Genomic DNA, 72,089 nt, shown 5'->3' with positions numbered 1-72,089 from the left:
GCCAGAGTTACAATGGTAGAATCTCCTTGTGTGTCAGTGTTACAATGGTAGAATCTCCTGGTGTGTCAGTGTTACAATGGTAGAATCTCTTTGTGTGCCAGAGTTACAATGGTAGAATCTCCTTGTGTGTCAGTGTTACAATGGTAGAATCTCCTTGTGTGCCAGAGTTACAATGGTAGAATCTCCTTGTGTGCCAGAGTTACAATGGTAGAATCTCCTTGTGTGCCAGAGTTACAATGGTAGAATCTCCTTGTGTGCCAGAGTTACAATGGTAGGATCTCCTTGTGTGCCAGAGTTACAATGGTAGAATCTCCTTGTGTGCCAGAGTTACAATGGTAGAATCTCCTTGTGTGCCAGAGTTACAATGGTAGGATCTCCTTGTGTGCCAGAGTTACAATTGTAGAATCTCCTTGTGTGCCAGAGTTACAATGGTAGAATCTCCTTGTGTGCCAGTGTTACAATGGTAGAATCTCCTTGTGTGCCAGAGTTACAATGGTAGAATCTCCTTGTGTGCCAGAGTTACAATGGTAGAATCTCCTTGTGTGCCAGAGTTACAATGGTAGAATCTCCTTGTGTGTCAGAGTTACAATGGTAGAATCTCCTTGAGTGTCAGTGTTACAATGGTAGAATCTCTTTGTGTGTCAGTGTTACAATGGTAGAATCTCCTTGTGTGCCAGAGTTACAATGGTAGAATCTCCTTGTGTGTCAGAGTTACAATGGTAGAATCTCCTTGTGTGCCAGAGTTACAATGGTAGAATCTCCTGGTGTGCCAGAGTTACAATGGTAGAATCTCCTTGTGTGTCAGAGTTACAATGGTAGAATCTCCTTGTGTGCCAGAGTTACAATGGTAGAACCTCCTTGTGTGTCAGTGTTACAATGGTAGAATCTCCTTGTGTGCCAGTGTTACAATGGTAGAATCTCCTTGTGTGTCAGTGTTACAATGGTAGAATCTCCTTGTGTGTCAGTGTTACAATGGTAGAATCTCCTTGTGTGCCAGTGTTACAATGGTAGGATCTCCTTGTGTGTCAGTGTTACAATGGTAGAATCTCCTTGTGTGCCAGAGTTACAATGGTAGAATCTCCTTGTGTGTCAGTGTTACAATGGTAGAATCTCCTTGTGTGCCAGTGTTACAATGGTAGAATCTCCTTGTGTGTCAGTGTTACAATGGTAGAATCTCTTTGTGTGCCAGTGTTACGATGGTAGGATCTCCTTGTGTGTCAGTGTTACGATGGTAGAATCTCCTTGTGTGTCAGTGTTACAATGGTAGAATCTCCTTGTGTGTCAGTGTTACAATGGTAGAATCTCCTTGTGTGCCAGAGTTACAATGGTAGAATCTCTTTGTGTGCCAGAGTTACAATGGTAGAATCTCCTTGTGTGCCAGAGTTACAATGGTAGGATCTCCTTGTGTGTCAGTGTTACAATGGTAGGATCTCCTGGTGTGCCAGAGTTACAATGGTAGAATCTCCTTGTGTGCCAGAGTTACAATGGTAGAATCTCCTTGTGTGTCAGTGTTACAATGGTAGAATCTCCTTGTGTGTCAGTGTTACAATGGTAGAATCTCCTTGTGTGTCAGTGTTACAATGGTAGAATCTCCTTGTGTGTCAGTGTAACAATGGTAGAATCTCCTTGTGTGCCAGTGTTACAATGGTAGAATCTCCTTGTGTGCCAGAGTTACAATGGTAGAATCTCCTTGTGTGCCAGTGTTACAATGGTAGAATCTCCTTGAGTGTCAGTGTTACAATGGTAGAATCTCCTTGTGTGCCAGTGTTACAATGGTAGAATCTCCTTGTGTGCCAGTGTTACAATGGTAGAATCTCCTTGTGTGTCAGAGTTACAATGGTAGAATCTCCTTGTGTGCCAGAGTTACAATGGTAGAATCTCCTTGTGTGTCAGTGTTACAATGGTAGGATCTCCTTGTGTGCCAGAGATACAATGGTAGGATCTCCTTGTGTGCCAGAGTTACAATGGTAGAAACTCCTTGTGTGTCAGTGTTACAATGGTAGAATCTCCTTGTGTGTCAGAGTTACAATGGTAGAATCTCTTTGTGTGTCAGTGTTACAATGGTAGAATCTCCTTGTGTGTCAGTGTTACAATGGTAGAATCTCCTTGTGTGCCAGAGTTACAATGGTAGAATCTCCTTGTGTGTCAGAGTTACAATGGTAGAAACTCCTTGTGTGTCAGTGTTACAATGGTAGAATCTCCTTGTGTGCCAGAGATACAATGGTAGAATCTCCTTGTGTGCCAGAGTTACAATGGTAGAAACTCCTTGTGTGTCAGTGTTACAATGGTAGAATCTCCTTGTGTGTCAGAGATACAATGGTAGAATCTCCTTGTGTGCCAGAGTTACAATGGTAGAATCTCCTTGTGTGCCAGTGTTACAATGGTAGAATCTCCTTGTGTGCCAGAGTTACAATGGTAGAATCTCTTTGTGTGCCAGAGTTACAATGGTAGAATCTCCTTGTGTGTCAGAGTTACAATGGTAGAATCTCCTTGTGTGTCAGTGTTACAATGGTAGAATCTCCTTGTGTGTCAGTGTTACAATGGTAGAATGTCCTTGTGTGCCAGAGTTACAATGGTAGAATCTCCTTGTGTGTCAGTGTTACAATGGTAGAATCTCCTTGTGTGTCAGTGTTACAATGGTAGAATCTCCTTGTGTGTCAGTGTTACAATGGTAGAATCTCCTTGTGTGTCAGTGTTACAATGGTAGAATCTCTTTGTGTGCCAGAGTTACAATTGTAGAATCTCCTTGTGTGCCAGAGTTACAATGGTAGAATCTCCTTGTGTGTCAGTGTTACAATGGTAGAATCTCTTTGTGTGTCAGTGTTACAATGGTAGAATCTCCTTGTGTGTCAGTGTTACAATGGTAGAATCTCTTTGTGTGTCAGTGTTACAATGGTAGGATCTCTTTGTGTGTCAGTGTTACAATGGTAGGATCTCCTGGTGTGCCAGTGTTACAATGGTAGAATCTCCTTGTGTGCCAGTGTTACAATGGTAGAATCTCCTGGTGTGCCAGTGTTACAATGGTAGAATCTCTTTGTGTGTCAGTGTTACAATGGTAGAATCTCCTGGTGTGTCAGTGTTACAATGGTAGAATCTCCTCGTCTGTCAGTGTTACAATGGTAGAATCTCCTTGTGTGTCAGTGTTACAATGGTAGAATCTCTTTGTGTGCCAGAGTTACAATGGTAGAATCTCTTTGTGTGTCAGTGTTACAATGGTAGGATCTCCTTGTGTGTCAGTGTTACAATGGTAGAATCTCCTTGTGTGTCAGTGTTACAATGGTAGAATCTCCTTGTGTGTCAGTGTTACAATGGTAGAATCTCCTTGTGTGTCAGTGTTACAATGGTAGAATCTCCTTGTGTGCCAGTGTTACAATGGTAGAATCTCCTTGTGTGTCAGAGTTACAATGGTAGAATCTCTTTGTGTGTCAGTGTTACAATGGTAGAATCTCCTTGTGTGTCAGTGTTACAATGGTAGAAACTCCTTGTGTGTCAGTGTTACAATGGTAGAATCTCCTTGTGTGTCAGTGTTACAATGGTAGAATCTCTTTGTGTGTCAGTGTTACAATGGTAGAATCTCCTGGTGTGTCAGTGTTACAATGGTAGAATCTCTTTGTGTGTCAGTGTTACAATGGTAGAATCTCCTGGTGTGTCAGTGTTACAATGGTAGAATCTCTTTGTGTGTCAGTGTTACAATGGTAGAATCTCCTTGTGTGTCAGTGTTACAATGGTAGAATCTCTTTGTGTGCCAGAGTTACAATGGTAGAATCTCCTGGTGTGTCAGTGTTACAATGGTAGAATCTCCTTGTGTGTCAGTGTTACAATGGTAGAATCTCCTTGTGTGTCAGAGTTGCGATGGTAGAATCTCCTTGTGTGTCAGAGTTGCGATGGTAGAATCTCCTTGTGTGTCAGAGTTGCGATGGTAGAATCTCCTGGTGTGTCAGTGTTACAATGGTAGAATCTCCTTGTGTGTCAGAGTTGCGATGGTAGAATCTCCTTGTGTGTCAGAGTTGCGATGGTAGAATCTCCTTGTGTGTCAGTGTTACAATGGTAGAATCTCCTTGTGTGTCAGAGTTGCGATGGTAGAATCTCCTTGTGTGTCAGAGTTGCGATGGTAGAATCTCCTGGTGTGTCAGTGTTACAATGGTAGAATCTCCTTGTGTGTCAGTGTTACAATGGTAGAATCTCCTTGTGTGTCAGTGTTACAATGGTAGAATCTCCTTGTGTGTCAGAGTTACAATGGTAGAATCTCCTGGTGTGTCAGTGTTACAATGGTAGAATCTCTTTGTGTGCCAGTGTTACAATGGTAGAATCTCCTTGTGTGTCAGAGTTGCGATGGTAGAATCTCCTTGTGTGTCAGAGTTGCGATGGTAGAATCTCCTTGTGTGCCAGAGTTACAATGGTAGAATCTCTTTGTGTGTCAGTGTTACAATGGTAGAATCTCCTGGTGTGTCAGTGTTACAATGGTAGGATCTCCTGGTGTGCCAGAGTTACAATGGTAGAATATCCTTGTGTGTCAGTGTTACAATGGTAGAATCTCTTTGTGTGTCAGTGTTACAATGGTAGAATCTCCTTGTGTGTCAGAGTTGCGATGGTAGAATCTCCTTGTGTGCCAGAGTTACAATGGTAGAATCTCTTTGTGTGTCAGTGTTACAATGGTAGAATCTCCTGGTGTGTCAGTGTTACAATGGTAGAATCTCCTGGTGTGTCAGTGTTACAATGGTAGGATCTCCTGGTGTGCCAGAGTTACAATGGTAGGATCTCCTGGTGTGTCAGTGTTACAATGGTAGAATCTCTTTGTGTGTCAGTGTTACAATGGTAGAATCTCCTTGTGTGTCAGTGTTACAATGGTAGGATCTCCTTGTGTGTCAGTGTTACAATGGTAGAATCTCTTTGTGTGTCAGTGTTACAATGGTAGGATCTCCTTGTGTGTCAGTGTTACAATGGTAGGATCTCCTTGTGTGTCAGTGTTACAATGGTAGGATCTCCTTGTGTGTCAGTGTTACAATGGTAGAATCTCCTTGTGTGTCAGTGTTACAATGGTAGGATCTCCTTGTGTGTCAGTGTTACAATGGTAGGATCTCCTTGTGTGTCAGTGTTACAATGGTAGGATCTCCTTGTGTGTCAGTGTTACAATGGTAGGATCTCCTTGTGTGTCAGTGTTACAATGATAGGATCTCCTTGTGTGTCAGTGTTACAATGGTAGGATCTCCTTGTGTGTCAGTGTTACAATGGTAGGATCTCCTTGTGTGTCAGTGTTACAATGGTAGAATCTCCTTGTGTGTCAGTGTCACAATGGTAGAATCTCTTTGTGTGTCAGTGTTACAATGGTAGAATCTCCTTGTGTGTCAGTGTTACAATGGTAGGATCTCCTTGTGTGTCAGTGTTACAATGGTAGGATCTCCTTGTGTGTCAGTGTTACAATGGTAGGATCTCCTTGTGTGTCAGTGTTACAATGGTAGGATCTCCTGGTGTGTCAGTGTTACAATGGTAGAATCTCCTTGTGTGTCAGTGTTACAATGGTAGGATCTCCTTGTGTGTCAGTGTTACAATGGTAGAATCTCCTTGTGTGTCAGTGTTACACTGGTAGGATCTCCTTGTGTGTCAGTGTTACAATGGTAGAATCTCCTTGTGTGTCAGTGTTACAATGGTAGAATCTCCTTGTGTGTCAGTGTTACAATGGTAGAATCTCCTGGTGTGTCAGTGTTACAATGGTAGAATCTCCTTGTGTGTCAGTGTTACAATGGTAGAATCTCCTTGTGTGTCAGTGTTACAATGGTAGGATCTCCTTGTGTGTCAGTGTTACAATGGTAGAATCTCCTTGTGTGTCAGTGTTACAATGGTAGAATCTCCTTGTGTGTCAGTGTTACAATGGTAGAATCTCTTTGTGTGTCAGTGTTACAATGGTAGGATTTCCTTGAGTGTCAGTGTTACAATGGTAGAATCTCTTTGTGTGTCAGTGTTACAATGGTAGGATCTCTTTGTGTGTCAGTGTTACAATGGTAGGATCTCCTTGTGTGTCAGAGTTACAATGGTAGAATCTCTTTGTGTGTCAGTGTTACAATGGTAGAATCTCCTTGTGTGCCAGAGTTACAATGGTAGAATCTCCTTGTGTGTCAGTGTTACAATGGTAGAATCTCCTTGTGTGTCAGTGTTACAATGGTAGAATCTCCTTGTGTGTCAGTGTTACAATGGTAGAATCTCTTTGTGTGCCAGAGTTACAATGGTAGGATCTCCTTGTGTGCCAGAGTTACAATGGTAGAATCTCCTTGTGTGTCAGTGTTACAATGGTAGGATCTCCTTGTGTGTCAGTGTTACAATGGTAGAATCTCCTGGTGTGTCAGTGTTACAATGGTAGAATCTCCTTGTGTGTCAGTGTTACAATGGTAGAATCTCTTTGTGTGTCAGTGTTACAATGGTAGAATCTCCTTGTGTGTCAGTGTTACAATGGTAGAATCTCCTTGTGTGCCAGAGTTACAATGGTAGAATCTCCTTGTGTGTCAGTGTTACAATGGTAGGATCTCCTTGTGTGTCAGTGTTACAATGGTAGAATCTCCTTGTGTGTCAGAGTTACAATGGTAGAATCTCCTTGTGTGCCAGAGTTACAATGGTAGAATCTCTTTCTGTGCCAGTGTTACAATGGTAGAATCTCCTTGTGTGCCAGAGTTACAATGGTAGAATCTCCTTGTGTGCCAGAGTTACAATGGTAGAATCTCTATGTGTGTCAGGGTTACAATGGTAGAATCTCCTGGTGTGTCAGTGTTACAATGGTAGAATCTCCTTGTGTGCCAGTGTTACAATGGTAGAATCTCCTGGTGTGTCAGTGTTACAATGGTAGAATCTCCTTGTGTGCCAGAGTTACAATGGTAGAATCTCCTGGTGTGTCAGTGTTACAATGGTAGAATCTCCTTGTGTGTCAGAGTTACAATGGTAGAATCTCCTGGTGTGTCAGAGTTACAATGGTAGAATCTCCTTGTGTGTCAGTGTTACAATGGTAGAATCTCCTTGTGTGCCAGAGTTACAATGGTAGAATCTCCTGGTGTGTCAGTGTTACAATGGTAGAATCTCTTTGTGTGTCAGTGTTACAATGGTAGAATCTCCTTGTGTGTCAGTGTTACAATGGTAGAATCTCCTTGTGTGTCAGTGTTACAATGGTAGAATCTCCTTGAGTGTCAGTGTTACAATGGTAGAATCTCCTTGTGTGTCAGTGTTACAATGGTAGAATCTCCTGGTGTGTCAGTGTTACAATGGTAGAATCTCTTTGTGTGCCAGTGTTACAATGGTAGAATCTCCTGGTGTGCCAGAGTTACAATGGTAGAATCTCTTTGTGTGTCAGTGTTACAATGGTAGAATCTCTTTGTGTGCCAGGGTTACAATGGTAGAATCTCCTTGTGTGTCAGTGTTACAATGGTAGAATCTCCTTGTGTGTCAGTGTTACAATGGTAGAATCTCCTTGTGTGCCAGAGTTACAATGGTAGAATCTCCTTGTGTGTCAGAGTTGCGATGGTAGAATCTCCTTGTGTGCCAGTGTTACAATGGTAGAATCTCTTTGTGTGCCAGAGTTACAATGGTAGAATCTCCTTGTGTGTCAGTGTTACAATGGTAGAATCTCCTTGTGTGTCAGTGTTACAATGGTAGAATCTCCTTGTGTGTCAGTGTTACAATGGTAGAATCTCCTTGTGTGTCAGAGTTGCGATGGTAGAATCTCCTTGTGTGCCAGTGTTACAATGGTAGAATCTCCTTGTGTGCCAGAGTTACAATGGTAGAATCTCCTGGTGTGCCAGTGTTACAATGGTAGAATCTCCTTGTGTGCCAGAGTTACAATGGTCGAATCTCCTTGTGTGTCAGAGTTGCGATGGTCGAATCTCCTTGTGTGCCAGTGTTACAATGGTAGAATCTCCTTGTGTGCCAGTGTTACAATGGTAGAATCTCCTTGTGTGCCAGAGTTACAATGGTAGAATCTCCTGGTGTGCCAGTGTTACAATGGTAGAATCTCCTTGTGTGCCAGAGTTACAATGGTAGAATGTCCTTGTGTGCCAGAGTTACAATGGTAGAATCTCCTGGTGTGTCAGTGTTACAATGGTAGAATCTCCTTGTGTGCCAGTGTTACAATGGTAGAATCTCCTGGTGTGTCAGTGTTACAATGGTAGAATCTCCTTGTGTGCCAGAGTTACAATGGTAGAATCTCCTTGTGTGCCAGAGTTACAATGGTAGAATGTCCTTGTGTGCCAGAGTTACAATGGTAGGATCTCCTTGTGTGTCAGTGTTACAATGGTAGAATCTCCTGGTGTGCCAGTGTTACAATGGTAGAATCTCCTTGTGTGTCAGTGTTACAATGGTAGAATCTCCTTGTGTGTCAGTGTTACAATGGTAGAATCTCCTTGTGTGTCAGTGTTACAATGGTAGAATCTCCTTGTGTGTCAGTGTTACAATGGTAGAATCTCCTTGTGTGTCAGTGTTACAATGGTAGAATCTCTTTGTGTGTCAGTGTTACAATGGTAGAATCTCCTTGTGTGTCAGTGTTACAATGGTAGAATCTCCTTGTGTGTCAGTGTTACAATGGTAGAATCTCCTGGTGTGCCAGAGTTACAATGGTAGAATCTCCTTGTGTGCCAGAGTTACAATGGTAGAATCTCTTTGTGTGTCAGTGTTACAATGGTAGAATCTCCTTGTGTGTCAGTGTTACAATGGTAGAATCTCCTTGTGTGTCAGAGTTGCGATGGTAGAATCTCCTTGTGTGCCAGAGTTACAATGGTAGAATCTCCTTGTGTGTCAGTGTTACAATGGTAGAATCTCCTTGTGTGTCAGTGTTACAATGGTAGAATCTCTTTGTGTGTCAGTGTTACAATGGTAGAATCTCCTTGTGTGTCAGTGTTACAATGGTAGAATCTCCTTGTGTGCCAGAGTTGCAATGGTAGAATCTCCTTGTGTGTCAGAGTTGCGATGGTAGAATCTCCTTGTGTGCCAGAGTTACAATGGTAGAATCTCTTTGTGTGTCAGTGTTACAATGGTAGAATCTCCTGGTGTGTCAGTGTTACAATGGTAGGATCTCCTGGTGTGCCAGAGTTACAATGGTAGAATCTCCTTGTGTGTCAGTGTTACAATGGTAGAATCTCTTTGTGTGTCAGTGTTACAATGGTAGAATCTCCTTGTGTGTCAGAGTTGCGATGGTAGAATCTCCTTGTGTGCCAGAGTTACAATGGTAGAATCTCTTTGTGTGTCAGTGTTACAATGGTAGAATCTCCTGGTGTGTCAGTGTTACAATGGTAGAATCTCCTGGTGTGTCAGTGTTACAATGGTAGGATCTCCTGGTGTGCCAGAGTTACAATGGTAGGATTTCCTGGTGTGTCAGTGTTACAATGGTAGAATCTCTTTGTGTGTCAGTGTTACAATGGTAGAATCTCCTTGTGTGTCAGTGTTACAATGGTAGGATCTCCTTGTGTGTCAGTGTTACAATGGTAGAATCTCTTTGTGTGTCAGTGTTACAATGGTAGGATCTCCTTGTGTGTCAGTGTTACAATGGTAGGATCTCCTTGTGTGTCAGTGTTACAATGGTAGGATCTCCTTGTGTGTCAGTGTTACAATGGTAGAATCTCCTTGTGTGTCAGTGTTACAATGGTAGGATCTCCTGGTGTGTCAGTGTTACAATGGTAGGATCTCCTTGTGTGTCAGTGTTACAATGGTAGGATCTCCTTGTGTGTCAGTGTTACAATGGTAGGATCTCCTTGTGTGTCAGTGTTACAATGATAGGATCTCCTTGTGTGTCAGTGTTACAATGGTAGGATCTCCTTGTGTGTCAGTGTTACAATGGTAGGATCTCCTTGTGTGTCAGTGTTACAATGGTAGAATCTCCTTGTGTGTCAGTGTTACAATGGTAGAATCTCTTTGTGTGTCAGTGTTACAATGGTAGAATCTCCTTGTGTGTCAGTGTTACAATGGTAGGATCTCCTTGTGTGTCAGTGTTACAATGGTAGGATCTCCTGGTGTGTCAGTGTTACAATGGTAGGATCTCCTTGTGTGTCAGTGTTACAATGGTAGGATCTCCTGGTGTGTCAGTGTTATAATGGTAGAATCTCCTTGTGTGTCAGTGTTACAATGGTAGGATCTCCTTGTGTGTCAGTGTTACAATGGTAGAATCTCCTTGTGTGTCAGTGTTACAATGGTAGGATCTCCTTGTGTGTCAGTGTTACAATGGTAGAATCTCCTTGTGTGTCAGTGTTACAATGGTAGAATCTCCTTGTGTGTCAGTGTTACAATGGTAGAATCTCCTGGTGTGTCAGTGTTACAATGGTAGAATCTCCTTGTGTGTCAGTGTTACAATGGTAGAATCTCCTTGTGTGTCAGTGTTACAATGGTAGGATCTCCTTGTGTGTCAGTGTTACAATGGTAGGATCTCCTTGTGTGTCAGTGTTACAATGGTAGAATCTCCTTGTGTGTCAGTGTTACAATGGTAGAATCTCTTTGTGTGTCAGTGTTACAATGGTAGGATTTCCTTGTGTGTCAGTGTTACAATGGTAGAATCTCTTTGTGTGTCAGTGTTACAATGGTAGGATCTCCTTGTGTGTCAGAGTTACAATGGTAGAATCTCTTTGTGTGTCAGTGTTACAATGGTAGAATCTCCTTGTGTGCCAGAGTTACAATGGTAGAATCTCCTTGTGTGTCAGTGTTACAATGGTAGAATCTCCTTGTGTGTCAGTGTTACAATGGTAGAATCTCCTTGTGTGTCAGAGTTACAATGGTAGAATCTCCTTGTGTGCCAGAGTTACAATGGTAGAATCTCCTTGTGTGTCAGTGTTACAATGGTAGAATTTCCTTGTGTGTCAGAGTTACAATGACAGAATCTCCTTGTGTGCCAGAGTAATAATGGTAGGATCTTCTTGTGTGCCAGAGTTGCGATGATAAAATCCCCTTTTGTATCCGAGTGGCGATGGTAAAATCCCCTTTTGTATTCGAGTGGCAATGGTTAAATCCCCTTTTGTATCAGAGTGGCGATAGTAGAAAACCCTTGTGTATTAGAGTTGCGATAGTAGAAAACCCTTGTGTATCAGAGTTGCGATAGCAAAAACCCTTGTGTATCAGAGTTGTGATAGTAAAAAACCCTTGTGTATCCGAGTTGCGATAGTAGAAAACCCTTGTGTATCAGAGTTGCGATAGTAGAAAACCCTTGTGTATCAGAGTTGCGGTAGTAAAAAACCATTTTTGTATCCGAGTGGCAATGGTTAAATCCCCTTTTGTATCAGAGTGGCAATGGTTAAATCCCCTTGTGTATCAGAGTTGCGTTACTAAAAAACCCTTGTGTATCAGAGTTGCGATAGTAAAAAAACCTTGTGTATCAGAGTTGCGATAGTAGAAAACCCTTGTGTATCAGAGTTGCGTTAGTAAAAAACCCTTGTGTATCCGAGTTGCGATAGTACAAAATCTTGTGCATCAGAATTGCGATAGTAAAAAACCCTTGTGTATCAGAGTTGTGATAGTAGAAAACCCTTGTGTATCAGAGTTGCGATAGTAGAAAACCCTTGTGTATCAGAGTTGCGATAGTAAACAACCTTGTGTATCAGAGTTTCGATAGTAGAAAACCCTTGCGTATCAGAGTTGCAATTGTAAAAACCCTTGTCTATCCGAGTTGCGATAGCAAAAAACCTTGTGTATCAGAGTTGTAATACTAGAAAACCCTTGGGTATCCGAGTTGCGATAGTAAAAAACCTTGTGTATCCGAGTTGCGATTGTAAAAAACCTTGTGTATCAGAGTTGCGATTGTAGAAAACCTTGTGTATTAGAGTGTCGATAGTAGAAAACCCTTGTGTATCCGAGCTGCGATAATAAAAAAACCTTGTATATCAGAGTTGTGATAGAAGAAAACCTTGTGTATCAGAGTTGCGATAGTAGAAAAACCTTGTGTATTCGAGTTGCGATAGTAGAAAACCTTGTGTATCCGAGTTGCGATAGTAAAAACCCTTGTGTATCCGAGTTGCGATAGTAGAATAACCATTGAGTATCAGAGTTGCGATAGTAGAAAACCCTTGTGTATCAGAGTTGCGATAGTAAAAAACCTTGTGTATCCGAGTTGCGATAGTAAAAAACCCTTGTGTATCAGAGTTGCGATAGTACAAAACCTTGTGCATCATAGTTGCGATAGTAAAAAACCCTTGTGTATCAGAGTTGCGATAGTACAAAATCTTGTGTATCAGAGTTGCGATAGTAAAAAACCCTTGTTAATCAGAGTTGCGATAGTACAAAACCTTGTGCATCAGAGTTGCGATAGTACAAAATCTTGTGCATCAGAGTTGCGATAGTAAAAACCCTTGTGTATCAGAGTTGCGATAGTAGAAAACCCTTGTGCATCAGAGTTGCGATAGTAGAAAAACCTTATGTATCCGAGTTGCGATAGTAAAAAACCCTTGTGTATCAGAGTTGCGATAGTACAAAACCTTGTGCATCATAGTTGCGATAGTAAACAACCCTTGTGTATCAGAGTTGCGATAGTAAAAACCCTTGTGTATCAGAGTTGCGATAGTAGAAAACCCTTGTGTATCAGAGTTGCGATAGTACAAAACCCTTGTGTATCAGAGTTGCGATAGTACAAAACCCTTGTGTATCCGAGTTGCGATAGTAGAAAACCCTTGTGTATCAGAGTTGCGATAGTAATAAACCCTTGTGTATCAGAGTTGCGATAGTACAAAACCCTTGTGTATCAGAGTTGCGATAGTACAAAACCTTGTGCATCAGAGTTGCGATAGTAAAAAACCCTTGTGTATCAGAGTTGCGATAGTAAAAACCCTTGTGTATCAGAGTTGCGATAGTAGAAAACCTTGTGTATCAGAGTTGCGATAGTAGAAAACCCTTGTGTATCCGAGTTGCGATAGTAGAAAACCCTTGTGTATCAGAGTTGCGATAGTAAAAACCTTGTGCATCAGAGTTGCGATAGTACAAAATCTTGTGCATCAGAGTTGCGATAGTAAAAACCTTGTGCATCAGAGTTGCGATAGTAGAAAACCTTGTGCATCAGAGTTGCGATAGTACAAAATCTTGTGCATCAGAGTTGCGATAGTAAAAACCTTGTGCATCAGAGTTGCGATGGTAGAAAACCTTGTGTATCAGAGTTGCGATAGTAGAAAACCTTGTGCATCAGAGTTGCGATAGTAAAAACCCTTGTGTATCAGAGTTGCGATAGTAAAAACCCTTGTGTATCAGAGTTGCGATAGTAGAAAACCTTGTGCATCAGAGTTGCGATAGTACAAAATCTTGTGCATCAGAGTTGCGATAGTACAAAATCTTGTGCATCAGAGTTGCGATAGTAAAAACCTTGTGCATCAGAGTTGCGATAGTACAAAATCTTGTGCATCAGAGTTGCGATAGTAAAAACCTTGTGCATCAGAGTTGCGATAGTACAAAATCTTGTGCATCAGAGTTGCGATAGTACAAAATCTTGTGCATCAGAGTTGCGATAGTAAAAACCTTGTGCATCAGAGTTGCGATAGTACAAAACCCTTGTGCATCAGAGTTGCGATAGTAGAAAACCTTGAGTATCAGAGTTGCGATAGTAAACAAACCTTGTGTATCAGAGTTGCGATAGTAAAAACCCTTGAGTATCAGAGTTGCGATAGTAAACAAACCTTGTGTATCAGAGTTGCGATAGTAAAAACCCTTGAGTATCAGAGTTGCGATAGTACAAAACCTTGTGCATCAGAGTTGCGATAGTACAAAATATTGTGCATCAGAGTTGCGATAGTAAACAAACCTTGAGTATCAGAGTTGCGATAGTAAAAACCCTTGTGTATCAGAGTTGCGATAGTACAAAACCTTGTGCATCAGAGTTGCGATAGTAAAAACCCTTGTGAATCAGAGTTGCGATAGTACAAAACCTTGTGTATCAGAGTTGCGATAGTACAGAATCTTGTGTATCAGAGTTGCGATAGTAGAAAACCCTTGAGTATCAGAGTTGCGATAGTAGAAAACCCTTGTGTATCAGTGTTGCGATAGTAGAAAACCCTTGTGTATCAGAGTTGCGATAGTTAAAACCCTTGTGTATCAGAGTTGCGATAGTACAAAACCTTGTGTATCAGAGTTGCGATAGTACAAAATCTTGTGTATCCGAGTTGCGATAGTAGAAAACCCTTGTGTATCAGAGTTGCGATAGTAGAAAACCCTTGTGCATCAGAGTTGCGATAGTAGAAAAACCTTGTGTATCAGACTTGCGATAGTAAAAAACCCTTGTGTATCAGACTTGCAACAGTATAAACCCTTGTGCATCAGAGTTGCGATAGTAGAAAACCCTTGTGTATCAGACTTGCAACAGTATACATATATCCGAGATACATTGGCAATATCCCTGGTAACGATAAAATTACCTTTTGTATCATAATTGCAGAACTAACTTTAAATTTTGAACAACATGCAATCTCCGAATGTCTGAATAAACTAATTTTAGACATATTATTGCTAGTTCATATTTAAATTGAGACTTAAGAAATAGGCATATGAATTTGGGTGCTTATTGAATTTTTTTGGTACACAGAAAAATTACCTGTGATAGAAGAAATTAAAAGACTCATTCAGATTGCATGTTGGGGCGGAGTCATTTCACTCATTAAATTGAACAAATATCAATAAGAATATGAAGACTCAGATTGTAAATAGAAGGGTAATCAGGAAATTTTCAAAACGATTTATGACCGCCATTTGGCACAATGAAACAGTTCCTTCGACATTGCAATATTTTTAAATAGTAATTATACGTTAATGAGCTTACGATAACAATTTTCCCAGAGGTGAGAGAATCAGTCAGAAATAGTGAAATAAGATATTATGAAGCTGTGTGAAGTTAGCTAAACATACGACATTGGACATTGGACATTCAAAATCGAATGTTGTTCTGGCACGACATTGGACATTGGACATTCAAAATCGAATGTTGTGCTGGCACGACATTGGACATTGGACATTCAAAAGTGAAAGTCGTGCTGGCACGACATTGGACATTGGACATTCAAAAATGAAAGTCCAATGTCATGCCAGCACGACTTTCACTTATGAATGTCCAATGACCAATGTCGTGCCAGCACAACATTCGATTTTGAATGTCCAATGTCCAATGTCGTGCCAGCACAACATTCGATTTTGAATGTCCAATGTCCAATGTCGTGCCAGCACAACATTCGATTTTGAATGTCCAATGTCATGCCAGCACGACTTTCACTTTTGAATATCCAATGTCCAATGTCGTGCCAGCACAACATTCGATTTTGAATGTCCAATGTCATGCCAGCACGACTTTCACTTTTGAATATCCAATGTCGTGCCAGCACAACATTCGATTTTGAATGTCCAATGTCCAATGTCGTGCTTGCACGACATTCATTTTTGAAATCCCAATGTCCAATGCCGTGCTGGCACGACATTCATTTTTGAAATCCCAATGTCCAATGCCGTGCTGGCACAACATTCGATTTTGAATGTCCAATGTCATGCCAGCACGACTTTCACTTTTGAATATCCAATGTCCAATGTCGTGCCAGCACAACATTCGATTTTGAATGTCCAATGTCATGCCAGCACGACTTTCACTTTTGAATATCCAATGTCCAATGTCGTGCCAGCACAACATTCGATTTTGAATGTCCAATGTCATGCCAGCACAACATTCGATTTTGAATGTCCAATGTCCAATGTCGTGCTTGCACGACATTCATTTTTGAAATCCCAATGTCCAATGCCGTGCTGGCACGACATTCATTTTTGAAATCCCAATGTCCAATGCCGTGCTGGCACGACATTCATTTTTGAATGTCCAATATCCAATGTCGTGCCAACACGACTCTCAATTTTGAATGTCCAATGTCCAATGTCGTGCCAGCACAACATTCGATTTTGAATGTCCAATGTCCAATGTCGTGCTAGCACGACATTCATTTTTAATGTCCAATGTCGTATGTTTATCTAACTTCACACAGCTATATTATGATATTATATTTTATGTAGATTAGGTGTATAAGTAGTATATGTGTTTTCTCCACAGCCAGTGTACATAAACAAATAGTTCAAACCTAACTAAAGGGGGGGGGGGGGAATCCATACATCAATCTACTGACAGTTAAAATTGGAAACTATTTCTATGCACATCCTTCTTTATGGCTTATCACACATTATTCTACATTAGTATGTTATTATGACAATGACCATAACGTTTTAAGTGTATGGGTTTTTGCGCACATACAGCGCATTTTGAGATCGCCGAACTATAATACCTGATTTCTGCCATTTCGTGTCGGCGGCTCTTCGGAAAGGCAAATACCGCCAACGAGAATACACTTGAGACGCGCTAGAAGGACAAACTAGTAGTTTGTTGGGGAAGCCAACCGTCGAAATGCCACCAAATCCGATGGCAAACACAAATATGAGTCAACTTTTGCGTTGGCGGCTATACATGTATCGCATTATTTTGCTCTCGATTTTGCACCTTTTCGTGTGGTCGAATTTCGCATTTTCGCAACAAATACACACCCACACGAAATGGCAGAAATCTTCCAAAATACTGAACGAATATGATCACAAGACCTGAACAATGCTTTTTACTACTTTCTTGAGAAGCGCTCGCTGGAATTAACGACGTCAAACACACATGATGCATTTGTCAACAACATAGTTATACGATTACTTAAGGGCCGGCCACAATGCAAACGTCGTTTGAAGGAACAAAATTTAAAATGTTAAAAAAATCAATTTTTATTTAGTTTTGAGGTTCAATATTAAATATTTACACCTCAACTTTCATTCCTTAAATGAACCAGGAAATAAATTTCATTCACTATTTGCCTTTTTAAAAAAAATGTCTTATGTGAAAAGATATCATCAAGAACTCTCAAGACATTATTGATTAGGTAGTCTGTGGCATTTTGACACAAAAACAAAGTAATAATGTAGACAGACTTCTCCCAAAGAATGTGAATGCTTTTTGATCCAAACTGTGATAAAATATTCGTCTGTAAAATTTATTTAACTCCTTACTTCCCCAAAACATGTCCCCAAGAATATATGTTTTACTCCTAAAGATAGTTTCTCAAAATTAAATAAAACATGAAACTTTTGAAACGTTTTAATTTTTTACCTTCCCCGCCCATTTTGCATTGTGGAAGGCCCTTAAAATGAAAGTTTAAATTTTGATATCCAATTCTGAACACATGCTAACACATGTGTCAACATTGAAATTGTTTTGCGAAATCGTCTGGAAATACGAACGTCAAAGCAAAACATTACCCAATAATTAAAAGCATAAATTTCAATTTGGTGCTGGAAATTTGAAGAAACGTCTTTACAAAAATTGTTTTTCAAGGGAATCTGTCAGAATGCACCATATTTACGGTATTTCCTGTGAGAGTTTGTATTCGGAAAGCTTGAAATAGATTTTTCCGCTGTTGTATTTTGCGAATTAATATGACTTGATTCGCTTTTGCGTTGTTTTTCCTCCAAAGCATATTAAATTATCATGTCACAAGGAAAAAAGCGAAAATTCTTCCCGGTTATGCATCTGAAAACACTTATATTATAAATTAATTATTTTTTTATTATACAATAAAGTATAACAAAAACGCAGTTGTAGTGGGGACTGAACCCACGCCGGTACAGGCAAGAATAAAATAGAAACCCGATACCTTGTCCACTCGCCCACAGGGCGCATATTAAGCTAACGGATATTGAAACCTTTATTGAAAACATTGGTAGCACCACGTGATAATGTCAATCAACCTAACACGCTTCAACTATTTGTTGAATCGCGTAAGTAACGTCTTCCAAAATTGTGGACTTCAACGACAATAGTTAAGCATACATCAACATTTATTGAAGGGTTCTAGCAGTCAGTATCTACGTTTTAACACTCCTAATGATTTGCTTCACTTTATTCCGTAAAAAAAGAAATCCGTAAAAAGTGCATTTTACAAACCAATTCCTTTAGCTTTTTACATAAATTGCTCATTATTGCGTAGTATTTAATTCAAATTGTCAGGTAAGATGTGGGTTGCTCAATTCTGGTGGTCGTGTCGATTTCTTCTTCCGATTTTCAATTACATATAAACGTCTTTTTCTGTATTCGACCAAATCCAGTCTTCTGCACTTTCTGCTTTCCTTTGTTATGTTCGGGAAATTATTGATTAAATATGATATGTAATATCCTCAATATGCGACAACGGTCTTCGCTTACCAGCTTTTTGCGGAGTTGGCCATTTCGCTAACAAGGACCTGTTCGTATTCCTTCTGCATTGCATGGTAAAACCCGAGTTTCTCGTCAATAATAAAAAACACCATGTCTCATGTGATAATTTCAAGTTATTCTCTTTCAATGATGTCGAAAGGCTGTTCAATCGATATATTTGTTCTTAAAATAGTTCAGGCATCTGAACAGGATACGCAAGTGGTGATGTTATAACATCCTCAGCTTTCTCCGATCAGGCGTTGGAACATTGCGAACACTTTTATAGATACCAAGGTTTCTTACGGTAAACGCCGTCCTTTTCTTGAGTGTTTCCTCAGCTTCGGTTTGGCGATCAGGAGCGGTTCAAGGATTTGACATAAGAGGGGGCATATCTAAGGGGCGTAACCTTTTGACTAGCGACCCTCCCTCCGAACCGAAAGTTATTTGGTTTATAGATTTGGCAGAGGGGTTGTGGTACTTACCAATGAAATTTTTAACACTTCCTAGTCCGAAATGATGCATTTTGGTCAAGTAAGCCTGGACGGGTTAAGGGGGGTTTGGGGGGTCCCCCCCCCCTTAATCGTCAAAGTAAATTTCTTGTTGATGACCCATGTGAGAACCCCTTTAGGGCACGTGATTCCTGAATGAGTTAACTCGATTATAAATTTGCATAATTGCTGATTATATTTTGATCACTTATACAAATAGTACCTTAGTTTTGTAACTTAATGTTTTTCAACCATATTTAAATGTTACATGTCTATTATTTGTTTAATGTGAATGTAATGTATCTCTCTTATCGAGTCTTATATGCATCTGATCCTATTTTTAGTATATGCCTTCAGATGACCTTATTCAGTATCTTTCATAATATCATTCTTCTTTTTAGCTGTTACACCAAACCTGTAGTTTAATAGTTACATCATGCTGAAAAATTGACGTTAAAAAGCTCTGCGATCTTGCCTTGCCGACTTTAAATTAATAAAATCTATATTAATGATTCGCACTTCTTACTAACACAAAGTAACTTAATTTCCATAGTGAACTAGTTTTTAAGTTGTCATGCTTTTGCCAGATTATTTGATCGAGGTTGTCATGCGCTTCCTTAGTTATCTGATTGCAAATTGTCATGTTTTTGCCAGGTTATCTGGTTCGCAAATTGTCATGTTTTTGCCAGGTTATCTGGTTCGCAAATGTCATGTTTTTGCCAGGTTATCTGGTTCGCAAATGTCATGTTTTGCCAGGTTATCTGGTTCGCAAATTGTCATGTTTTTGCCAGGTTATCGGTTCGCAAATGTCATGTTTGTGCCAGGTTATCTGGTTCGCAAATGTCATGTTTTGCCAGGTTATTTGATTGCAAATTGTCATGTTTTTGCCAGGTTATCTGGTTCGCAAATGTCATGTTTTGCCAGGTTATCTGGTTCGCAAATTGTCATGTTTTTGCCAGGTTATCGGTTCGCAAATGTCATGTTTGTGCCAGGTTATTTGGTTCGCAAATGTCATGTTTTGCCAGGTTATTTGATTGCAAATTGTCATGTTTTTGCCAGGTTATCTGGTTCGCAAATGTCATGTTTTGCCAGGTTATTTGATTCGCAAATGTCATGTTTTGCCAGGTTATTTGATTCGCAAATGTCATGTTTTGCCAGGTTATTTGATTCGCAAATGTCATGTTTTGCCAGGTTATTTGATTCGCAAATGTCATGTTTTTGCCAGGTTATCTGGTTCGCAAATGTCATGTTTTTGCCAGGTTATTTGGTTCGCAAATGTCATGTTTTGCCAGGTTATTTGATTGCAAATTGTCATGTTTTGCCAGGTTATTTGATTGCAAATTGTCAAGTTTTTGCCAGGTTATCGGTTCGCAAATGTCATGTTTGTGCCAGGTTATTTGGTTCGCAAATGCCATGTTTTGCCAGGTTATTTGATTGCAAATTGTCATGTTTTTGCCAGGTTATCTGGTTCGCAAATGCCATGTTTTTGCCAGGTTATTTGATTGCAAATTGTCATGTTTTTGCCAGGTTATCTGGTTCGCAAATGTCATGTTTTGCCAGGTTATTTGATTGCAAATTGTCATGTTTTTGCCAGGTTATCTGGTTTGCGAATTGTCATGTTTTTGCCAGGTTATCTGGTTCGCAAATTGTCATGTTTTTGCCAGGTTATTTGATTGCAAATTGCCATGTTTTTGCCAGGTTATTTGATTGCAGATTGCCATGTTTTTGCCAGGTTATTTGGTTCGCAAATATCATGTTTTTGCCAGGTTATTTGGTTCGCAAATGTCATGTTTTGCCAGGTTATTTGATTGGACAATGTCATGCCTTTGCCAGGTAAATTGATTGGAAAATGCCATGCTTTTGCCAGGTTGTTTGATTGGACAATGCCATGCTTTTTAACAGGTTATTTGGTTGAAAAATGTCATGCTTTTTAACAGGTTATTTGATTGGAAAATGTCATGCTTTTTAACAGGTTATTTGATTGAAAAATGTCATGCTTTTTAACAGGTTATTTGATTGAAAAATGTCATGCTTTTTAACAGGTTATTTGGTTGAAAAATGTCATGCTTTTTAACAGGTTATTTGATTGGAAAATGTCATGCTTTTTAACAGGTTATTTGATTGGAAAATGTCATGCTTTTTAACAGGTTATTTGGTTGAAAAATGTCATGCTTTTTAACAGGTTATTTGATTGGAAAATGTCATGCTTTTGCCTGGTAATTTGATTGGAAAATGTCATGCATTTGCCAGGTTGTTTGATTGATAAAATGTCATGTCTTCAGCAGGTTATTTTATTTGAAAATGTCATGCTTTTGGCAGGTTATTAGATTGGGAGGTTTCCGTATATATGAAGTTTAAAGTCAATACCTATTGATCCGGACAAAGATAAGTATGAAAATTACCTAAGGGCAATAACTCATAAAATAATTCAGCCAGAGTTATAGGTCCAGTGTATTGCACTTCTCAGTGATAACCATCTGTATATGAAATTCAATACCGTCAACACTTTTCGTGAAAGGCTCCGAACGAGGGTGTTTGTAAGCCCACACAAACACAAATGATTTCTGTTGTATTGTTTATTCATAATAAATTATATAAAATTGATGAAAATGTTACCCATAATGAGAGGTTAAAACATTATTGCACTTCCAACACAATGTACAATGCTAGTTAAAGCAGACATCTTGTAAACATGCACGCTCATTGCAACACACATGGTCGTAAACAACTAATAGTTTCTGTCAAAAGAGTTTGTAAAGTATCAATTCAATCTTCATAGACCTTGAGAGATCTTTAACAAAACAACACAAGTGAATATTTTGTCTAATGAGAATGCAGTATTTCTCAAGTTTTCCATTACATTTATTTCAGTAAATCGGCAGTCAATTGATTTTAATCAGTTGAAGCGGTAGATATAAACAGTGGCTGGCCTAGTTTGTAAGTAGTTTATAATACAAAATATTATGTAGATCACAAAACAAAAGATTGGTTAGCATGTACTTAACAAGAGCTGTCACAGAGACAGCGGGTTCAACTATTCCGCCGCTTTTCAGTGTAAGGATTAAAAAGTTTTGGCTAAACATGGATCACTGTAAAAATAGATTAGATTTCAATGCAATACATGATGTATTTGCCGAGATATTAACATAAATGTTGTTACATGCAAAATTTTAACCAGAATTTCTATGACCAATAATAAAGGGCCATTATTTGCAAAATACAGTTATCTAACTTGGTTATTCAAGTAGGTTGGGTGGTTGAGTACCATTGTATAACTTGGTTATTCAAGTAGGTTGGGTGGTTGAGTACCATTGTATAACTTGGTTATTCAAGTAGGTTGGGTGGTTGAGTACCATTGTATAACTTGTTATTCAAGTAGGTTGGGTGGTCGAGTACCATTGTATAACTTGGTTATTCAAGTAGGTTGGGTGGTCGAGTACCATTGTATAACTTGGTTATTCAAGTAGGTTGGGTGGTCGAGTACCATTGTATAACTTGGTTATTCAAGTAGGTTGGGTGGTCGAGTACCATTGTATAACTTGGTTAATTGAGTAGGTTGGTTGGTTGAGTACCATTGTATAAAGTCTCAATGCAATACATCAAGCAGTTGCTGAGATATTAACCTATGTGTGCTTACATGCAAAACCTTAACCAGAATTTCAAAGTCAAATAATAAAGGGCAATTATTTCCATTAAATGCAAATTAGAGTTATCTAACTTGGTTAATTAAGTAGGTTGGACTTTGGTGTACTTACATGCAAAACCTTAACCAAGGTGTGACGCTGAAGCAGACGCCGACGCTTGGGCAAGTAGTATAGCTCTCCTTATTCTTCGAATAGTCGAGCTAAAAATAGACAAAATAGAAAGTTATTCTTCACAAAAAAACAACGTCTTTTTAAAAAAAGTACAAACTAACAATCTTTTTACATTACCTTCAGACACAAAACAGAATCATGTGACTTGTACTGGCTGCTGTATACAAATGTAAACCACTTCATAACAAAGTTCTGATAAAGACAATGTGTGCTTGTTTTTTTTAATTTTACAAACTTTGACGTTCTCAGTGTGACAGTATCACATAAACCTTAACATTTTTAAGTAATGGTTATAGGTTAACTGTATCAAAATAAATGGGTTAATTCAAGAAGTCTCATAATTTGGTCACTGCATACTTAACCCTAAAACCAGGATAGTGTTTGAGATTATATTTTGTTAAATTGCCAAGCCTCTGGTTTAAATCTCCCGATTCCCCTGATTAAAATCAATCACAGCTGACCCCTGATATAAGAAATTGATTGTAATATAGATTTGAAAAAAAACTGCCATCCCATTGGACAAAATAAAATTGAGCTAGCCACGAAGAAGCACAAGAGAATTTAGTTAGTCACCATTCTTAAAATCAGTCTCCTCCATGCCAAAATAGAGAACTTTAGTTATAACAACAATTTAAAACATGCAATCTGTCTTCAGTTAGCACAAATGGATGCATGAAAATGAATTAAAAGCCATTAGTGCCATCATCTTAAATAAAGGCGCAAAAGACAAAACAAAAAGCATATGATATGTGTACAGCTAAAGAAGTATTAGCCTTCATAAATGGGATTTTTAATTTATAGATACGAGGCCACGAATTCCCCACCTTAAAGTGACACTCTTATTCTAAATCAATACATACACATGTAAAACAAACATCAATTTTGACTGATAAACCTTGAACTTAACTTACTAAATAATGCATTTATGGAAAATATTAATTACTGATAACAAGATTGTAACCTTGTATTTAATAGTAGAAAGCCCAAAAATATTAAATGATTGGTGAATGCTAAAAGATTTACTGTGATCTACTATAGTCTCATAAGGTAGAAATACCGTATTTTATGCTCATTTCTTTTAAATTAAACACGGTATCCTTCATAAAAATGCTCATGTCTTTCAAATTAAACATGGTATCCTTCATAAGAACAATTGTTTTCAACATGTATTCATCCTTTTTGGGAATTTCAAAACAATATTATTTAATGTGGTAAATCTTATCTGGGAGTAAGAGTGCATCTTTCAAAAGTGTCAATTTTATTGCTTATCTGTACATAAATCACATATATACTTTGATTTGATAATTCATGTCAATGGGTTACACATAATAATGCATTAAACAAAAATAAATAATTTTGCACCGATCAAGTGTAACCTATATTTTGTCCCTTTAATACTGTGTCAGTTTGGCATTCGACACTTCATGAAATACATTCAGCTGTTGTGTTTTTTTTTCTATAAGTACCATGCCCTGAACCCACCTCTAAGGCAGCGAATAACACAAGTATGTAAATCATCCTGGTTCATAATGTCAGTTTGGCTGCTCCAGACCTATGTGTTGTTGTTATTCACACAAAACAATGCCCTATGGTAAACCTGGAGCCAAACTGTAACACAATAAAACCATCCCATTTCTACCTGTGTTTTGACTGATCTTGTAACATATTCATTGGTAAATTCAACCACATTTAGGTTTTTCTAGTCATACAATGCCCTGAGCAAACGAGTAGCACAAAAACAATAATATCACCCCTTTGCATACAGTGTCAGTAAGGCCTTCAATGCATCCACAAATTCATGAAACCATATTCCTCGTGATGCAATGCCCCCAGATCAACTTTTAAGCAATAATATCATCCCTTTTCAAAATGTGTCAATTTGGCCTTTCACTGCTTTACATAAATACACTCATCATCATAGATTCACCAGTACCAACACGTTACTGGTTCCATCCCATTTCCAACAGTGATTTGACCTTCGACGGTTCCAGAATTGTCTTTCCTTAAACAAACTCCTGAGGCTTACAATTCCTTGAGCTCAACTTTAAGCGAAACAGTAACACATAAATACCATCAACCAATTTCAAACTCGGTGAATTTGGCTTTTGACTTCAACAGGAACGTGTTTAACAAGTTTACGAGGTAAGCATTGCTTTGAGTCACACCATAGCCAAAGAGTAACACATCAATGACATCAACCAGTTTCATACTTGGTGAACATGGACTTTGACTTCTCGGGGAATATGTTAAACAAGTTCACGAGGCGAACGATGCCCTGTGTCCCACCATAGGCCAACCAACAACACTGCAGCTGGTTTGGATTGAACTGGACCTGAAACAGAAGCCATTGTAATAAATGATGGTTCATTTGGACCTGGAACATAGGTCATTGTAATAAATGAGGGGTGAACGGGACCTAGAACATACATGTAGGTCATTGTAATCAATGACGGGTGAACTGGACCTGAAACAGAAGCCACTGCAATGAATGAGGGGTGAACTGGACCTGAAACAGAAGCCACGGCAATAAATGGGTAGTGAACTGGGCTTGAAACAGAAGCCACTGCAATAAATGAGTAGTGAACTGGGCTTGAAACAGAAGCCACTGCAATAAATGAGTAGTGAACTGGGCTTGAAACAGAAGCCACTGCAATAAATGAGTAGTGAACTGGGCTTGAAACAGAAGCCACTGCAATAAATGAGTAGTGAACTGGGCTTGAAACAGAAGCCACTGCAATAAATGAGTAGTGAACTGGGCTTGAAACAGAAGCCACTGCAATAAATGAGTAGTGAACTGGGCTTGAAACAGAAGCCACTGCAATAAATGAGTAGTGAACTGGGCTTGAAACAGAAGCCATTGCAATAAATGAGGGCTCAATGGGACCTGGCACAGAAGTATAATTTATAATCATGGTCACAATGTCCTTAATCTTTGACCTACTGACCCCAAAATAAATAAGAGGCAAATCCTTATCATGACTTATTCACGTACCAAGTTCAAAAGTTAGTCATCAGAAACAACAGTGTTACCATGATGTGGATTATGAGGCTAAACAAATAAATACTTAAGTGTCTGTCAAGATTTGCAGGCAAACACAAATACAGAGCCATATCTGCCCATGAAAGGTTCCATCAGTACATGGGAATCAATCGATTTAAGTTAACCATGGATGTTAACCTTTTAGGCTTATAAGAAATCTTATGTTCAAACATATAATTATAATTCCCTGTAAAGATCGGAAAAATGTTAAACTTGTGCCCATTAACTTTGTAAATAAGATTAAGTTTGATCAAATTTACAAATTGAATAAGAAATCGTCAAGAAAGAGAGTAAGACATAAGACTATTTCGTCCAATTTTGACAATTAGCAGCAGAACTCAGGGACTTGTCAAGTGATTACTGGGGTAGGCTAGTTTTAAAAATTGTTCAAAATATTAAACATTGTAACTAAGTCTGGTTGATTTAAAGAAAAAATGTCATTCAAGTCAGAGAGTGGTCAAATACAATGGACACCACCAATCCACCATGGGTCATCCAATAATACGTCCCATTTTTAAACAGCATATAAAATTAACCTAGAAACCAGAAATATAAATACTAATAACCAAAGGAACTTACAGCTTTAAAAGCATAGGTTGGTGGTTGGTCATATTTCTCCGCCTCAGCTACATCATCTCTTACTTGATCAAGACGCTGTTGAGAAAAATAACACAAAATATAAATTGTTTCCTGAAGGCCGTATGAATTTATTTTTTTGTTTTGACAAATTTTGGTAGAAAAAAATAGGAATGAACAAGCAATATTACAAAAAAAATATTTCATTCAAAAACCATGAAAGTACAACCATTTTTTTCTATATAATTAATATTTAGAATTATGATCCTGAACAAATACAGTATCATTTAAAAAAAATGCTTTTACTGAAAATTTGCTGCATGATGATTAACAGCTATTTATTATTAATACAAGAGGCCCAAAAGGGCCTATGCTCTACTGGCATGGCTCTTGTGGTCATTTTCAATCCAGAGCGTGTACATTTGAGTAATAGGCAACAAATATATAGTTCACTTTTAGTGTTTGGGTTAGCTGAAAATGCTGCATGTTCAACATCTGAAGACAGGAAGTGTTGTAAGCAGATTAGTTGCATGAACTATTTTAATATTTGCCAAGTAAAGGTATTCTGAGGGTAAGAAATATTTGCTTTTAAAACTGTACTCATCGTCAAAATTTCATTTCTGTAGCCTTTAAAATAAAAAGTCGGTCAAAGTCAAGGACATCCGAGAACAACATTAATGCTTGTTTGCAAAACCGTTCACATGGTCAAAATTTCATTACTGTAGCTTTAAAGATTAATAAGTAAGTCAAAAGGGGTGGGGCCAGCTTTTGCCCAAGGGGCATTATTTCAAATGTTTTCAATTGCATCATATGATGCTCCACAACAAATTTCAAAGGTATGGGCCTTGTGGTTTGAAACAAAAAGATTTTGAAAATATTTCTTAAATAAGTCTGTAGGAAAATTGTGACACCCAAGGCAGTGCCAGCTTTGACCCAAGGGGTATAATTTGAACAACCACTTGTGGAACAATATCCGGGGGGGGGGGGGGGGGGGGGGGGGGAGGGGGGGCATAATTTGAACAAACCTTCACAAGCAATTGCGAATTTACATGTACACCTGGCTAAAAATAGACTTCGCTCATGTAGTCTTGGCTAAAAATAGACTTAGCTTAAAATAGTATTTTTTTATACTTTCAAGACCCATAATCCAGGCATGCATGGGCAAATCTGGCTTGTTTTCAAAAGGAACCGAGTTCTAATGGATATCTAAATACTGTTCAAGTTTCATCGAGATACAATCAAAACTGAAGACTGTATCGTGTTCACAAGCCAGAGTTTACACAAATTGACAATAGCATTTTTTATACTATCAAGGGCCATAATCTAGGCATGCATGGTCGGATCTGGCTGGTTTTCAAAAGGAACCGAGCTCTAATGGATATCTAGATACTGCACAAGTTTCATCGAGAAACAATCAAAACTGGAGACTGTATCGTATTCTCAAGCTCGTGTTTACACAATAGCATTTTTATATACTATCAAGGGCCATAATCTAGGCATGCATGGGCGGATCTGGCTGGTTTTCGAAAGGAACTGAGTTCTAATGGATATCTAGATACTGTACAAGTTTCATCGAGATACAATCAAAACTGAAGACTGTATCGTGTTCACAAGCAATTGTTTACAGACGCACGGACGAACATACTACGTACACATTACCATCGCATAAAATAAAAGCATTTACACACCCGTAAACTGTTACATATACTTTCATGGGTTGAAAATCATAAGCTTTTAATCTTATCAACATGTAAATGACATGGTGTAACTGGACATATCTTTGGGCCATTTAATTGTGAATCCTATTAAGGAGCAGTTTTTGTACCGATGAGATGTTTCCAACAGAGCGAAGTTTCTCCTCAATATAAGAATTGTTCCTAGGTCACTTGATGAAATGGTCACTTATTTTTCTATATCATTGTAAAACAAATAGGTTCTCATACTTACATGATACATATCTACGTACTCCATATAATTCAGACAAGGTTTGGATTTTTTTTGTTCTGAACATGTGCATTTATCTGTTTTATCTGGTTGAATAGTTTTTTCACGATTATTTTGTAAGCTCTCTTCTGATTGGCTGTATTCCTTTGTTTGGCCATTTTCCAAAGTCTTCTGTGACTGGCTGATCTTTGGTTGACTATCTGATTGTAAGCTTTTAGTAGATTGGTTCTTTTGACATTTAGCACATATATGAGTTTGATTCGAGTCCTCCTTTGAGTCAAGAAATGTCACATTAGTTTCACATACTTTCTGAAAAGGAAAGGATTGCATTTAAGCTTTATTTCTATCAAGAAATGGTGGTAAGAAACATTCTACAGGAAACAATAAACAAAAGAAGAGTGTGTCAGAAAAAAGGACATAATTCAACAAACATTAAAGAGCTTTGGACCTTGCTTAACTTGGCAGTATTGTCTCTGACAACATGTGTACATCATTATGTATAGTTTCGTGTGAATACCTGGATATGACCAAAGTTAGTTTTTGCAATGCCAGCACTTATACTAAAGCTTTCACAATACCGCAAATTATTTTCTTAAAAAGAACACAGATAAGATTATTAAAGTGCAGTAAAAGTGTATGAGGTACGACATTGAGATTACTACGGAGGTTACAGTCATCAAAATCAGACTAGGATGAACACGCGCCAATTCTTACAATGATGCTTGGCAACAAAGTTTAGCATGGTGAGAGTGGTCTAGTAGTATAGGTGCCCGCCACTCACCCAAGAAGCTGTGGGTTTGATCTCAACCTAGGTTTATTTCTCAGACTTTCAGAAGGACACCAGTACTTATTTCTTCCCAAGGAACAGACTACAATGATATAAATCAGCTTTGAACTGTCTGTACAATCAAGCTAAAAATACATTATCAATAAAATCCAGATTTTGAACAAGCCTGGACAGCATTTTACTAGTGAAGGGCTTTCGGGCTTGTGCTAATTACTTAGTTTATTACCATTCTGAACTTGTATGTCTTTGTGTCTGGAGATGTATACTGCACATCTCTCATAGGTGTGGCAGTTATCCGCCCTTTATTATCACACTGGGCACTCATACACAGCCAGTCAGAGAAGGTGATATCCTGTAAGAAAACATAGGATTAGATCAGTCTTCTTCGAGTGGGAAAGACATAGAAAAATCAAACACATTGAAAGCTCTGATGGGATTTTTAACCAACTAGTATAGTACACTGTAGCGGAAGTTATACATTATACCCACGGAGTACATGGGTCATGTGCAAACAGTGCTGTAATAAATATTGAAAATCTATGCTGGCTGCCAGGGAGAAATACTTTATTAACCTTGCTGTACTGTAAAGCATTAAGAAACATGATCACCATACGCAGATGTCAGATGCTTCTCTCTTATTTCATCTGAGGGCATAACTCAATAATGATTAAATCAAGTGTTATGGGCATTGCAGGACAGTAATATGTGACCCAAGTTTCATGTGAATAATGAAACAGTTCTTTGAGTTATGGTCAAGATAGAAGTGTTTGCAATCCAAAGCTTTCAACAAAGACACAACAGCTATCAGAATACCATGACTTTTATGTTAAATTTAATTCATAATTAAAATTTGCTGTGTCCTTTCTCTTTTTCGTAATACATACAATGCTTTGGAGTTTTCAATTTTTGCATTTCTTTCGGCTGATGCTTTCCATTGCTCGAGTTTGCGATTAAATTTAATAAAAGTTACGGTTTTAATTTTATCATCATTGCCAATGGCACAATGAACTGACAAGCTTATTTGTATATTCCATACTTTAAGGATTTTTTTATTCATTGATTTCTACATGTAGTGTCAAACAATCACTCACCCAGATACAGCAGTACAGATTACCAAGGTAGTAGCACAAAATGTCGGGTACTCTTTTCTTCGCCTGCCCTGGGGCGCCTATATACATCAGGGTGTGGCATTCCCGGTAGCGAGCCTTGTTCGTATTCAATCTGTAACATACAATAATAACAAAGTGAAGTACACACTTGAATATAGTAGCACACAAGGTCATATTAATCTGAATCAGACTGTCTGTGAAAAGCAGTGTGTGGGATTCACGGCGGCAAGCACATTAACTCCTCAACACAATAGCCACCTTTTATACAAGAATGGGAATGTTTACACTTTTAGGCAGTACTAGTGTCATAGGATGCTTTGTTTATCAACATAAGACTTCCTCTGTAGCTTTTGGGGATATTATTCCCTCACTCAGGTGGGGGAGAATGGAGAAAATTTCCTGGGGATTTTTTTTCAAACTGGCAGAAATGGTATGTATGAACACATATGGCCACTTAATAATTCAACCAAGTAAACGTTCACATTTTACACAATAAGTTTAAGGTTACTTTGTTCACTGTACGGGACCTCCTGGGTACTAGTGATGAACTACCAGTAATTGATATGACTTTGCTTAATTAAAGAATATACTGAATCTAAGTCCATGTGCATAATCTTAGCTTGTCTATTGTTCCATAGTGTGAGCCATTAACTTTTATTATATGATTTTAGCAAAGCTGCAAATATCTGTTGTTAAAATCATGAACAAAGATGATCTATTGACATATTCTGAGGATACTGTACATGTAGAACAATTGAGTTGAATAAGTGGCCATCTGTCACTTACGAGTTAAGAGGTTGTGTCACCATGAAAACTTACGCGTAATTGTCATCTGAGGCCAGGAAAACACCCTGCACAAGTCGTGAAGAACAAGATGACATGGCACAGCAATACTCTTCTGTGTACAGCGGGACTTGGGGGTTTTCCACATCCCAGAAGTGGGAATCCAGGCCCTCTGAACCTGAGGAGTGAAATCATAGGAATGCCATTAATTGCTGAAAAAGAAATGACAGAAAAAGGAATGTTACCATTACCTGTAATAGAAGTTTCAGGATATTTAAAGGCCTAGTTTAATCCTTCTATAAGTGACACCCCCATCAAAAAAAAAAAATGTGTATAGTAAACAACCTCTGTGTATTGATCTTAATCTAATTGCCTAATTGTCTTATCAGATCTCCAATCTGAGTGTCCTGCTGTAGAGTTTTGTAGGTTTTATAATAGAAATGGACCCTAAATGGCCCTGAGCCAATAAACAAATACACAGGAAATGAGTCCCTACTGTGACATCAGTGCAATTTGCAGGAGATGCACAGCAGGGGATTGTCATGCCAAACATTTCTTAAACTAGGCCTTTAAGACGTAAATGCAAAACATCCTTCTGTTATTAGAGGCTGGCCTTCAGGCTGTAAATGGCATAGTTGTAAATGGAATATACAATGAAGACCCCATCATCGCCTTATCTTCAATTTAAATATCATGTCTTTCTTATTTTATTGAAGTTAACAACAACAGAATATTTAGTTAACCGCTCCAATCTTTTTTCAAACTGCCAAAAACCTACTGGTCACAACAATGTTTGTTAAAGACGCTATCCAGGTGACAGTTCTGACAGGAAATGCGTGAATCTGATGTGTGGCAACAGGAAGTAGCTTTTCTCCCTCCTCACTTGAGAGTTTCAGCAAGGGAGAGCACTCAATGAGATTGAAGATTCTTACACTTCCTGTAGAAGCAAAGAAATAAATTAATTATTAACATGTGACATGAGCATACAGGAAAAATGGTATTTAAATGTCACAATTGGCAGTTGTTATAGCGCTAACTTCTCATCGAGGCATAACAGGTTTGATTCCCAGGACTTTGAGTATGTCATTAGGTCTGATAATTCAGTTTCCTCTGGGTACTCCGGTTCCCCCAACAACTAAACACCTTACTCTCACATAACATCATGAGTTATGTTACCTAATTTTGTGATTTAAAGGTATTGGAGTTATAAGTGAAAATGACATAAACTTGCCATAATCCCAATAATAATGTCTGCCATGCTAAAAAGACGACAAACAAAATAAAATGACAAACTAACCATCAGTGTAGCCGGCTAGTATTCTAGGGTGACCTTGACTAGGGTCCCAATCCAAAGCTGTACAAACCAAGCCACAGTTTACTGGTGTTCTGTTGGGTACTAAGGTTAATAATGGCTTCACCTTTAATGTGAGTGGAGTTTCTTGATCAGCTTGTATATCTGGAATGCTACAAAACAAAACAGACAGTTAATTCAGTGCATATATACAATGCTCCCAACATTTCAACGAAAGGAGAAAAATAAAGTGTTTTTTTTAAATAAAGATGTGTGTAATTTTTCTGCAATTAAATGTACCAAGTTTAATTTCAATACCTTATATGCTTTTTGAGTTATGGCCTGTGTAATTTCTATGGAAACATATGTACCAAATTTCATTTGAATACCTTAACACTTTTAGGGTTATGGCCATTGTTTAAGTATTTCAATGCCAACAAGGCGGACTCCATAGAGACAGAACCAAGGCCAGTACAATACCAAGGCTTTTTCCTTAAAAAAGCAGAAATCAGAAAAAATGACATAAATTTCAATTGTCAATGTTTATAGCAACATAAAAGAATGGCAACAAAAGTCACATCAACCTAAATATTCTGACAGTTCCATCTGTCATAGAAACAGCTATAAGTCCTATCCTCCTGTAAGTTTCGTCACTGTGACATTTTGACTGCCATACCCCTGTGGGACACCACTTTAGTCCTGTGGCCAGGCCAAAGTCATGAACCAGGGTGTAAAGTTGTCTTGGGACTGTGCGACTTAGTCTGAAAAAGCAAATTATTTCAATTATGATAGTTAATCTTACTTCCAAGCTCCTGTGGGGCACCACTTTAATCCTGTGACTAGGCCAAAGTCATGAACCTGGGTGTACAGTTGTCTCGGGGCAGTACAACTAAGTCTGAGTAAATAAAAAGAGTTAATCTCATGGCCAAGCTCCTTTAATCCTGTGACTAAGCCAAAGTCACGAACGTGTAGTTGAATGACTGGTGGTGGTGAGACATGAGTCGGAAAGAGTTAATTATGTCAATTATAAAAGTAATTTTGAGCTTGAAATTCTGTCTTCCAAGCCCCTGTGGAACAACATTTTAATCCTGTGACCAGTCAGTTGTCTAACAGGGTGTACAGGCCCTCATTTTTCAAAAGGTTACTAAAGGGACTGTACACCAGATTGGCATAAAAAAAATTTATTTCTGTAAAGGATCTCAGGACAATTATTTAATAAAATGTTCTACTCATTGATATCATAACTGTAAAAAAAACAACACCAAAATGTAAAAAAAAATTGTGTTGGAGACCGGGTTCGAACCGGTGTCGCCAAAATTGCAGTACAGTGTTGTATCCACTGTGCTACGAAGGCTTACCCTAAACAGTTGGAATATTTAATCTATATACCTAACTTGGTAATATCACGTGATAACATCCACTAGCCAATCACGCCTAAGGAATTAATTCTACTAGGTATGAAAACATAGGAAAAAATTGCGAAAAATAAATTAATTGTTAACTATGTGGTACTTCAGTTAGTAAGTTTCAATGCATTGTACACATCGATACCAAGTTTATGTCATTTTTTAATAATTTTCTTCTTTTTTCCCGCTGTTTCATCATACTGAGTGCAGCCCCTTTAAGCATAAAAAGCTTAAGTAGCTTATTCCATTAAGCCAAATATCTTACTTAAATCATTTTACCACATAAAAATTAGTTCATCATGAATTTCATGAAAAAAAAATCCTTAGGTTCAAAATCTCTTACATTCTTGAGTTGTTGGTAAGGGAAGTCCATTCCAGGTGTGAGACACATCAAAAAATCCATTTTTGCAGTTCTGTTCATGCAGGAATGTGTCCAATAGGGGCTTGGAAGTCAAAATGTCAAAACAAAAATGCTTAGCTTGATTGCTTTATAAGAGCCTTAATGTCAGACCTATACCGAAAGCAATGAAGTCAATATTTTTCTCTATCAGCAGAAGAATAAAAAAACAACATATTTTTTAACCATACTAAAAGGAATCATGTACATGATGTATTCCATATATGAATCATACTTAACAGAATTAACACAACATCAAAAGTCATTTACCAAAAGTTTGACCATACTGTAGGAGTTTAACATAAAAATAGTTTTGGAATGGAAACTGAAGCGAAACGCCATTACTTTTCACAATTTTGAGGACGTTGCTTTTCCTGAAATAGCTGGCAAAACCCAAGAATTAGCGTTTCACAATGTCATAAATTCCTTTATAAACAGAACTGTAAATATATTTATGTGAAAAAGATTTTTATGTGTCTCACACCTGAAATGGAACTCCCTTATCAACAACTGAAGGATGTGGTAGATTCTTATCTATATTCACACAATTTCTAAGACTAACCTCGAATTACATGTGACCCCTGTGCACCATATCTGTATGACACCAGGGCCTGAGTACGTCTTTTCCCCACAAAATCTGGTCTTTGGGTTTGTCTTCCCCACTACAGCAAGTATCTGGAATTTGAAACATGACATGACCATCATTTTGATAACTATTACCTACTCTTATTGTCTTTATTGATTATCTAAAGAATGAAAATGGAAGCTTAGTTTCTACATTTTTGATTTAAAATAGTTTTTATTAAGACAATAGCACTGCCTAAATTTGACCAGGCTGTATCTTGATCATACCTATACATTAAAGGATTTTCAAAAAACTTGTCATGAAGGTTCACAATGATGAGGCAGCGCATCGCGCACAAGACCCAGGTCTGTATCTCAAAAACCAAGATTAATAAGTCAAAGGTTGAAATTATCCTAATCCAGACTGTAGCTTAACCATGCATTAAAGGATTTTTTTTTAAAACTTGTTGTGAAGGTTCTCAATGATGAGGCAGCATGTCGCACACAAGACCCAGGTCTGCACCTAATAAGGGCTGTATCTTGACAATGCATTAAAGGATTTAAAAAAAAACTTGCTGTGAAGGTTCACAATGATGAGGCAGCGTGTCGCACACAAGACCCAGGTCTGTACCTCAAAGACCACGGTTAATAGGTCAAAGATTGAAATGATCCTAATCAAGGCTGTATCTTGACCATGCATTAAAGGATTTTTAAAAAAAACTTGTTGTGAAGGTTCACAATGATGAGGCAGCGTGTCGCACACAAGACCCAGTTCTGTATCGAAAAGGCCAAGGTTTTTGGGGTTTTTTTTCTCAACTGACCAAGGAGGAAAACTCCAAGTTATTAGCTTTTATACTTGATGTATTACAGTATACAATGTGTATATTGTCACATGTAACTTGTCAACAAAGTTTCATATGAATATTTTCAACAATTTTGAAAAGTGGCCAAGGTTAAGGTAATTAAACATTAACAACACAAAGGCTATGACAACAGCTGAACATTTCTTTTCTAAAAATAGACCAGTAGCAAGCTACTACCAAATAGTGATCTGAAACAGACTCCCAACCTGTTCATGCTTGGAGCCGAGTGGCATTGGACACCAGGCCAGTTTCCATACTTCTAAGCCTGTGTAGAAGATCGGAAATCCTGAAAATATAATGTTCTGTCTATAAAAAACTTTTAGAAAATATATCATATGATTAAAACTGCTACCCTAGAACATGCAAGACAAATACAGAAGATAGATACTGACACTTGTAAACATTGGTTAAATTAATTACTGTTTTGTCTAGGTTACATTGAACAAATTCCCAGTTATACTATTAAGCTCTGCTGCATTAAGTACTGTTGGACATTTCACTAGGAAAATCTTGTAAACATGAATAAATAATGAGGAAGTTTCATTGGTGCAGAATAGGGACCTCTTTGGAATCTAAGCCAATGAAATAACATTGTGTGTCCTTTTGAATATTTACTAACAAAAATCCTCCATGATGTGATGGTTGATGAGTATAGAATTGTAAGACAGTATTTGATTGGAAGAAGAGTTCTCTCCCTTATTCATAAATATTCATGAAGGAGAGACTTTGTGTCAGTAAATTTCTTCCTTACAGTACGGAACTTACATAGTTCTAACAGAATGAAGTACCGAGGATATCAACAATAAACTGTATATTTCTCTATTACGTTTCACATACTCTACAACCAGGGTTTTTATGTTTCCATTCCAATGATATCAATATTGGCTGAAATGTGATTAACGGAGCATCATAAATTATGACATTTAACAGTTTTGAGATAAAAACAATTTGAAACTCTTTTCTTAACAGCACATTTTAGTTTGTAAAACCATCATTCATTTTAAATAATGAAAAAATTCAGACAATTTTTTTTCCAGACCAATAGTGCTTTAAAATTTTCAGGATATTTTAGGTATTGACAATAAGCTATTACGAAGTACAACATATCATTCTGCAAGCATACAACCAATATCCACCTTCAATAATGCTGCCAGTTCCAGTTTCCAGTTGTGTGTGTTCAGCTTGTTTCCCTACTGTAAAACTAACACTGGTCTGACGTATAGGCCGGAAGGGCACGCTTTCACTGAAAAAAAACTTGCCCAATAAATACATATTAGAGCCCTGGCCCATGCAAATACTTACTGTTAAATCATTTTTAACTCTTATTTTCATTGTATCCAGAGTAGCATTGTCGGCAACCACAGTACTTTCTTGCGTTACTCTTCATACGTACTGTGTGACAATTGACTGACAAAATCTCGTTTTAATGAATATGCATGGAGAGACAACTCTTCTTCCAATGAATTCGCATGATACACTCAAATATTGTTAATAACTTTACAGTGTCAGTAGCCTCTGTGGTATTGACAGTTCAACTACAACAATTGCCAGAATATTTTTCAACCATAAAGCATCTGGAACTTTCAGGAACCAATGAAATTGCCTCATGAATTATTCATGAATACGAAATTTTTGTAGCCAAATTGCCCACAGTACACAACGAAGCATAGTGTAGTGTGTATTGGGGGTATCCTACGATGCCTGAGTAGGGACAACCACAAAATTTAATGTCAAATCCTGCTGAAATAACTACTGTTGATACTTGATACACAAAACTGAATATTTTTATAACACAAGAAAATATATTGTTTAAGAATTTATAGTATTTTACAGCATGATTATAGTTCAGTTGATCAAAATTGACATTTCTTGCCACACATTGTTGTATATGTACCTACCCATGTAAATATAGGTTTTTCAACAGTTTTAACATTTTTCACTTTAACTATGATATATTTAAAATGAATTCAATTCTGGCCTATATTTCCACTGATGCCGTTGATGGTGAATATAATCCAAAAGCAAACCTGCTATTGCTGTAGTAAATTATGGTTGCAAGAGAGCTATGGAGCAAATCCCATTCAACGCTTGACTGATGTTCTTTTTTTAGTCAAAATAACTTCACAAAAATCTTCACAAATATTCACAGCTATGAAAATAACTGCCATACTGTTTGAACACTGTTTTTAAGTAACATCCTGGTAAGATGGATAATAAGGCATAAAAATAATGTTTGTTTTCAGTTTCATGCCAAAAAATGGAGTAGGTTGGTCAGAATATATATTTATTTCTTTTACGCAAATTGTTACTTGAGATTTTTCTGCGACCAAAAAATATAAATTATATATGCTAACAAAATCTATACAATCAGTAAAAGTATCAATGGTATTAAAAGCCAAAAGCACTTTTAACTTTAACTTTAACTTTCAAATAAAAGGTTGTTTTTTCAATGCAATAAAAAAGGTTAAAGCTGCACTCTCACAGATTTACCATTTTTACACAACTTTTTTATTTTTTGTCTGGGAATGAGCATTTTTTTGCATAAATATCTGCAAACCAGTGATAAAAGACTACTGACAAAAGATCAGGTTGTAGATTTTCATATTTCCATTCTAAAACTAATGTTGTATGGCTTCAACTGTTACTAACAGATTAAGGAAAAAGCATTAAACATCATTTTTTGAACTTCAATATACAAATCTGCCATCTATTTTTTTTCTCAGCAGTCTTAAATGACTGGTTTACATACATTTTCGAACAAATTGGGTCGTTCCACAACAAAAAATAAAAAAGTTGTCAAAACGGTCAATCTGTGAGAGTGCAGCTTTAAGTGTTGGGAAAAGAAATAGACTAGATCAGGAAACCAGAAACAATTTTTACACTTTATTTGCAGAAAACAAATTCAAGGACTTGCAACACTAAACATCCCCATATCACAATTTACAAAACTAAACAGACTCTTACCTCTCAGATAAGGGCTGAAAGAGGGTCTTGTGAGGTAGAAATTGAGGGAAGAGGTCCTTTTTGTTGAATTTCTTCATATTCTCCAGGGTTGGAGCATAAAAGCGAAGCTTGAAACAGTCCAGGTTCACAGCTGGTGACAAAAACACAAGTTCTTTTTTTATTTATTAGACAAAGGTGCATAATTCAATTGTTATTTAAGCCAGAATTATGAGCCTTCTGAGCATGTGTGCATTGTGCCTGGCAAAATGTGTACCAAGTCTCATTAGTATAAAATGGCCATGTTAAAGTGTTGGCACAATGACACAAAGGCTAAGACAATACTTGTTTCAGAAAACAGACTAGCTAAAAATAATTCAATGAAGTATACATTTCATACTTAGAATTTCCAAAATGGGGCTCAAACCTGCAAACCTGTAGACCTTATTGACTGAGCTAGCCGGGAAAACCCTTAAAAGATTGCATATCTGACCATAAAATGCTGACCCCATTCCACAAGACTGCATTGCGAAACATTAGAATAATACATAATACACCCCAATTAATATTAAAGTTCAAACAATTCTGCAAAAATCACCAAAAATAATGAGACAGTATTCTAACTATTAAAAGAGATGGTTAGACTTTAAACCATCATTTCAATAACAAGAGCTGTCACAGAGACAGCGCGCTCTACTATTCCGCCACTTTTCAATGTAAGGATTGAAAAGTTTTGGCGAAACATGCATGGATCACTGTTAGATTAGATTTCAATGCAATACATGATGTGCTGAGATATTAACATAAATATGGTTATATGGAAAATTTTGACAAGAATTTTTAAGTCTAATAATAAAGGGCCATTATTTGAACAAAACAGTTATCTAACTTGGTTATTCACTTACACTGGATGGTTGAATACCATTGTAAAAAGTCCCAACGCAATACATCAAGTAGTTGCTGAGATATTAACCTATGTGTGCTTACACGCAAAACCTTAACCAGAATTTCAAAGCAAATAAGAAAGGCCTATTTTTTGCATGAAATGCAATCTAGAGTTATCTAACTTGGTTAATTAAGTAGGTTGGATGATTGAGTACCATTGTATAAAGTCTCAATGCAATACCTAAAGTTGTTGCTGAGATATAAACCTATGTGTGCTTGCACGCAAAACCTTAACCAGAATTTCTAAGTCGAATAATAAAGGGCAATAAATTGCATTTAATTCAAACTAGAGTTATCTTACTTGGTTAATTAAGTAGGTTGAATGGTTGAGAACCATTGTATCAAGTCTCAATGCAATACCTCAAGTAGTTGCTGATGTATCAAGTCTCAATGCAATACCTCAAGTAGTTGCTGATGTATCAAGTCTCAATGCAATACCTCAAGTAGTTGCTGATGTATCAAGTCTCAATGCAATACCTCAAGTAGTTGCTGATGTATCAAGTCTCAATGCAATACCTCAAGTAGTTGCTGATGTATCAAGTCTCAATGCAATACCTCAAGTAGTTGCTGATGTATCAAGTCTCAATGCAATACCTCAAGTAGTTGCTGAGATATTAACCTATGTGTGCTTGCATGCAAAACCTTAACCAAGGTGTGACGCCAACGCAGACGCCGACGCTTGGGTTGAGTAGTATAGCTTTCCATATTCTTTGAATAGTCGAGCTGAAAACAGAATTCCCACTTACTCAAACTGTAGCCTTTTCCATGTGCATACACGATTTTGTTACCACCCCCTTCATCTTCCTCATCATCCTCACCAGCGTCATCTTCATCATTGCTAACATCTTCATCCACTTCAAACTCTTCAGCATCATCATCACTTTCATCAGCATCTTCCAGCTTAACCTGTACATTAACATCAGATAATTTTCATTTATTTTAATAAGTTTTTAAAACAAAACTTTTTTTTCCAAACAAAAATCAACATATAGATTTAAACTGCAGCTATGTATGTACAGTTCATCACATTTTTCCAAGGCCAAATGTTTGCCAAGGAAATCTATTTGGGCAAAGGATTTATGAAAAGGGACACCAGTGATGAGAAGCTAAATCATTTTTGCTCTGGCTACTTGCAAAGTTTTCATATCTGACAAACTTTTTTGCCAGGTTTTGAGTTTGACTTTTCCACAAACTTTGGTATTAACAATTCTATGGTGTCAAGAATTGCTTCACTATCCAAGACACAAAATATGAACCTGATTTTTTAATTCAAGCAAAAATAAAACCATGAAGCTATTATAACTCCATAAGGAAATCCCTATGTACCTCTGGATCATCAACATCAGAAACATCGCTGTCTCTACTGGGTTGCATATCTTTGGAAATGTCGGCAACCATTTTCTCTGCTCTGAAAAATGGGATAATGGAAACTTTTGCAAAAGTGTTTGATTAAGGCCTTGTTATGAACTTCTTTATTCTAACGATTGTGAAGAAAGTCATATTAACTTATATTAAGTCACTCTCGTTGGCACTATGTTGCAGAAGGCTGTGGTCTTGTGTTGTTTAGGGAAACACGTGGACCCAGAGAAAACCCACTTGTCTGGTTTGGTGACCACAAACCAAAATCACATGCACCCGGGCCGTGAATCAAACAAAGGTCCCCTTGTCGAGAAGCAAGTGCACTTACAACTGCCATAGCTAGACAACTATAAATATTACCTTAATTATAGAATGTTGTATCTTACCGTACATTCAATGTTTGGCCCAAATATGAGTTAAGGATGAAAATAAATACCGTAATGATTTATATATCATGGATGTATTCCTAGTCAACCATGCACAGCAAAGCAAATGAAAATATAACTTTACATAAGTGGGGGCATATAAAGACTGTCTTTTAAGAAGTTATAAATTTGTTTTACATCAGAAACCCTTATTAAAAGGACTCCTTCAAACAATCTGTGAGTGAAACCCTATAAAAGGCATCAACTAAACAAGACTCACTTTTTAGCTGCTTTCCTCTTCTTCCGACCCCCTGGAGTGACCTCTTTATTGACATCTTCATCAACCTTACTCTTATCTTCTACAGGGGCATCAATTTCTTGGGTTTCTCTCAAGGCGGGGCAGGTATTAATATGAACTTGCTTCCACATCAGCTTCAGATCGTCTTTGTTGCAGTGTTCGCATGTGTACGTCAAGTGCTATCAATAAACATGTGTAGGTCAAATGCTATCAATAAACATGTGTAGGTCAAATGCTATCAATAAACATGTGCAGGTCAAGTGCTATCAATAAACATGTGCAGGTCAAATGCTATCAATAAACATGTGTACGTCAAGTGCTATCAATAAACATGTGCAGGTCAAATGCTATCAATGAATAATGTGTCGGTAATTTTCTGTAGATAAATAAGTGTTGGAAAAACTCTGCCGATGAACGACATTAATTCAAATCCTGCCAATCCAATAAACATGTGTACATTAAATTCTGCCAATGATATGTGTACATAATATTTTGCCATTAAAAATGTATTTAAGTAAAATTCTGTCAAAAAACATGTGCAAGTAATATTCTGCCAAATCTTGCGTATGTAATATTCTGTCAAAACATGTGACTTGTAACAAATTATTCCAATAAACATGTTTAGTTGATATTCTGCTAATACATGTTCAAGACAAATTTGGTCAATAGATATGTGTACCGTAGGTAAAAAAACTGCCCAAAACAATGCATTCTATAGTTTGATGAAGTAAAAACCATATGCGGTGCTGCTTATAGTAGTGTGTAGTACTAGACCTACCTCCCTACCACACCATATGCGGTGCAGCTTATAGAAGTGTGTATAAACCATATGCTGTGCTGCTTATAGTAGTGTGTAGTAATAGACCTACCTCCCTACCACACCATATGCGGTGCTGCTTATAGTAGTGTGTAGTACTAGACCTACCTCCCTACCACACCATATGCGGTGCAGCTTATAGAAGTGTGTATAACCAGACCTACCTCCCTACCACACCATATGCGGTGCTGCTTATAGTAGTGTGTGAACTAGACCTACCTCACTACCACACCATATGCGGTGCAGCTTATGGTAGTGTGTAGTACTAGACCTACCTCCCTACCACACCATATGCAGTGCTGCTTATAGTAGTGTGTAGTACTAGACCTACCTCCCTACCACACCATATGCGGTGCTGCTTATGGTAGTGTGTAGTACTAGACCTACCTCCCTACCACAACATATGCGGTGCTGCTTATAGTAGTGTGTAGTACTAGACCTACCTCCCCACCACACCATATGCTGTACTGCTTATAGTAGTGTGTGAACGAGACCTACCTCCCTACCACACCATATGCGATGCTGCTTATATTAGTGTGTAGTACTAGACCTACCTCCCTACCACACCATATGCGATGCTGCTTATAGTAGTGTGGAAATCTTGTGGTTTTCCCGCAGTCTTTACATTCCAGGACTTTGCGGTGCTTTAAGATGTTCATCAGTTCACCATGGGTTTCTGAACTGCCATCCATGTTAGCAATGGTCCACTAAAGAAAGCAAAAATGTTAGATATATTATACACAAAAAGCACAAATCACAATGGTTGGATGAAGTAATTGTAACAGTCAGTTACTGTACCATATTGTCATGGTTACTGTGTAATGAGTAGCAAGATTATCTTCAAATTACATTGTACTTTATCTGAACACTACTATTAGCATGGTTGCTTGCTCTGTCTCCTGGTCGCCATTTTAGTATTAGAATTAATGCATAAAAGAAAACAAGAGGGCCATGATGGCCCTGTATCGCTCACCTGTAGCTTTGCTAAATAAAGTGAACATTCTGACCTATTATCATAAAGATCCAATGAAAAGTATGGCCCCTAGAGGCCACTCTTTTATTTGTCCCACTGACCTAGTTTTTTACCCCACATGACCCTATCAGTAGGCAATGCTTCAAACCAAATATTTAAGACCTAGTCCTTGTGGCTTCAGACAAGAAAATTTTAAAGTTTTTTCCTATATAAGCCTATGTAAAACTTGTGACACCCAGGGTGAGGCCTCTTTTCACCACAGGTGCACAAATTGAACAATCTTGGTAGCGGGCCACTAGGTTATGCCACATATAAAATGCCAATGTCTTGTTGGTTTAGACAAGAAGTTTTTTGTTCTATATAAGCCTATGCAAAACTTGTGACTCCCCCCAGGATAGGGCCTCTTCTCCCCAGGGGCATAAATTGAACAATCTTGGTAGAGGACCACTTGGTTATGATACATACCAAATATTGAATGCGTAGGCCTTGCATTTTCAGACAAGAAGATTTTTAAACACTTTCCTTATATAAGCCTATGTAAAACTTGTGACCCCCTAGGTGGGGCCTCTTATCACTTAAGGAGCATAATTTGAATAATCTCGGTAGAGAACCACAAGGTAAAGCTACATACCATATATCAAATGCCTAGGCCTTGTGGTTTTAGACAAGATTTTAAATTTTCACTAAATAAGCCTATGTAAAACTTGCGACCCGCGAGCAGGGCCTCTTATCACTCCAGAGGCATAATTAGAACAATCTTGGTAGATGTCCATAAAGTAATTATACATGCCAAATATCAAAGCCCACAAGGTCTTTCTACTAATTGACCTAGTGACCTAGTTATTGACCGCGGATGACCCAATATCGAACTTGACCTAGATTTTATAGAGATGATCATTCTGACCAAGTTGCATTGAGATTAGGCTAAAATTGTGACCTCTAATGTGTTCACAAGGTATTTCTACTAATTGACCTACTGACCTAGTTTTTGACCCCAGATGACCCAATATCGAACTTGACCTAGATTTCATAGAGATGATCAGTCTGACCAAGTTTCATAAAGATTAGGTCAAAATTATGACCTCTGTTGTGTTCACAAGATTTTTCTAATAATTGACCTAGTGACCTAGTTATTGACTGCAGATGACCCAATATCGAACTTGACCTAGATTTTATAGAGATGATTATTCTGACCAACTTGCATTGAGATTAGGCTAAAATTGTGACCTCTATTGTGTTCACAAGGTTTTTGTACTAATTGACCTAGTGACCTAGTTGTTGACCGCGGATGACCCAATATCGAACTTGACCTTCATTTTATAGAGATGATCATTCTGACCAAGTTCCATTGAGATTAGGCTAAAATTGTGACCTCTATTGTGTTCACAAGGTTTTTCTACTAATTGACCTAGTGACCTAGTTTTTGACCTGGGTTGACCCAATATGGAACTTGACCTAGCTTATGTTAAGATGATCATTCTGACCAAGTTTCATTAAGATAAGGCTAAAATTGTGACCTCAATTTTGTTCACAAGGTTTTTCTAATAATTGACCTAGTGACCTAGTTATTGACTGCGTATGACCCAATATCAAACTTGACCCAGATTTTATAGAGATGATCATTCTGACCAAGTTGCATTAAGATTAGCCTAAAATTGTGACCTCTATTGTGTTCACAAGGTTTTTGTACTAATTGACCTAGTGACCTAGTTATTGACCGCGGATGACCCAATATCGAACTTGACCTAGATTTTATAGAGATGATCATTCTGACCAAGTTGCATTGAGATTAGGCTAAAATTGTGACCTCTATTGTGTTCACAAGGTTTTTGTACTAATTGACCTAGTGACCTAGTTATTGACCGTGAATGACCCAATATCAAACTTGACCTAGATTTTATAGAGATGATTATTCTGACCAACTTGCATTGAGATTAGGCTAAAATTGTGACCTCTATTGTGTTCACAAGGTTTTTCTACTAATTGACCTAGTGACCTAGTTATTGACCGCGGATGACCCAATATCGAACTTGACCTAGATTTTATAGAGATGATCATTCTGACCAAGTTGCATTGAGATTAGGCTAAAATTGTGACCTCTAATGTGTTCACAAGGTATTTCTACTAATTGACCTGCTGACCTAGTTATTGACCCCAACTGACCCAATATCGAACTTGACCTAGATTTCATAGAGATGATCAGTCTGACCAAGTTTCATAAAGATTAGGTCAAAATTGTGACCTCTGTTGTGTTCACAAGGTTTTTCTAATAATTGACCTAGTGACCTAGTTATTGACTGCGGATGACCCAATATCGAACTTGACCTAGATTTTATAGAGATGATTATTCTGACCAACTTGCATTGAGATTAGGCTAAAATTGTGACCTCTATTGTGTTCACAAGGTTTTTGTACTAATTGACCTAGTGACCTAGTTGTTGACCGCGGATGACCCAATATCGAACTTGACCTACATTTTATAGAGATGATCATTCTGACCAAGTTGCATTGAGATTAGGCTAAAATTGTGACCTCTATTGTGTTCACAAGGTTTTTCTACTAATTGACCTAGTGACCTAGTTTTTGACCTGGGTTGACCCAATATGGAACTTGACCTAGCTTATGTTAAGATGATCATTCTGACCAAGTTTCATTAAGATAAGGCTAAAATTGTGACTTCTATTTTGTTCACAAGGTTTTTCTAATAATTGACCTAGTGACCTAGTTATTGACTGCGTATGACCCAATATCGAACTTGTCCCAGGTTTTATAGAGATGATCATTCTGACCAAGTTGCATTAAGATTAGCCTAAAATTGTGACCTCTATTGTGTTCACAAGGTTTTTGTACTAATTGACCTAGTGACCTAGTTATTGACCGCGGATGACCCAATATCGAACTTGACCTAGATTTTATAGAGATGATCATTCTGACCAAGTTGCATTGAGATTAGGCTAAAATTGTGACCTCTATTGTGTTCACAAGGTTGTTGTACTAATTGACCTAGTGACCTAGTTATTGACCGTCAAATGACCCAATATCAAACTTGACCTACATTTTACAGCGATGATCATTCTGACCAATTTGCATTGAGATTAGGCTAAAATTGTGACCTCTATTGTGTTCACAAGGTTTATCTACTAATTGACCTAGTGACCTAGTTATTGACCGCGGATGACCCAATATCGAACTTGACCTAGATTTTTTAGAGATGATCATTCTGACCAAGTTGCATTGAGATTAGGCTAAAATTGTGACCTCTAATGTGTTCACAAGGTATTTCTACTAATTGACCTACTGACCTAGTTTTTGACCCCAGATGACCCAATATCGAACTTGACCTAGATTTCATAGAGATGATCAGCCTGACCAAGTTTCATAAAGATTAGGTCAAAATTGTGACCTCTGTTGTGTTCACAAGGTTTTTCTAATAATTGACCTAGTGACCTAGTTATTGACTGCGGATGACCCAATATCGAACTTGACCTAGATTTTATAGAGATGATTATTCTGACCAAGTTGCATTGAGATTAGGCTAAAATTGTGACCTCTATTGTGTTCACAAGGTTTTTGTACTAATTGACCTAGTGACCTAGTTGTTGACCGCGGATGACCCAATATCGAACTTGACCTACATTTTATAGAGATGATCATTCTGACCAAGTTGCATTGAGATTAGGCTAAAATTGTGACCTCTATTGTGTTCACAAGGTTTTTCTACTAATTGACCTAGTGACCTAATTATTGACCGCGGATGACCCAATATCGAACTTGACCTAGATTTTATAGAGATGACCATTCTGACCAAGTTGCATTGAGATTAGGCTAAAATTGTGACCTCTATTGTGTTCACAAGGTTTTTCTACTAATTGACCTAGTGACCTAGTTTTTGACCCCAGATGACCCAATATCGAACTTGACCTAGATTTTATAGAGATGATCAGTCTGACCAAGTTTCATAAAGATTAGGTCAAAATTGTGACCTCTATTGTGTTCACAAGCAATTGTGAACGGACGGACGGACGGACGACGGACGAAGAGTGATCACAAAAGCTCACCTTGTCACCACGTGACAGGTGAGCTAAAAAGATAAAGATTCTTCAAAATGGTTCTAATTACATGTTAACTTAGTTATCCATATAAGTGAACTTGCACATCATATGAACCTTCATGCAAAATATGCTTTAATTCCATATTCCCCTCTGTTGACATAACATCATTATAACAAGTTTAAGTGTGCAATGATAAAATAATATCAGACAACAAAACACAGAGTGTGCTTCTATGTGACTTCTTAACTTCTAAATGAAAATACCCCCTCACCCTAATCTAAATGCAGTACTAATGATGGTAGACCTTATATTTTCTTATTCTGTGTTTATTTATACATTAACACAAATATGTGATCACTTCCATCAAGCTCATACAATAACAAGTAAATCAGGCAAATTTTTCCTTCGACAAACTACATGACCTTGATAATTTAGATTTTACAGCATTTTTTCTTCACCAAATGGGGCCAGGTCCTTTCTGATTGAGAAAGATGGGTCTTTACAGTAAAATTTCAGAATTTTAATTTTACCTAGAAACAAACAAGAATGCTATAAAAATATACAGAAAAGCAAAAAGAATGTGATTATGTTTGTTTCTTTAAGAATATACCATTTCTTCTATACAAAATAAGAGAAATCAAAATAAATAAATATAAACAAAACCTGATGTTTGTCACGTAACGCCAACGCTCACTTAACTTTCGTGATAGTTCGTTCAGTAACCAACCAACAACTGTTCTAAGTCTTTATTAAAGTTCCACGTTCTTTCTAAGTATAATAATCAGTATATAATACAGCATGACATTTAAGGTAATCTCACATCCTAACTGCCGTCCATTAAGGACCCAAGGCCGCGTTGCTTGCCTTGTCTAAGCCAACTGTCCTTTTACATCCAAAATCATTTCTCTTATACTAATTTGTGGTCTGAATATGACAGCTTTACAACCCAAGGAATACACGTTTTTGTAATTAACATGACCATTTTGTACATTTGTACCAGGTCGGCTGTCAACCATTTTCATATTCAAATGTCAATCAAATATGCCCTACATTACTAAACATACAGTATGTAGACACATATCCATTTAATTAAATCTCAATTATATCTTAAATATAACGTATTACGTCACATTCTATTCTGTTACGTGACATTCGTCCTTTTTTTTATCAAGATTTTTAAGAAAATCTTTGTGTCAACCCCAAACAATGGTTATAATTGAATAGATAAATAAAATCGTAAGTAAATATGTTTCTCAACCCCAAACAGGTAAATAATAAAAAAATAAAAAAGTAATTCCGACAAAAAAAAGATACGCAAAAGAAAATCTGTGCCTAAATCCCAAACAATGATGATCAAGTTGTATTTTCGACAAAAAATACGCAAAAGAAAATCTGTGCCTAAATCCCAAACAATGATATCAAATTGTATAGATACGTATAGATTAGACTAATTGGTAATTAGCCCTCAGGTAATTAATAAACATAGTTAACAATTAGAAAATAACACTGCAGATTGAGTACAAGTAATTAACACTGACAGAACTGTTGTCAAATTTGGTATTTAGTCAATGTTTTATGTAGCACTGCTTTTCATGTTATCATTCTGAAGACAGGGAATCATCGTTGTTGTTGTTGCTGCTGCCTTGTTGTTGTAGATGTAGAGTTTATAGCCAAGGGGTTGTTTGATTGTAGAATGTCCCCACCGACTCGAAATGTTCTGCCATTATACGACTGCTAATTCTTGAAGTGTACTTAGATATATGTGTGCAAGTGTTCATGTTATTGAAGATGCTAACGATCTCAAGTTGGTGTTGTCCATCACACAGGAATCATCACGGTCCTAAAGACTTGATCATGTGACGTCAAGCCGAGCACAGGTCATACGAGAATGTGTGCTTAGCTCCTCTGGATATTCCGAAGTGTAACCAATTGGTTAGCACATCACATACGCAATACCAGAATATAGTTCGATCCTTTATGAAACACCGATGACCACTTAACACAATATCGCCACTAGGTATATTATCTCGATATCCGCTGAAGAATAATGTTGATATTGACTGTTGTTATCACGTGACATATTACCTGTACTTTTACCTTTCATTGACATAGGTGTTGCTATTACCATGAAATTTTGTGTTGATATTTTCAAGCAGGCTTATATTTTAAAGGCGGCCCCATTTATAATTAATTACTCTATCTGTGCGTAAGTATTCGTATGTTTGATTTAATGAATGTTTGACCTAAGTTGTTTTTTTTGTGAAACGTTTTGTTTTTATGAACAGCATTTTATTTTATTAAGAACCTTTTTTATGCAATATTTTACAAAGCTTATATTTTATTAAGAACCTTTTTTTATGCAATATTTTACAAAGCTTATATGTTAGCTTTACCACACTAAAACACCCATTTATTCAACATGGGCGTTACTTCCGTTCTGTCCTGCTTATCAGCCGATAACTAACACAGATATTTAGAACAAGATTGATGATCCGTTATATTTTTCATTTTACAACTTTTAATCTCATAATTAGTCCATTATTTTAAGAAAACTAATACATAAGTGATTCAATTAATTTATTAAATAACTCGCACCCTAATGTGACTTCACAGGAGTCCAACAATTTTGTTGAAATTCAATATCTTGAACGTATCATCTCCAATCACTTTTAAGAAACCTGGTCTTTCTTGACCACTATCTTTGTTTATCTTTGTACAACTTTGTACATCTTCATAGTTATAAGAAAGCTAAACTCTAGCTTAACATGTTACCATCATGCTTATCATCGGATAACTTACAACTTTATAATTGATTCATTAGTTTTACCAAACTAATCTGTGAGTTACTTAAATAATTTAATTAGATTACTTAGTAACTAACAAACAATTTAATTAGTGATTTCGAAATTGAAAATTACTTGCCGTATTCAGGCGATACACTTATATAATGACATCTAAGAAATTACTTTTCGTTTTGCACGCTTTCTCTCTCAGACCTTACTATGATCCAAACAATGATTTATTTATATGATTTTTAAAACTTTAAAACCATCACCAATTTACTCAATATTATATAAAATGATATATTGACAAAATACTACAATTATTTACAAGACTATAAACTTACTTAATTCTAATGATTTCATATCATTAATGTCAAGTTAATTACAGGTAACATTGAAATCAATTACCTATCTGATTTGTTTGACAATTACTTACAGTTACATGACAACTGAAGTAATAAAACCTGCCATTTTCTCCTTCTTTGACATAAAAACATCACATATTTTAATATCTTCAGTGTTTGCACTAAACCCTGAGTATAAGTCATTATTTTTTTGTATTTATGCAACTTTCATTAATGTTAGACCTGCTAAATTAGTTTACTCAGACTTCTTTTAATAACATTTCTTTCCATGTGAATTGTTCAATTAATGTCCTTAAATGACTTAGTTTTCTTTTTCATAGTTATTCAATAATGTACTTAAATGATTCTTCGTTTGCATTTAACAACGTTTTTTTTCACACCTGTTTTACTTTTTTTTATCGAATTTCTCAATATCTTTATCTTTGTTACCTTAAATACTCATTCTTCAGTTTATTCTTATTTAAATCAAATGGTTTTATTGTACTAAATAATATGGAACGTTGTTAAGTCAGAAATTAGATTGCTTAGGGGTTCTTTCAAAAGAACAGCTTTGCTCTGATTGCATTTATTATCCAAAACTTTAAAATTTTGCCCCGTTAAATATCCCAAAATTATAGCAACACATGTCATATCTAGGCAAGAAATATAAAGTAATAAAACGTCACTAACTTTTGTCCTGTGGCCTGGTCGCGCTGCAATGTCCATAGTCACTCAAACCGCAGTTGTCATCATGTACCTTTTTCTTCTTCATTCCAAATGTGATCCAATAGTCGTTAGTACTCCCCCGTTGTGTTCCACGTCAACCCTGTTCTTGAATATCTTCGGTCAGCAGGCGCCAAACTTTTACGTGTCACGTAACGCCAACGCTCACTTAACTTTCGTGATAGTTCGTTCAGTAACCAACCAACAACTGTTCAAGTGTTCTAAGTCTTTATTAAAGTTCCACGTTCTTTCTAAGTATAATAATCAGTATATAATACAGCATGACATTTAAGGTAATCTCACATCCTAACTGCCGTCCATTAAGGACCCAAGGCCGCGTTGCTTGCCTTGTCTAAGCCAACTGTCCTTTTACATCCAAAATCATTTCTCTTATACTAATTTGTGGTCTGAATATGACAGCTTTACAACCCAAGGAATACACGTTTTTGTAATTAACATGACCATTTTGTACATTTGTACCAGGTCGGCTGTCAACCATTTTCATATTCAAATGTCAATCAAATATGCCCTACATTACTAAACATACAGTATGTAGACACATATCCATTTAATTAAATCTTAATTATATCTTAAATATAACGTATTACGTCACATTCTATTCTGTTACGTGACATGTTTCAAAACAGTTCTATGAAATTTCAATATAAATGGGGGAAAAAAGGTACGGTACCCATTTAATCCTTGTGAATGGGGCCAAACCTTGTCTATAAATTGGTCAAATAAAAACACACGGTCTTACCCAAAGATGGTGGACTCTGGCAGAGTGAGACTCCATGGCGGACTTTATCCCTTCATATTCACAATGTCTACACTGGTAAGGGGCAGCCTGGAAATGTAATTGACTGCAATGTTAAAATTTGACACCTGGTGACCTTCGATAACTTCTGCATTTACTGTAATGGTATAAGAAGCCTGTTGATTACCAATTTTGGAGAGAAAAATGTTGAAACTACATTACATATTAAATTATGACAGTGTATGTTTTTGATCTTTAATTCAATTTCATGTAAAAAATTGGACGTGAAATTACAAGATTTGTAATGGAAAGCTTGTTTAAGTAATTATTCATTTATTTTAGGATGTTTCTAAAATCAGCTGATGCCAGTATACTGGATCACTTGATATCCAAAATTTCACACTAAAAACAAATAAAATTATAACATAGTCTGTTACCAATGGTCTATCATAAAGAGATATTCAGTTTGCAATGGCTTGATCAAGAGTATTGTTTGTCAACAGCACACAAACTTATGGTGATCGTAGCTGCTTTTTCATGGTCTCTATTCAAGGAAGAAATTCATGGTTTTATATTCTGTCATCTTCTTTATAACTTATAATAATTGTCAACTACTGTCATCACTGCAAAATTGCCAAAACTGTTTGAAAAAGTCTTACAAGCAGGTGTGAGACGTTTAGTGGTATAGGCCTCTCACCAAATACTTTGTTGGTTTGATCCCTACCAGGGGAACTTTAAAATGGACACCTAATTTCCACCAAGATTATGGAATTGTGAGTGATACACAACAGCTTCAGCTGTCTTCGCAATCAAGTTAAGGCATCAAACATAATTTGTTTGTTTCCAGTTTAATGCCCCTCCCCCATCCCCTCTCCCAAAAAAAGGGGTCGGGAAATCTTTTTCTTTTTTAATTAGGCAAATAGTTTCTTAAAAGTTTTATTATCAAAAACAATAAATTATATGCTTAAGAACATCGATACGATCTGTATAAGCATCATTTGTTTTGTTCAAAGCCCAAAACACTTCATTTTTAACTTCAAGTGGATAAAATCAACAAATGAAAAAAAATAATTCTCAAGGCGATAAAAAGGTGAAGGTCCAGAAACCGGAAACAAACATTATTTTTTACGCCTTATTAAAAAAAATTGTAAATTGAAGAGTTACAAATTGTACCTGCGTCTGCTCGGCCTTGGTTTTTTTCTTTCCAGTCGCCGAAGTTTTCTTTGCTGATTTATCACCATCTTCAGCACCATCATGAGTTTTGGTATTGTCCAAACCTTCACCAACTGCAGATGCATTAATTTTGACCTTATCTTCTTTGTTAGTAACTGATGAATCATTCATTGCTGCCTTTCTTTTTCTCCCTCTAGAGCTGGTATTCGCCTTGTCACCTAGCGTACTATTAAGACTTGTGTCCTTCAGTGACTCATCTCCAAAGTTTTGACTAGAATCTCCATCATTCTGATGTTCAGCTTTTCTCTTTCTGCCTCTCCTCTTCATTCCAGTGTCAACAGCATCAGTCTTAGATGCTTCACTATTTGCGTCCCTTACTTCATCTACACCTGCAGAGTTTACTACTGCATAATTCACTACTTTCCTTTTTCTTCCTCTTTTACTTTCACTTACATTATGAACTGAGGGAGTGGTGTTTTCTGTTATGCTAGCATCATTTTCACCCTCTATACTTTTGTCTCCATTCAAAGACTTTCTTTTTCTCCCTCGTTTCTTTCCAGTTGGACTCACTTTTACTTGAACTAATTCAGCTTCTACCTTTTCTTGATCTTGAAAACTATTATTAATTACATTTGTATTACCAACCTCTTCATTAGTCTTAGTCAATCCTGATTTCTTTCTACCACTAGACTTTTTCTTAGCAACACTCTTTACTTCCGTTAAAGCTGGTACTGTTTCAGACCCTTGTTCTATTTTATCACTTTTATCTTGCCCATGTTCATTGTTTTCATCTTTTTCTTCAACTCTTCTTTCATCTTCTACATCTTGAATTTTACTTCCTGCATCTGTAATAGAGTTTACAGTTTTAATTATACTAGTACTACTTTTGACCTCTGCAGCTGTTGAAGAGATCTTGCATGCATTACTTTTTATTTGGTTATGAATGTGATCATTGCCAACTTTCTGAACCTGCAATGTGTAAGGTATCAGTATCTTATTTCCCTGTTGTCTCTGCTTCCTTACACTTTCAACTGCATTTTTCAATGCAGTTCGCTCTGTACTAATGCTATCAGAACTTTTAGATAAAGTACCATTACAGGAACTATTTTTTTGAGATGTTTCTAACCTCACTGTTTTATCAGCATCTTTTCTCTGAGCCTGCGAATCACTATCATCTACACTATTGTTTTCATCTACAATGCTAACATTACTAGAATAAGATTCATCTATCTCTTGATGATTGCCACCAGCATCTGAGAACTTAAATGATGCATTGATTAAGTTACCTTTCTTTTGACCATTTCCTAACTGTCCTTTTTTATCACTCTCCTGAACTTCCAAATTCTCCCATTGCCTTGGCTTTCGCTCTCTCTTGGAGTACGACTTGCTGCATGGTGTAACCTTGTCATTATCAATAACATCTGATATGTCCTTAACAGGAGTTGCCTCAATTGAATCTCTTTCAAGCTGAGAAGCTATTTTAGGGATTGGAGAAATTGGAATGGCTTTTGGTGTTCCCTTGCTTCTTCTAGTACGGGTTCTAACTGTCGGTGTTGAAGTCTCCATTGTGCTGAAAAAGAATGTCAAAATCCTTACTGGCTTAGACTATCAGTATGAATCTGTTTTTTATATTGTCAGCATTATGATTGTCAGTGTCATTGTGTATTTGCAAGTTAAGCAAAATAAAACTATGTTTCATGCTTAACCCCCCTGTACTGCTTTGTTTACATTCTGCTGGAAGTTGGGGAAGCAGTAGTCCACCTAAATGGACGTCACCGAGTCTTTTGATGATTTTTTTACTATGGCAGATTTGAGACAGGGATTCATATTAAGAAATGTCAAAATAATAAGAGATTCCCTGATCGCTCATTATTGTAGCTAGTGAAAGCATGTGCACGTCAAAGACGTCAATGGAGCTGTAAACTGTTTTGCATGATAACCAGTAAAATATAAAATAATAATGAGATATTTTTTCTATTAGTTTGCTTTAATCAATTTTAGTTGGTATGTTATAGTATTTAAGAGACAGTTTAGGACAATGTCTAATCTATTTTACATATATATAGACAACTGTCGTTGGTCATCTAAAAATCATGGCAGATTTTTATTTCTTTTGTTTTTTCTTTGCCATACAATACAAACCTTGACAATTAACATGTAAAATTAAGGCAATAAATGTAAGTGTCAGATCAAACATACTTAATCTGCGTTTTTAATCATTTATTGTTGTTAGAAATCAATTGTACTGAATATTTGGGATGAAAGTCGTTGACAAGTGCATAGAAGCTCAGGACAAGTATTGTTTGCCCGATTGGACAAGTGGATTGAAAAGTTAAAGTTGAACCCAGGGAATAATGACGGATTAATGTAACCCCATGGACTAACTCAGGCAACTGCTGTATGATGATAATGCACCAGTCAATTGTGACCATGGCCCCCCCAGGTCTGGGGGCATACCGTGGATAGCCGGGGAAATGGGCCGTGGTTTTATCTCCCAGGTGGCCCCGCAGTGCCGGGTGAATGTGGTGCTTTTGTCTTCCCGCCAAACATAGCGAGGAATGGGCCTTATCTAGAGTGAGGGGGCATTTGGCGGGGGGTTCATCTGCAGTTCGTCCCTGCATGGCGGTGCATTTGCCCGGGCTTGGCTGGACCAAAAGTAAAAGACCCCGCTATTCCCCGGACCTGGGGCCGTGGTTACAATTGACTGGTGCATATTGATCCGTCTTACTGCAAGTTTGTTTCAGTCAGTTCAGCTGAGCTAGGGAAACAACGTAATGTCCAACATCTATCAAAACAGGAAATATTAACCGAAGTGACTGACAATAAATGAAATTAAATAACTGAACAAATTAAAAAAATATGATGCAAACATCAGAAATACACATTTATCAACATTTTTTGTTTTCACTATTAAATGGCACCGAGTTTATCAATTTCATCAATGTAATGGCCTATATTTCACAAAAGTGATAAAATGTCAAACATAGTGAACATGTTACCAACAAAAGTTGCATGTACTGCAGTTTGCGGGACTCGAACCAACACCACGAATATCTAGGTAACTTCCGGGAGGGGAAAACAAATTATTTCAATCCGTATCAACATTTTGGTTACAAAACACTAATACTTCTGTAATTATTGGTTAAACTCTTTGCAGCGGTTACTTCCCTTTAAAGTGAAAACGAGATACAAGATACAAGAATCTTTATTTAAAGTTTGGTATATGTTAACAAGAAACATAAACTCAATGAACTATTTTCCGACATGAATGAAAAACATACTAAACATATCAAAACATAACAATGAGCTAGCGACCTGGAAATAAAAGCATATGCATTTTAGGTCAAAATGACCAAATATTGGAACAAGTATTTTTAAAAGCGGTTCTTTGTTATATTCATGCATATCATTACAAAAAGTAGTTGGATTAGAGCATTGAAAACAGTGATAACATTAACAAGTTTTCCCGGCCGTACGGGAAATCCACACGCGCACGGTACCGCTAGTTGACGTACCACTGTAAAATGGTTTAATAGTTTTTTCAAAAGTATAACTTAAAGGATACTCGTATACATTTAAAGAGCAAACTTGTAAAAAAAAACATTATATACATGGGAATAACAGCATGGTACTTTGATGTGTATTGGTAAAAATGTTATTATTAATCTAGCTAGATAGGAAAAGTCTCTGGAAAGTATTGCTTAGAGAAGGTATTATGTTTATCATGTACAGTTAAACCCCGTTGGCTCGAACTCGCTTGGCTCGATTTCCTTGTTCGCTTGAACTGGATGTAAAGGACCGATTTCTTTCAACTGAATGTAAGCAATCTCGCTTGGCTCGAATTTTCCGAGGCTTGAGGTATTTTCGCATGTCCCGTGATGTGAGTTCGAGCCAACGGGGTTCGACTGTAGTTTAACTACTACTAGATTTTGCTGATATTATCAGAAACAGTAGCGCGCAAAGGCATTGTTTAGCCCATAATTGGGTCAATCCCTACCTACAGGTAACCATCCAAACCTCTGCCCGGCCACTGTCCTGTCAATAGCAGCACCTACCACTGTGTAAGAATGTAAATTGAAAATGCCAAGTCGAAACACCTAAACAAAATACTTGCCGAAAAAAACCACAAGTAGTTGTATGTGTTCGACATATGTTATATATTAATTTGAAACAATCAAAATAGTAATTATCCATTGTTATTTAAATTGATTATATGTTATCTTTATTCAAAATGTCCGCTGAAATATTTTCTGGTATTTGAATGCCATAACTTGTCCAGTGGGTGTAGACCATCTCACTGAAAACAAAAGGGTTCATTTGATTTACTCTTTGACAAGCCTTGTAGCTGTAAGAGAAATATGCGCATATTTTCGGCAGACTGGATCAACTCACAGTCGTTTTGTTCCATTGTTTAAAAACCATATACACTCGACGATACGGATGACAACATTTTTCTCACCACAAATGTCGGATGTGTTGAAGTGGTATCGGTGTCCGATTCTCATCTAATTCGTCACCGGTTCGAGATCCACAAGTTTTTTTTGTTTTGTTTTTTGTTGTTGTTGTTTTTTTTGTTGTTTTTTTGTTGTTGTTTTTTTTTTTGGGGGGGGGGGGCTTGGGGGTCTTAAATTCCGAGCCACCAGTATTGGGCCCGTAGTTCAAAGACTTTTTCAAGAAATAAGAATTTCTTCAGAACATGTAAGGATAACACCTTTTGCTGTTAGACGCATCTGCGTTGACATCAGTATACATCGTACCTTTTATATACACGGATGCTTTTTTTAAGTCGTCGCTCAATTTAAAGACAACAACACATCCTCAAGCACAATTTTGAAACGAATCGTTTTTATTTAACAGAACAACGAACCAATACCAACAAACGTTATAGGTCCGTAATAGAACTAATCAAATCCCTTTCTTATAAGTTCGGCCTCTCCGGTACTAGTCGACTTCGCAAAGCTTACAATGGTTTACACGGACTTTATTGTATTCAGATATGCTTGAACAATTATTTGCAACAAGTTCTGCTCAGACCATTATTTTCTACTCTTAATTTAATTTAAATATACTGTACATAAATGTATAATTTAACTATATATCCTGTTTTGCCTATATATATAAATCTTCTGATCGCAATGATCCAAATAATTATAGACCAATTTCTATCCTTCCAACACTGTCAAAGGTGTTTGAACGGCACTTGGCAGATCAAATCAAAACATTTTTTAAAAATACGAATGTCATACATGAATTTCAATCTGGGTTTCGAGAAAAACATTCTTGTCATACAGCGTTGATAAAAATAATTGATGATTGGATTGATGGAATTGACAATGGAAACTATGTAGGTGCTCTCTTTCTTGATTTACGAAAGGCGTTCGATCTAGTAGATCACCAAATACTTATACATAAATTGAAATTATACAACTTCAGTGATAATTCCGTCCAACTGATAACTTCATATTTGAAAGATAGACGCCAAATTGTAAAGTTCGGGGATTCCCAATCTTCACGAAGATGTATAAGGTCTGGAGTTCCTCAAGGATCCATTCTTGGTCCTATTCTTTTTCTTATATATATTAATGACATAACCTTTGAAATTGAAAATTCCATGATTGACTTATATGCTGATGATACTACACTATATGCAAAAAGTTCAAATACGCAGGAAATTGAACGTACGTTGCAAATAAATTTAGATATGGTATCGGATTGGTGCAAAGTAAACAACATGGCAATACATCCACAAAAAACTAATTGCATGTTGTTGGGTTCAAATGCAAAATTAAGAAATGCATGTGCACTCAATTTATTCGTAGACAAAGTACTAATTGAAAATGTAACTTCGAAGAAATTGCTTGGAATTATTATTGATTCATCATTGTCGTGGAATCTGCAAGTTGAATTTGTCTGCAAGAAAGTAATTGCAAAGATAGCCCTTTCAAAAAAGACTCAATTATTTTTTAACGGATCAAATGAGACAATTGTTTTATAAATCGTATATACTTCCTATGTTTGACTATTGTTGAAGCGTTTGGGGAAAAAGTAAGCAAACGCATATGAGAAGAATCACCTTGCTTCAAAAAAGAGCTGCAAAAATTATTCTCTTTAAGCCTATTAGAACGCCATCGCATGAATTATTAAAAAAAATAGAATGGCTTCAATTTGAATACCGTTGCAGATATCAAACGGCTGTTATGGTATTTAAATCTATTAAAAGTCTTACACCGAGTTACATAAGAGACATTATTAAGATATCTAGCAACACAAGATATGGATTACGATCTTCCACGCGACAAGACATTGCTCACTTTCGACATAAAACACAATACAAGAAACACTCGTTTGCATGCTACAGTGGGAAAGTTTGGAATTTTTTAAAGACATTTAAAACCCGCTGTAAGAAGTTCTATTTACATCATCAATCGCAAAATCCGTTGTAAATATTATATGCATAATTCCATGCATACCACAGGTATAGTTTATACGTATGTATTTGTTGAGTAAGGTGTTAAATAAATGTGTGACTGTCCTACTTACTCAATTAAACAATTTTGATGAGTTTTCTTATTAACATTTAGGTACAAATTGATGTATTATTAAGCATTGATATGTTAAATGAATGTATTATATTCATGTTTCTTTATGTTTTCATATTACATTTTAATACGTACCTTTCTGAAATCCCATTCTAAGCATTTTACATGTTAAAACGATCATTAATTCTAGTTATAGGCCATGACGAAAAAATGTAATAATGCTTTTTTAACAATATGTATTTTTGCGGTATTGTTCAAAATGTGTTTTCACATTTGTGTTTTGAGTATTAATTATTTGCATCACATCTTATTTAGTGTGTGTGTGTGTGTGTGTGTGTGTGTGTGTGCGTGCGTGTGTGCGTGTGTGCGTGCGTGCGTGCGTGCGTGCGTGCGTGCGTGCGTGCGTGCGTGCGTGCGTGCGTGCGTGCGTGCGTGCGTGCGTGCGTGCGTGCGTGCGTGCGTGCGTGCGTGCGTGCGTGCGTGCGTGCGTGCGTGCGTGCGTGCGTGCGTGCGTGCGTGCGTGCGTGCGTGCGTGCGTGCGTGCGTGCGTGTTTGTGTGTGTGTGTGTGTGTGTGTGTGTGTGTGTGTGTGTGTGTGTGTGTGTGTGTGTGTGTGTGTGTGTGTGTGTGTGTGTGTGTGTGTGTGTGTGTGTGTGTGTTCTTTCAGAAGGCCGCATTGTAAATAAGACGTGTGTTATGTTTTTCATAGTATGATGCCTATGTCTTAATGTGTTACCTTCTATAAATAAAGTTATTATTATTATTATTATTATTATTATTATTATTATTATTATTATATGTATGCATCGAGTCTAGGGGGTTCTGTGTAAAACGAATAAACTATCAAAATGGTTTTAACTTGTACTACTGAAAAAAAGACATTTATACAAACACGAACAATTTTATTTGGTGAAAAAATTCCCAGTAGAAGTAAAGTTACATCTATAAGCATTTTAGTCCCTGAAAATGGCACATTTTTGTAATTACAAGCTCTATATGAGGAATGCTTGAAAATGGCACCGTTTTTTTTGTGCAATCGCGCATTTCATTAAAATGAGATGCCCGTGTCAAGTCTGAGATATTGGTATACATATTCTGAAAGATTATGATGTATAGAATATTTTAGAAAGTTGATAAAATGCAAAAATCCAATATGGCGGACAAAATGGCCACCGCAGATAAGAAAATAGTAACATACATTGGACTTTCATTAAAAAAAAACGACTATGACGACTAAATACGTATTAGAAAGTTTATATTTACTGATATGTTATGACATACGGAATACCTTTGAAAAATAATTACATGCAAAAAATCCAATATGGCTGACAAAATGGCGGACAAAATGGCCGCCGCAGATAAGAAAATAGAAACATACATTGGACTATCATTTTTTAAAAAAACGACTATGAAGACTAAATACGTATTAGAAAGTATATATTTACTGATATGGCCGCCGCAGCATTATACAATGCATTACGTATTTACAAACATAGACTTTTGTATGTGATAGACCAGGGCCGTATAATGAATTTTCACTAACGTCTGAGATTGAGTCCAATTAAACTTTTTTTTCATATTTGATGAAAAACTCAGCAATATCCCTCCAGGTGGAAATAGTGATTATATAAAAATTGAAGTAGTCATATTTAGTATGTAACATTTACAGCGAATGAGCAATGTTTAACAAATGCTTGACTTATCATTGTTTTAAAAGAAAAAACCAAGATTTGAAGTTTTGAGCACTGGGGCTTAATTTCAGACTCGATGCGTTAGTGAATGCGGGTCCAGTTCAAAATAGCCTTAAGTCACGATTAAAAAAACACACAAATGACATTGAAGTATGTTTTCTGTTGAATTATAGTCAAATCCAGCTATTGGGGTATGTACATTAGAGTGGTCGAAAACACGAAGGAACTATCACGGAGCTAAAAATACACTTGCCCAATAACAAAATAAGGATGCAATAAAGCAAGATGTACAAGTAAGATAGCAAGATATAATGTATATAATAAAGAGGTTATTAGTTCTGCGTTCTTCTGGTAGATTTTTGCAGATTTTGATTTTAAATTCCGAATCTGCAAAAATCCACTCGAGTCGAATACAACCTCCCGGATCAAAACGCAGTACTAATAACCCTATTTTCTTTTTGCATATGTTTAATAAATCTGAGTTTCAAATGTTTTTACCTTCGAAAGCAAAAGAGGTAAAAAGCATAGCAGCAGATACAATGCACTTCATTTTTAATGATTGAGATCATTTTAAAATTTTACATTGTTTTTCTTATCCGAAATAAGATATTATTTTACTCTCGAAAGCAAAATGAGTAAAATAAAGCAACGGATGTTAATCAGCAATATATAAATAAATAACAGCTAAAGCTTAATAGTAAAGCTGGTAAACACTTATACAAGTTTATACATGACAATAGTCCTTACGGTGTCTGACTAAGTGTCATACATTCTGAAAAAAAGAGCCAAAAGGAGATATCAAATAATGAAAGTACTCTTTAACTAGTTCTACTGACCGGTTATTGTCAGACCATTTAAATTGATCTAAAGTAGATAACCCTATTTTATTAAATGCCTATCATAAATCCACACGCAATTATTATCGCAAAAAAACAGTAGTTCGTATTCCACTCCATTGCAATATGGCCGTATTCCACTCTTGTGACGTCACGTCATAACACGTATCGTTGCGTGATGTTAAAATAACAAAATAGTGCTTCGTTAAAATGACATTTATTAAGAAAACATGTGGCTTTTTAGGGATCTAACCAGTAACGTATATAATAAAAGGGGTATTACTATTAGCACGGCGTTTTGATCCAAAATGTCATATTCGACCATCGTTGATTTTTGCAGACATTGATTTCAATCGGACTTGCGCCTCGTGAAATCCGAATCTGCAAAAATCCACTCGAGTCGAATACCACCTCCCGGATCAAAATGCAGTTATTTAATAGCCCTATTTTACTGGGTTAGGGTGTTTAGCTTTTTTTTAAGCTGAATGCGGGAATTTGTATATTCATGACGTCATGTGGTTTACGTCACTTCCGTAAACAAAGCTTGTATAAACAAGCTTGAAAAGGTCAAACGTAATTATTGAAAATGCGCTGTCTAGCGTTTGTGTTTTTATGTTATTTGCTGTTCCTCTCGTCGACAGAGGTTCGTGGGATTCAGATAAGGAAATATATCATAGCCTTGCAATGCTGCAACGAAATAAGACGATGCCACCAAGGGGAGAAGTGCATACAGACAAACCAAAAACTTGGCCTTGGAAGGCTCCAAAAAGATCCGTTTATGGCCTGCAGGTAAGGCTTAAACAACTCTAAACCATTGTAAGCAACTCACCTTAAGTAAAACTGTTTCGGCTTCTAAAGGTCAAAAGTATTTTTTTCTTAAATTAAAGACCAAACTTTTCATCTTTATTTTTATCGATGTTCATCAAACCAACCAACATATTAGTTATTACCAAACTCAGTCACATTACCTTAACTAAATTACTAAGGAAACCACTCCCAAACTAATCGACACACCCAGTACCGGGCCCTCTTGCCATAGCCGATACCCGACTATTTCCCAAAAGGCCAGTCCCTGTTTTTTCCCGGAATAACCTCTAAGATTCCCCATTTCCAATAAAAATAAATAAAAATACTTGTATATATACATGTAATGACAAAAACCCACCTCACACTCACTCACTCACTCACTCATTATGCAGTAAATCAGTCAGTTTCCCCACTACACACTCACTTTCGTTTGTTCGTACTCACTCACTGACCATTTCATTCATTCTTTTACTCATGCATTTATTTATTCGTTTGTGCGTTCGTTCTTTCATTTATTCATTTATTTGTCTGACTAGGTGCGTGAGCATGGATGTGCAAGGGAAGCAGATATATTCAGAAAGTTACAACAGTGTGGCATTAATTTTGCCAATATTAGGGACTCAAGTTGGATGATGTTACAAGACAAGACAACATGGGAGATATGGTGAAACTTCAGTGACATTTAAAAAAAAAACTCATTCAACGGGTTTCTATCAGTTATATTTTACAGTATATGATATTAAACATATTGTAAATCTTCACTCGAAAGCAATGTTGAATAAAAAAGTTCTAGATAAAAAGTGAAAATAAAAAAATAGCTTGTTGTACTGAGTTACTGTTACTCCCAAGAGAGCCAAGAATGTGTTTAAAGGGACTGAACTCTGCATGATGTAATAGCGAAAAAAAGTAAATTGTCGAAAACTGACATAATCTTGGTATCGATGTGTACAATGCATCGAAACTTACTAACTGAAGTACCACATAGCTCACAATTAAATTATTTTTCGCAGTGTTTTCGTTTTTTTCCATTAAAAAGATTACTGGGTATATATACTTAGTAGAATTAATTCCTTATGCGTGATTGGCTAGTCGATGTTATCACGTGATATTACCTAGTTAGGTCTATATATAGCTTAATTATATCACCCGTTTAGAGAAAGCCTTCGTAGCTCAGTGGATACTACGCTGGGCTGAATTTTGGCGACACCGGTTCGAACACGGTCTCCGGCCCTTTTTAATTTTGGTATTCTTTTTTTGCAATATTTATATCAAAGAGTAAAACATAATATTAAATAATTTTCTGAGATTCGTTAGAGGAAAAAACTTTTTTGGTGCCAATCTGGTGTACAATCCCTTTAAAGATGCACTCTTACTCACAAATAAGATTATCCACAATTAATACAATTGTTTTGATATACCAAAAGGAAAAAAAACCCTAAACAATGGTTCTCATGAATGCTAACAAGTTTAATTTGAAAGAAAGGTGCAGAAAACACAGTATTTCTACCCTATGAGACGATAGTAGATCGCAGTAAATCTTTTAGCATCCTACAATCATTTAATATTTTTGCGTATTCAGCTATTAAATATACGGTTACAATCTGATTATCAGAAGTTAATATTTTACATAAATGCATTATTTAGGAAGTAGTTAAAGGTTTATTAGGCCACTCCTTTTTTATTTTTTGGTTTACAAGATTTTTTGGAAAAAATGTCCACTGGGTGGTCGAAAAAAAAAAAAAAAAAAAAAGGAAAAAAGTCACAAAACATACTCTTAAAGGGTGAAAATCAGAAAACAACATAAAAACAGTGAAAATTTCTTTTATATCATTTACTTGTCATTTTAAATTCTTAAACTGCTATTAATGCATGCTTTAATACACTCAAAGTTTCAAAGTTCTTATTAAACACACAGTTTAAATCTAACATACTGTGCATATAAAACATCAATGATATTGACTATAAAACATGTTTACATGTATAAACTACACTTTTAATCAAAGATACATTGAATATCACTCAGCAAGACATCTGTTTAGCTTTAAGGGTATGCTAAAGCAAAAGTGAATGCAGAACACTTAAAAACTTACCAATATTAAATTGAAAAAAAGAGGAGGCGAATTTTACGCATTAAAATACACAAAAATTGCACTGTATTAAAACAATACATTACATTTTCTAAACATTGTTTAAGTTATTTTAATATTGGAAAATGTCAATAAAGTGAAATAATTACCAATTTTGTAAATAAGGAAGTAACATTTATGAAGACATTTGAGCTTTAATATTGTGAAAACAATTCCTGAAAAACTAAAAGCTTAACAAGACCTAGATTTGAGTTTTAATAACTCTTACCATGCGGGTTCCTAGTTGTGTGTAACCCGATTCATGCTAAGTCTGGATATTTTCGGACCGGGATACTTACCATGAGCTGTTCGCCAAATCCATTTCAAATTCTTGCAGCAAATTACCACATCAGTACATAAAAATCACATAGCAAAATAATAAATCTAGCATGTGGCTTAACTTTATGTACCAATGATAGCGAACTGACAGAGAAATCCATAATTATTTATCGGATATTTTCATCTTCTCCCAACTCCGCCATTTTGTGTATATATGCGTTCACAGGGCATCTATACTTAATGCTTGTTTTTTTTTTCATTTTAAAGAGTATTCCTTGGTGACTACAACAAATCTCATTTATAGTAAAATATCAAGTTCATTACAAATTGAAATGGACTTATTCAAAATAGTTTTCCGTGTTGTTTTATCTAAATGTTTTGCACACCACTCCCGACATGAGTTAATGTCATTGACACGTGTGTTCAACTCTTTGTTTGTTTTTTAACCCAAATATGAATAAACATGTAATCTAGAATAAACACAAGCTTTACATTGACCCAATGACAAGTATTTTAAAACCATTATGTGATTTAAAATCCATAAACACCACCGACCGAACTTGTGAAACTAGGTCACCGGTGTCAACTTAGAAATTTTACTTTCAATTTCACCACTCACGTTTTGTGGACTGTTATTTGATATATAACCATAAAATATTATAAAATGTTTTTCTCACACATAATTTACAGATATTTGTGTCTACTTATTCGATGGCAGCCGCTGACACTTTTATTTTTTATCTATAAACAACAATATTTTCATGACCTAAATTAGCGGGAAAAAAACAACAATCATGTGACAGTTATTGTTTGTGTCGGCTGTTAAATTTGCAAATGTTTATTGCTATTGTTATTTTAACAACTCCTTCATATTTTAATTAATTATTTTATACAAAGAATGACTGCTATCGTCAATTCCGCCATTGCCAACGGCGCTGCCATAACAGTTGACTTGCTCATATGCTATCACTATAAATTGGCGAATATGGCTACGGAACAACAAACCAGTCGAGATCCACTGCATTCGTACTCTTATCGATTCGTTTTTCTTTCGTTTCGCACCAAAACCAATACGGTCGGGAAAATAATTTTGAAAATAAAAGTGAAATTCATTTTTTATTTTTTTTGTACTTTTCAGAAAATTAGACCCGCCGGTTTTGTAAACCAATTTATATAAAAGTAGTGGCCTTACCCAAAATTTATGTTTTTTATACATGTGTATGTATCGATTTTGAATAAGAGTATCACTTTAAATACATAATATTTATATTCTACGGTCAACTTCATACACTGTTTTCATTAGATCAAGAAGAATATGAGTATCTTTCACATAATGGAAATCCGACCCGAGAGCACGTGTGGAAGCCGGTAGCGAGGCTTGCCTAGGTGTCTTTTGACGTCAATGTCATGACGGAGACTTTAACACTGAACTCCCTTCAGAGAGATGTATAAACACAATATTTGGATCAAGGGGATCACAACTGTTACATATAGCAAACCGACATAATCTTAAATCTTTAAATACAATGTCATTTTGTCAGGGTTCGAAGTTTAGCAATGTACCTTTTAATACTAACAGAGAAACGCTTATTGACCAAATTTTTGTATCAAAAATGGCACTTGATTGTTTTACATATTGTAAAATTTTAGAGGATCATGCAACAAATGTTTCTACCCGTAGGCCAATAATTTGTAAACTTAGCATTCCAAGTAACGAGGGCTCTCTTCCTACTAAACTTGGGGGCATTATCAACTGGCACAACGTCAAACCAAACAATATAGATAATTATAGGAACTTTCTAGAAAACAGCGAGGTCCTGCGTCTTGCACATCAGATATTGACGATCTCTATTCGGGTATCGCTGTGATAATAAATCTAGCCACCGACTTGTTTATTCCTAGAGTAAAATTTAAACCGCATATAAAACCATATTGGAATGTAAGTCTAAATACACTTCACAAAAAGATGGATGTTGCGCGGGCAGCTTGGACAGCACCGCGACGTCACTTCCGGAAGCTACAAACATTACAAACAATTAAAAGCAATATTTCGTCGAACTCACCGCCATGAAGTTCTCGCATTTATAGAAAAAGTAGAAAACCGGTTTGATAGTGCCGCTGATCTTGATAACAATGAATTCTGGAAATTAGTTAACAAACACAAAACAAAAAAGAACTTTACACCCGGCTTTGAAATGAATTTTGATGGCAATAAAGACTCAGACCCCGAACGTATTAACCATGGCTAGAAAACATATTTCTCAAAGTAATACTCAGTGAACGGAGACAAATCTTTTGACACCGAATACAAAACGTATGTTGAAAAGGAACTGAACGACTAAACAAATAATACACGTCAGGGGTGCACACAGTTTCCAAGAATATCTATCGATATGGTTACAACAGCGCTAAAATCATGCAAAAAAGGAAAGCTTGTGGATACGACAATTTGTTTTATGAAAACTACATCCACGGCGGAAATCACTTAATTAAATGCATAACGAAATTGTTTAATCATATGATACAATTCTCGCACACTCCAACAGAGATGAAGAAGGGCGTGATTACAGTTCTGTTCAAGGGAGGCAACAAAATAAGATCTGACCCGTCAAGTTATAGAGCTATCTCCCTTTGTTCTACTATATTAAAACTTTTCGAATAGATCGTTTTAAACCTTCTTGAAAAAAAACGGTTCTATACAGTTAAACCCCTCTCAAGGTGGCTTTCAAAAGCACGTAAATTGTACTATGACGTCATTTATGTTACGTGAATGCATTTACTATGCCAAAGAAAATAACTCGAAACTATATAGTATATAGTATAGAAGAATTACGGACATTACGGACCATGGACATTACGGACCAGACATTACGGACCAGATTTAGGGACATTACGGACCAGATTTAGAAATTTACGGACCAGATTTAGAAACTTACGGACCATGATTTAAACACATTTTTTTTTAATTATTCACTCATTAGTTTTTAATTTGTTAATAAATAACTTGAATATGAGTGCTCAGTATGACGTTATATCTTCCATAAAACTGTGAAAAATCGCGTGAAGTTCGAATAGATCGGCAGTTAAATCAGTTAAAAGCAACAGAAGATATATGTTCCAAAACAGTTTATTTACCAAAATAAATCGAGCACATATAAGAACACGTGGGTGATACTGGCGGCTGCGGACATCTGGCTACCCTCAAGAACACTGTCTGTTGTTGGCAGTCGCATGATGTGGTCGGGTGGTCGATGTGTGTTTGTTGCAATTCTTGCAAACTGATTTTTAAAACTGGCATTTTCTGTTGCCTTAATTAGTTATAATTGTACCCGTAATTATCGGCGGTATATTACAAAAGAAACAAACATCACAATGACAACCTTTAATTGGCAATCATAAAAGTGTGAAAACCCATTGTAACGGCGCACTTTCAATTAAATCAGATGAAACGGAAAACAAACAAATATGACTATTCAAAGTTTATTTCAAAAAGCAATCGATCACATATGAAAATATTAATATTCACATTTACAATTATAAGATAAACACATATTACGTTCATTATTATTCATTATTATTCGAATTATCATTATACTTTATTAAAAATACATTGATGTTTAACATTGGAATTTCATGGGATTTTTCAGTTACATTAAAGATAATTGTCATACTGAGCACTAATATTCAAGTATTTATTAACAAATTTCAGACCAATGAGTGAATAATTAAAAAAAAAACAAATGTTTAAAAACAATATAAATCATGGTCCGTAAATTTCTAAATCTGGTCCGTAATGTCCCTAAATCTGGTCCGTAATGTCCCTAAATCTGATCCGTAGTGTCTGGTCCGTAATGTCCATGGTCCGTAGTGTCCGTGACCCGTATAGAAGTATATACATGTTTTCTTGACGCCAAACAGGCCTTCGATCATACTTGGCTATCTTCGCTTCTTCTGAAGTTGTACAGAACCGGAGTTGATATTTCTCTATTTAGAATATTAAAATCGTTCTTTGAAAATAGTTTCAGTTGTGTCAAAACCAACGGATTTTCGTCTGAATTTTTCCCGATCCTACAAGGCACTCGCCAAGGCCAATGCTGTAGCCCGCAATTTTATATCATCTTTATTGATGAATTACTACATAAGATTGACGCCTGCTTTAAGATACATAACATGGTCTGCGCATGTCCTACATCAGCTGACGATATGGTCATTATCTTTAATGTAAAAAGGAGTCTCGACGATCTCCTAGATGTCTGTTTTCACCATGCCGGAAAGGAAAGATATTACTATAATCCATCAAAATGTAGTTTTAGTATTTAATGAAAATAAAAAGAGCCCTCGGACATGGAAACTTGGCGATTATTTAATTGATGAATCCGATTCATATAACCACCTTGGAATACTTTGTAATAAACAATTAAATATCAATGAAAACATAACAGAAAACTGCCATAAGCTTCGAAAAACGTTTTTCAGTGTGACAAACTGTGGAATCGGTAAAAACGGGCTAAACCCAATCACCTCAATACGCATCTACGAAATGAAAGTTCTCTCAGCCGCTCTATAGGGGAGCGAACTCTGGAGCGGTGTCACTTCGAACCAGTTGCTCCCCTTGGAAAGAATCCACCGGCAATGCCTTAAGTGGATCCAATGGGTCCCAAAAGAATCACGCACAGACATTGCACTCAGTTGTCTTGGAATCCAACCAATTCAAAATATCATTGATTCGCAAAAATTAGCATTCTTATGTCACTTATGTCACGCTGATCCAAATATGAAATTTAAAAAAAGTCTTTGTCAACAGACTTTTATCGTTTATATCACAACCTATAAAAGCTCAGGGATTTATCCCTGATATATATATAGTATTCTAGGTAAATACGAACTCACAACATACTTAACATAATTTTCTAAGTATTCCGTGTTTCCACGTGTTTGGAAAAGAATTTGCAAATCACCCATTGATGAACATGTGACAAAATCGTGGAAAAGTAGAGAACACGATGACGAAAACCTGAAAACCTCATACTATTCTCCCTTTTTCACTCCAATTATGAATTTTGTCTGATATGGCGATTTCTAAAAAGCTTCTCAGTCTATAAAAAGCAATGTTTCTCAATGTTCGGTTTATTATGCAAATTATTTGCAAGGAAGTACATCATTACATGCTATCATTGTAATGCAGTAACAAATGAAATTGTTCTGCATAAGGTGTTCTTTTGTCCATATTTTGAAAATGAACGATGCCGGCTATGGTCCAAACTTATAAATCTCTTAGGTGAAGAACAATTTAGACGCTTGATTTTATTAAATCTGAACCATCAACTTGTTGAGATGTTAAGAGGATTCACCGATCTCGACATCACTGATGAATGTCGAATCCAGTGCTTTATTGTAGTGTCAAATTTTGCAAGAAATATAAATTGACAATAAATGCCATTGTAACCACAACACAATGGTAAACGGACGTTATTTCAATCAAACGATAAGCGTCAGTTCCTGTCAAATGACAGAGCCAATGTATTGTTTGTGTATATTGTAAATAACCTTTTGCTTTATATGTGTACATAACGTTTGTGTGTTTGTTTGTTTTTGTTGTTATTTTTCTATGTCTATACTTTGTATTGTATTGTATATATTTGTGTATGTGTATATAAACTATACTTCTCTTCACATTTGGAGGATAAACAGAATAAACTAAACTAAACTAAACTGTATTAATAGTGACAGTGCGTGTATACCACGTGGTAAAGCAAAAGAAAAGTTACCTTTTTAAAGTCTTTATTGTAAGCAAAATCTTGCCTTTGACGTAGCATATATGGCGAAATTTATCACGTGGTTTACACACATTAAGTTGTGTCGATGTATATATTGTTATGACTCTGCTCTTATTAAGCGTTCCATTTCTTAAGTATCACTTTCCATCCAAAACTTATTATAAAATTGCGCCAAATTTTTTGGACGGTTTACATAATCAAAAATTGTTATGTTTACGTCCGCTGCAAGTAGATCGCTTAGTATTTTAATTTTGCAGTTACAGTTAATGACTTAACTCTTGATAATCTTAATTATTTTGCAATACTTCACTTCACTGGCAACCAATTTAAACTTAGATCAAGAAATATAAGCTTAACTGCTACATTTAATTAATGATATGGTTTAAAATTTTACTAACTACATCTACTGATGCACCGGCATATGTCCGAGATTGTTTTGATAAAAATGGCTGAGGATTTCCGAATGAAACTCAGTTCCGTTGGGCATGATAAAATATATCTCTGTGATTTATGATTTTTGCCATTCCGATGGTTTATGAATTTTTTTCATTGAGCTCTGTAATTATTATCAAATTGTGTCAAAACAGTGAAATAAAATTGTTGTATCAAACACTGTTTTGTTGTTCAAATCATTTTTTCGATAGTTAAGTGCCGTCATTGAAGGAATGAATTGTGGGGTTGATGTCATTTTCGGGGTATGAACGCAATTGGGCTGGTCAAAAGTGTGTGGAGTCTGTGCGTTCATATCCCCGATAATTACATCAACCCGCAATTCATTCCTTATATTTACACCAAAAGTTCATTATTTCATCCAAGAATTGTTAAAAAAAATCTTCTTTTCATTTAAGAAAACCTTTCAGTAATCAGTTCTTACCCATTCTGTAAATAGAACGACCCGACTATAACCGGAAACAATTTTTTCAAATGACGTCACAATAACGCGGGAAAAGATCAACCACTTGAAATCACTTTAAAACGTAAAATTAAAACACTTCTGGTACCAATATATTTAAAATATAACGAACTTAGACTTTTAGAAATGTTGATCTATATTTTACGGGACCTGCAGACACAATACAACCAATAACAAGATCAATAGCTTTCATGTATATTGTTATGCAATGAATTACGATCCGAACATATCCGAAGATGTTGCGTGATTGATGAACGCAATTGCCGAAAGGCAGTTCATTTAAGGAATGGAACGTGAGGTGTAAATATATACTTATGGCAACAATTCATTTAAAATATGATAAATT

The 72,089-nt window shown here is 36.5% G+C and overlaps 1 protein-coding gene across 1 annotated transcript; it reads right to left on the bottom strand.

The window, feature by feature from the left end:
• Nucleotides 1–21,232: 21,232 nt before the first annotated feature.
• LOC128206667 (uncharacterized) lies at nucleotides 21,233–55,854 on the bottom strand. Its single transcript, XM_052909275.1, has 21 exons — nucleotides 55,776–55,854; nucleotides 54,063–54,346; nucleotides 52,777–53,621; nucleotides 51,607–51,693; nucleotides 42,526–42,678; nucleotides 41,137–41,333; nucleotides 40,459–40,540; nucleotides 39,879–40,038; nucleotides 38,212–38,341; nucleotides 36,384–36,490; nucleotides 35,454–35,533; nucleotides 34,383–34,495; nucleotides 32,602–32,778; nucleotides 32,024–32,190; nucleotides 31,505–31,663; nucleotides 30,763–30,904; nucleotides 29,926–30,055; nucleotides 29,061–29,186; nucleotides 28,051–28,356; nucleotides 26,107–26,181; nucleotides 21,233–24,819 (listed from the first exon to the last, which is right to left on the bottom strand). The coding sequence occupies exons 2-21, from the start codon at nucleotides 54,340–54,342 to the stop codon at nucleotides 24,682–24,684; spliced, it is 3,654 nt and encodes a 1,217-aa protein (XP_052765235.1). The 5' UTR covers nucleotides 54,343–54,346; nucleotides 55,776–55,854; the 3' UTR covers nucleotides 21,233–24,681.
• Nucleotides 55,855–72,089: the final 16,235 nt, after the last annotated feature.

This window comes from Mya arenaria, chromosome 10 (assembly GCF_026914265.1).
Source record: "Mya arenaria isolate MELC-2E11 chromosome 10, ASM2691426v1".
Taxonomy (NCBI): Eukaryota; Metazoa; Mollusca; class Bivalvia; order Myida; family Myidae; genus Mya; species Mya arenaria.
This window is presented reverse-complemented; position numbering and strand designations above follow the sequence as displayed.

What these genes read in the sequence shown, in the direction of transcription:
- LOC128206667 (XM_052909275.1), bottom strand. Translation starts at nt 54,342, where the DNA reads ATGGAGACTTCAACACCGACAGTTAGAACCCGTACTAGAAGAAGCAAG. An exon ending in TTTCAGCCCTTATCTGAGAG is followed by an intron (nt 36,491 to 38,211) that starts GTAAGAGTCTGT and finishes GTTTTTTTTCAG; the next exon opens with TGAAAGCGTGCCCTTCCGGC. An exon ending in GGGGTCACATGTAATTCGAG is followed by an intron (nt 32,779 to 34,382) that starts GTTAGTCTTAGA and finishes TTGCTTTTTCAG; the next exon opens with ACTAAGTCGCACAGTCCCAA.